This window comes from Drosophila hydei, unplaced genomic scaffold, assembly GCF_003285905.1.
Source record: "Drosophila hydei strain 15085-1641.00,03,60 unplaced genomic scaffold, DhydRS2 tig00000001-arrow-pilon, whole genome shotgun sequence".
Taxonomy (NCBI): Eukaryota; Metazoa; Arthropoda; class Insecta; order Diptera; family Drosophilidae; genus Drosophila; species Drosophila hydei.
In genome coordinates, this window is record NW_022045643.1 from 15158972 (window position 1) to 15229607 (window position 70636).

The 70636-nt window shown below is 34.1% G+C and overlaps 8 protein-coding genes across 14 annotated transcripts; 1 reads left to right on the top strand and 7 right to left on the bottom strand.

Annotated features, from left to right (window-relative positions):
• Nucleotides 1–553: 553 nt before the first annotated feature.
• LOC111604320 (H/ACA ribonucleoprotein complex subunit 2-like protein) lies at nt 554–1296 on the bottom strand. The gene is made up of 2 exons (XM_023322374.1): nt 944–1296; nt 554–887 (listed from the first exon to the last, which is right to left on the bottom strand). The coding sequence occupies exons 1-2, from the start codon at nt 1192–1194 to the stop codon at nt 656–658; spliced, it is 483 nt and encodes a 160-aa protein (XP_023178142.1). The 5' UTR covers nt 1195–1296; the 3' UTR covers nt 554–655.
• A 994-nt stretch (nt 1297–2290) lies between these two features.
• LOC111604319 (tudor domain-containing protein 3) lies at nt 2291–5587 on the bottom strand. Of its 2 annotated transcripts, none has more exons than XM_023322373.2 (5): nt 5438–5587; nt 5178–5341; nt 5037–5124; nt 2831–4963; nt 2291–2769 (listed from the first exon to the last, which is right to left on the bottom strand). In XM_023322373.2, the coding sequence occupies exons 2-5, from the start codon at nt 5210–5212 to the stop codon at nt 2548–2550; spliced, it is 2478 nt and encodes an 825-aa protein (XP_023178141.2). In that variant the 5' UTR covers nt 5213–5341; nt 5438–5587; the 3' UTR covers nt 2291–2547. The 2 variants fall into 2 exon arrangements, with proteins under 2 accessions (XP_023178141.2, XP_023178140.2); XM_023322372.2 differs by having other exon boundaries at nt 2308–2769; nt 5434–5587.
• Nucleotides 5588–5758: 171 nt separating this feature from the next.
• LOC111604293 (1-acylglycerol-3-phosphate O-acyltransferase Pnpla3) lies at nt 5759–10701 on the top strand. Of its 2 annotated transcripts, XR_002751737.2 has the most exons (8): nt 5759–6179; nt 8650–9332; nt 9394–9560; nt 9667–9775; nt 9839–9927; nt 9987–10231; nt 10307–10431; nt 10507–10701. XR_002751737.2 is itself a non-coding variant. In XM_023322319.2 (7 exons), the coding sequence occupies exons 1-7, from the start codon at nt 6020–6022 to the stop codon at nt 10351–10353; spliced, it is 1500 nt and encodes a 499-aa protein (XP_023178087.1). In that variant the 5' UTR covers nt 5759–6019; the 3' UTR covers nt 10354–10450. The 2 variants fall into 2 exon arrangements, 1 of the variants encoding a protein (XP_023178087.1); XM_023322319.2 differs by lacking the exon at nt 10507–10701 and having other exon boundaries at nt 10307–10450.
• Nucleotides 10702–12089: 1388 nt separating this feature from the next.
• On the bottom strand, nt 12090–17206 carry LOC111604325 (adenylyl cyclase X E-like). 2 transcript variants are annotated; one of them, XM_023322382.2, is made up of 13 exons: nt 17097–17206; nt 16593–16662; nt 16384–16524; nt 16165–16324; nt 15341–16115; nt 14665–14765; nt 14306–14612; nt 13792–14251; nt 13366–13727; nt 13211–13305; nt 12999–13150; nt 12803–12944; nt 12090–12745 (listed from the first exon to the last, which is right to left on the bottom strand). In XM_023322382.2, exons 2-13 carry the CDS (start codon nt 16647–16649, stop codon nt 12279–12281), a joined length of 3219 nt encoding a protein of 1072 aa, XP_023178150.2. In that variant the 5' UTR covers nt 16650–16662; nt 17097–17206; the 3' UTR covers nt 12090–12278. The 2 variants fall into 2 exon arrangements, with proteins under 2 accessions (XP_023178150.2, XP_023178151.1); XM_023322383.2 differs by lacking the exons at nt 15341–16115; nt 16384–16524; nt 16593–16662; nt 17097–17206 and having other exon boundaries at nt 16165–16239.
• A 1924-nt stretch (nt 17207–19130) lies between these two features.
• LOC111604289 lies at nt 19131–24828 on the bottom strand. 3 transcript variants are annotated; one of them, XM_023322306.2, is made up of 9 exons: nt 24496–24828; nt 21483–21646; nt 21245–21427; nt 21075–21190; nt 20755–20848; nt 20517–20693; nt 19739–20028; nt 19544–19689; nt 19131–19483 (listed from the first exon to the last, which is right to left on the bottom strand). In XM_023322306.2, exons 1-9 carry the CDS (start codon nt 24770–24772, stop codon nt 19227–19229), a joined length of 1704 nt encoding a protein of 567 aa, XP_023178074.2. In that variant the 5' UTR covers nt 24773–24828; the 3' UTR covers nt 19131–19226. The 3 variants fall into 3 exon arrangements, with proteins under 3 accessions (XP_023178074.2, XP_023178073.2, XP_023178075.2); XM_023322305.2 differs by having other exon boundaries at nt 19131–19486; nt 24496–24827; XM_023322307.2 differs by lacking the exon at nt 19131–19483 and having other exon boundaries at nt 19643–19667; nt 24496–24826.
• A 2813-nt stretch (nt 24829–27641) lies between these two features.
• LOC111604323 (structural maintenance of chromosomes protein 5) lies at nt 27642–42527 on the bottom strand. The gene is made up of 16 exons (XM_030224978.1): nt 42380–42527; nt 37021–37393; nt 35433–35611; nt 35120–35366; nt 34611–34898; nt 34453–34554; nt 34177–34385; nt 33274–33437; nt 32401–32527; nt 31792–31997; nt 31516–31733; nt 31232–31456; nt 30944–31168; nt 30554–30711; nt 27867–27984; nt 27642–27809 (listed from the first exon to the last, which is right to left on the bottom strand). Exons 1-16 carry the CDS (start codon nt 42418–42420, stop codon nt 27714–27716), a joined length of 2976 nt encoding a protein of 991 aa, XP_030080838.1. The 5' UTR covers nt 42421–42527; the 3' UTR covers nt 27642–27713.
• A 7767-nt stretch (nt 42528–50294) lies between these two features.
• LOC111604326 (neurocalcin homolog) lies at nt 50295–66254 on the bottom strand. Of its 2 annotated transcripts, XM_023322384.2 has the most exons (6): nt 66121–66254; nt 61176–61277; nt 54269–54367; nt 52423–52541; nt 51721–51909; nt 50295–50598 (listed from the first exon to the last, which is right to left on the bottom strand). In XM_023322384.2, exons 3-6 carry the CDS (start codon nt 54336–54338, stop codon nt 50404–50406), a joined length of 573 nt encoding a protein of 190 aa, XP_023178152.1. In that variant the 5' UTR covers nt 54339–54367; nt 61176–61277; nt 66121–66254; the 3' UTR covers nt 50295–50403. The 2 variants fall into 2 exon arrangements, with proteins under 2 accessions (XP_023178152.1, XP_023178153.1); XM_023322385.2 differs by lacking the exon at nt 61176–61277.
• Nucleotides 55747–58600, bottom strand: LOC111604327 (neuronal calcium sensor 2). The gene is made up of 4 exons (XM_023322386.1): nt 58468–58600; nt 58255–58398; nt 56934–57062; nt 55747–55937 (listed from the first exon to the last, which is right to left on the bottom strand). The coding sequence occupies exons 1-4, from the start codon at nt 58576–58578 to the stop codon at nt 55761–55763; spliced, it is 561 nt and encodes a 186-aa protein (XP_023178154.1). The 5' UTR covers nt 58579–58600; the 3' UTR covers nt 55747–55760.
• Nucleotides 66255–70636: the final 4382 nt, after the last annotated feature.

Below are 70636 nucleotides of genomic sequence, written 5' to 3' on the forward strand. Positions count from 1 at the left end.
TTGAAGTATAAGAAAAGGATGCAAACCAGATTCGACAGAAGCTGCTTCAACTCCACAAATCAAATATTACTTTTAGCCATGTATCTAATCTTTTCTTCCTCTTACATTTGAAAATGTTAATATATACAGAATAGTTGGGTGGAACTGTAATTATAATTTATATTAATAACATCAAATCCTAATCCACTTTTTATTCCCCCTTCATAAGTTTTCCCCTGCAAGTCAGTTTTCTAGCTCTAATGAACAATTCTGCAGATTGAATTAAATCAATCGGGAACATAAAGGATACGATCATATTTTATTTTCATTATGGACGATGAATTTAATTTAATACATAAATTACAATTTTTAAGAAATGCAGGCTCAAACATAATTTTATATTTCATCAAGAGGAGCAAGCCTCAATTGTTTCTCTGAATTCTCAGAAAAGTCCCTCGCCTTATTTTTTACAGAAGAAAAAACATCGAAGCAATGAATATGTTTATGTATTTTTCGTTACACAATTTATTTAGCTTTATAAAAACAAATATATAATATTATTCATATCTGAATATTTGGGTTCATTTATTTTTTCTTTAAATTGCTATTGTGTTTGTATGTTTTAATGTTTGTCACTTATTAATAAAGTTCTTAAAAAAATTATGAAATTAGAAATTCAAATGGGAACATTTAAGTTAGACAATTCTTCTTTAACTTCATCGTATAGATCTTTATATTCTTCGTTTTGTCGCACAAGCAGAGCCACGGTGCCCCTCTTTACGCCCATCGCAGCGCCTAGGTCTGCACGACTGGGGGTATATGTATAAGGAATACCCTTCTCCTCACAAACGGCAGGCAGGTGGCACATAATGTCAACAGGCGTCACGTCCCCGGCGAAAATGCAAATGCTGCGATGTTATTTTGATTATTATTGCAAAATACACGTTATGATGAGAATTCTTACCCTGTTTCACCTTTTCGCAAACGTGTTTGCACATCTTTCAGTCCATTTCTCAAATAGGTTTTATGCTTCATAGCTTTCTTTACCAATTTGTAACATTTTTTAGCTAGCTTCTTGCCTGCCATTGGTTTCGCTATAGCATTTATAAACAACAATTTGTCGTCATAGGTCTCTTCCTCCTTAATGGTCACATTATCGCTGACTTTAATTGAAACATCCGCTTCTTCTGAGTGTTCCAGTTTTACTTTAACCATTTTATTGAAATACACAAAAACACAAGGTACTTTTGCTTATTTTGCCTTTTCAACACGTGCTAGTCGGTGGGACCGTACTTTATTAATGTCAGTATTAGCCCTACTATTTAAAAGTAAGGCACAATAGCATACATTCCTATCAGTGTTGAACAACACCATAAGTTGGAGATTTAGTATTTTCTGGAATAAGTTAACATTCGAATTTAAATAATAGGTAAAAAATAATCAATTTTACAATTATGTTAATTGAAATAAATTAAAATTAAAAATATTAAAAAATGCATGCAAATACGAAAAGTGTCTACATATTGGATATGTATAATATGTGTATATATGTGTGTATAAACTTCTTTTTTATAAAAATTAAAAACAATTTAAAAATATGTTTTACTTTGACGTGTTTTGATTCTTACCTATTCTGTATCAAATGTATGGAAAACAACGTTTATCAGCAGTACAAAAAGTTCTCAAGAATCTAGAGTTTGTGAACATAGATGAACCAAAGAATAAAAGCTGCCTTCGATCCAAAACCAAAAAGCTCATCAAGTTCGGTCGAATGTGATGGTTTCGCTTACATTTTACTTCGATTGCATGGGGGTAGTGCATCATGAGATCATGCAACAGGGTAGAACGGTTAATAAGAAATATTGTCTCCAATCAGCATCAACAAAGACAAGAGTTGTGGAAAACAAAGATAACGAGAATTGGCAAAAACAAACACAGTTTGAAAGGGACAACATGAATATTCCTGTATAAATAACTTTAAAGAAAAAAACAAAAATTTCCCTTTACTTTTTCAACAGATAGTTAACATTCTTTTTTATAGTGATCCCGACACCTTAAACATATTTTGAATAAATAAGGCGAAACTAACAAAACAAAAAATTAATTTATCTGATAAGTTTTTTGTTTTGTAAAACGGCTTTTCGCTTAGCGTACATTGTTTTTAGGGAACAAATTTGAGCGCATCTATTGCTGATCTGTTTTAGTAGAGATAAGCACAACAAGATTAAATAACCTAAATATAAAAAACCAAATGAATACCATCATAAAAAGTCGGATGCTAATTATTTTAAGATATTTTTCCACAAGTTTTTCGATTTTTCGACTTACAATATCAATCTGCGTAGCTCTATTTTTGGTTGTAAACTTTTAATGCAACAATTCAATTTGGAATCTGTAATTGAGCGTCCATTACACTGAAAATGTTCCAAGGTATACAATGTGCACATACTATACGTATACAAATGAGTTTCGCATGAATGTAAATGTAGAAAATGTTTATAATAGTTTGTCGACACATTTAATTTAGCTGTGAATAAGTTTTGACAGGCATCGATCTCCATTATTCTCTTAATATTCCCGTTTGTGAGGTGGGACATAAACCTGTTGTTGCAGAGCCTGGCGATGGCGCGACTGAGGATGCTGCTGCTGGGACATGTTGGTTAGGGGTCTGTTCTGGGCGTCAGTAAGGGGCAGAATATCAGATTTTAATACTTCTTCGTGGTTGCCATAGCCGAGGAAGAACACCACACAGGTATTTTCCGATACAGCCGTTATCTCAGCTTCATAGTACTGAAAATAGGGAAAGACAATCAGTGTTCAGTAGTTCATATTCTAAGTGCTGTAGACTTACGCGTCCATCATCCCAATACTTGGCCATGCACAAATCGCCGCCCTTCCATAGCCAGGGATCGCATGGACCACCACCACCAGCCGGACCAAAGCCTTTAGGCGGCGATGGCATTTCTATTGCCACTGCCACTGGTGGCTGCGAGTTGGACGGCACAAAGCAAGCGGTTGTATCTGCTTGAGCAGAAGAGATGTTATTGGCTTGTTTGGTTGCCGTCTGACCTTGAGCTGAAGTTAGTGCATGCGGAGGTGGAGCTATGCTCAATCCTTGACTCTTCAAGAGGCTCATAGCAAACTCATTTGTCTCCTTGGTTTGAAAGCCCATTATTTTGCTGGGATCATAAGTGTAACCATTTGGCAACTGCGTGCAATTGGCACTCGATGGTTGTCGAGTGTTGTCCTGCTGAGCTTTATGCTGTCGCTGAGCAGAAATACTCTTCTCCACTGATTTTTGGGACAGAGAAAAAGTGCTTTGGGGCTCAGATGACTGTCGAGTGGATTGGCCTCCACTTTGTCTGCCACCACGTCTATGTTCGCGTTTCGTGTTGCTTATCTTCAAATTAGCTGTGTCTGTGACGACTTTATTCACACGATTATTATATTCATCACTATGACTATTAAACGGATTGCCGGTCTTGGTAGGAGGAGTAACAACACTTCCTGTTCCAGCACAGGCGCCATTGCCTTGCTGACGGCGCCTGTTGTGGTTGTGATTGCTGCCGGAAATTCCGTTCTCAGAGCGAGCGTTACCATTGCGATTGTTTTGGCGCTCGTTGGCACGACGATTGGCCCCTGGCTCCTTCGCAGAGATATCGGGTTTGCTTGCTTCAGTGCTTTTGCTTGACACTGCATTCGAGTCGTGGCCATTGCGGTTGGAGCTTTTGGCATGCGGTTGCTCAGTTGCACGTGAATTGGTGTCCGACTTGCTTACGCTACCGCCACCCACAGCTCCACCTCGATCATAATAGCTGCTACTGCTACCGACTCCACGACCAGCTCGACTACGTGTGCCGCCCCGTTGAAGCCGGCCAGAATGACCGCCACGATTAGCAGCAAAGCTGCTCGAAACATTGTTTTCAAATCGCGTGCGTTCAGCCATATTTTGAGATTTGCTCTCAGCCAAAGATACAGCCAATGCTGTTTTATAATCACTTTCGTATTGCCTCTCCAAAGCCTTGTCAGTACTGGAACTAGCTTTTGTGGACTCACCGCTTATATCGCCGGCTATCTGATCAGTGCGTAGTTTGGTAGTGAGAAAGTCGAAAAGTGTGGCATTTGCTGCCGGTTTTGCGGCTTCGGCTTCATCTTTGAGACTGGCGCCGCGCTTACTTTCCCTGCCATTTCGCTCTCCTCGACCGCAGCGCAATTGCGTTTCGTTTGCACTGTCTGCCGCATCCTTGCGCCTTTTCAGATTGAAGAGAGCCCTTTCTAAATTATTGCGTGTTCCTTGCAATGCAGTCTTGGCTTCCTCCTTGCTGTAGCCTTTCTCAAGAATTTTCTTGATGTTGTGGTCCACAATATTTTGACCTCCGCCGCCAAAGACCTTCCTAATAGCCGCCTTGCTGGCCACGGCAATTGCTTCGCTTCTCATATTGTTAAACTCCTCGTTCTCCTTGGCGGGCTTATCTTTGTCTTTGTCTGCAGCTGATGCAAGGCTTTTAAAGTTGCGATCATCATTTGCATCGATGTTTTTGCCAAAAGTCACCCACGGTGGTGGAGCAGACGCGCCGCTAAGCGGGCGTCCGCTGCGGGCATATTTTAGCATAGTGCGAGCGAAATCCCATTTTTCGTACAATGCGTCTACTCGTCCGCCCAGTATCTTAAAATCGCTGCCACGCAACAGCAGAAACCCTTGAAGCAGTTGAAGTTTCTCAGCGTGAAAGTAAATCTTTGAGCCAGGCGCCACGTTCAGACTGAGCGCTGGCACCGGCTCCAATTCGAGGGCCTGTAATACGGTTTGGCCGTCGCTCAGCTCCAGCTGCAAAAGCCGAGGCGCAGCTTTTGACTCTTCCTTGCTCTTCGGAGCCGCAATGTTACGAACTCTTTGCACCTGCAGAACGACGCCACCTGGAAGGACGCCAGAGCTGTCGTCTCTTTTAATGGGTAATGCACCGCCACCGAAGTCACGTAAGTCGCGCTAAAATTAATGCGAAATTATGTTTAATACTCTCCACACAGTGGCTTACCGGCTTTACTTCATTTTCACTTACATTTAGTGCAACTTCAATTATTTTGGCTGGGTCGGAGTCATCGCCGACGGCGCTTTTCAATGACTTTATTCCATCCTCGGTGAAGTGCCTGGGAGATGTTGATTCCATTAAATGTATACATCTATTGATCAATCTACTTACCATCCGCTAGCTTGCAATTTATTTGACAATTCCATTTTTTCGTGAATTTACAATACATATATGTGTACATATATTTTAGCGAGTGCAGCACAAAACTACCCAAAAACGTCGTTCCGCAGCCTAAATTCGCCGCACCCTAAATTTCGCCGTGGTATTCGATGGACCTATCGATAGTTCATCGATGATTTGGGTGTGATTTGGGTATAGTTTCATTTTAATAATTAAAAAAGAATAGTAGGGCATAGCATTTACATACTTACAGATTACCTTACACTTAAATGCATAATTCATAAATGGTTTTTTCAATGTGTAAATATTCAATCTCAATGTTTAGTATAGATATTTGTTCTGCGACTATTTGTTGAATTTTAGAAAACCTGTACATGTTTCATGTTCGTAATTCGAAATTAAATTTTCGGGCAAAACCATTTAAAAATAACATAAATATTCAGAAGTTGTTAGGCGCCTTAAATCGGAAACTATCGATATCACTATCGATGTTAAACTGCAGTTTTGTGCTAAAAAAAAATAGGCTGAAATTCATTCAAGTTTATCGATTGCAACAAAGTTTTCGATTGCGGCAACTAATTTTTGTTCATTGTTATTATAGCAGCTGTAAGTAACGGTTGGTGAAAATTTTGATCGGAAGTAAAATAAAATCAACGAAGACACAAAAAGTTTAATCAATACTGTGCAAAACATACAATAACAAAAATTTCTTCCTAATCAAAGACGTGTATATTTTCGGTGCCAATAGTCAAGTTGGAAAGCGCGCAAATTAAAACGTTCTTATCAAACACATATACATAAATATCTGAAGTGGTGATAATAAAAAACACAATATGAATTTATCCTTTGCTGGATGCGGTTTCCTTGGAATATATCATGTCGGCGTTGCTGTTTCCTTTAAGAAGTACGCGCCGCATCTACTTCTAGAAAAAATTGGAGGAGCCTCGGCGGGCTCCTTAGCAGCATGCTGCCTACTATGCGATTTGCCACTAGGTATGCGTAATTTATATATATGTACACTCATACATACCTACATATATATATATATATATATATGTATATATCTATTTATTTATTTATATATATATATATATATATATATATATATATATATATATATATATATATATATATATATATATATATATATATATTTATATATGTATATTTAAAAAACTGGCCGCAACATTTGACTTTGGTGTATTGACCTATGTTCAGTAAACAATAGAAAATTAAATTTAAGACCTATACACACATACAAACGATTCTGCAGCCAGCTGGGAACACTCCCATTTGGGGGCTCGTCGCTGCGGAAACGTAAGCTAGCAACAACAAAAGCGGACGAGCTGAAAATACACACACAAACGGGCGTATGCATGTATTAGTGTATGTGTGTGTATAATGTGTAAACATGTTTGTAAACTGTTACGAGCCCTAAAAATAAATTCTCATATTGTGTTTACGTATAAACCTAAATATTTGATTTTATGAAGGTCGCTTTTGCTTATCTGTGTAGGCACGTTTTCAATTGTACTTTTCAAGAGTGCTGTATGCTGATATGAAAAACAATAATATTTATATGTCTATATATGAATGTATCTGGAGTTGGATGACACCAGTCAAAACCCATTCTTTAAATTTTCCGCATTATACATATACATATAAACGAATATATATACTTTTACCTGTTGCTGCATCTTTTTACTACATGCTAGTAGAAAGTTCGGTGGGCAGTCAGGTAGAATGATATATTGCTGCACCTGTTCCAGATTAATTGCAGCAGTTAGAAAAGATGCGTCGCATATGTATGTGTGCCCGTTTGCATGATATGGACATATGTATGTGCTCGTGTGCCTGTGTATGTACAAATAACTGTTTCTAGCGAGTAATTTGCTTTGTTCTCTTTGGTTAATGACTTTCGCACTTTGAAACGAATAATAAACCATCGAAAGTTGATATCAGTCAGCGGATATACCTACCTTTGTATATATAAATTAGACATATACATATGTATGTATGTATATAAATAAGACATATACATCTATGGTTCGATAGACAAACCAAATAAACAATGAGTTATTGATCTTCCGATGTTTTATTTTTGTAAGAATATGTATGTACATATGTACATAGAACAGCTTATGTACATGTGTACATAATGTTCGTATGTTCTTACAGTAGGTCCCAATTGACGTCAATTCCATTTAGCTCGAGTTTATCAATTCAGCAAAACAAAGTGAATGAGTTTCCTATTAGATTAAACGTACACATACATACATACGTACATATGTTTATGTGTACATTCCCATGAAAGTGTTTTTATTTACTATAAATATTAGCAGCTGTCTTTCGGTGAAGCGGCTGGCTTCCAGTACGCTTCATTGTAACTGATGAGGTCTATTTACACTTTCGAATACACACATTCAAACAATTCTATGTGTATTCCTAATAATTGTATATGTATAGGTATATGTGTAAGTATAATATTGACAAATATTTTTAATTGCACAGTAAGTTCTAGTTTGCAAAACAGCTGGGTGACTGACATGTAAATTTGTTTCACATTTCAGTATGAACCCTAAATAAAACACACTTCCCTTACGTCTCCTTTTATTATTATAAAACTACCCCTAAACAATAAGTGTCACGATTCACGAGAATGCATTTGGCATTTGTATGTTAAAACGTAATACAATATGATATATTTATTATTTAAAATGTATATATATATATATAATTATAGTATATTATATTAAATATATTTAATATATGTCCTACCAATTTCATAATGTGATATGTATGCTTTAGATAATAGCAACTTCAATGAAATTTTGAAATCAAGAATCCGATAATACCTTTCGTAGGTTTTTGAAATTCTAAGCCTATGCATAGGAACTGAGCTTTAGTATGTCGCGTTTTCAAGTAGACTGATACGCTATCTAGAACCTGCTCAAATGCTTCAAATATCGTTGTCAGCAAGTCAGCAACAATATCATTTAGGCTACTTAACTCCTAATTCCTTTTGCCTAATGAAAATATTTATGTGGTAAAATTTTCCTTAAAATATTGTTGATTAGCTATTGCATACGCAGAACTATAACATATTGAGTTAAAACAAAACAGTTGTCATGAACATATATTTATATATATATATATATATATATATATATATATATATGTATATATATATATATATATATATATATATGTATATATATATATATATATATATATATAATTACTTATCGGTTATATGTTCGACGAAGGCCAAATCAAACTAATATTTAAACAACTTAATGTGCACACGTCATTTCCGATCGTCTTACAGGGTCCCCGTTAGAGTCATCTAAATCATTAAAAGCATCAGAAATGGTACACAATAGTGAATACAATTTGTTTATATACCTTATAATACTGCGAATTGAATATTTTAATATTTGAGTGGTTTTACATCTCTTTAAAGGTAGCATGACATCGGACTTCTTTCGTGTGGTAAACGAGGCACGACGTCATTCGCTTGGACCGTTCAGTCCGTCTTTCAATATTCAAACTTGTTTGCTAGAAGGGCTCCAGAAACATCTTCCACATGACACGCATAAGCGCGTCAGCGGACGTTTGCATATCTCTCTAACGCGTGTTTACGATGGCAAGAACGTGATCATTTCTGAGTTTAACTCGCGTGAAGAAGTGTTGCAAGCTTTACTTTGTGCGTGCTTTATTCCCGGGTTTTCCGGAATTTTACCACCGCGATTCCGTGGCGTGCGCTATATGGATGGTGCATTTTCGGATAACTTACCAATTCTAGATGAAAACACAATCACTGTGAGCCCATTTTGCGGAGAAAGCGATATTTGCCCACGTGATCAGAGCTCACAACTTTTCCATCTAAACTGGGCCAATACAAGTATCGAAATATCGCGCCAAAACATCAACCGCTTTGTACGTATTCTGTTTCCGCCGAGAGCAGAGTTCCTCTCAAAATTCTGCCAGCAGGGATTCGATGATGCACTGCAATTTCTGCATCGTAACAACTTGATTAACTGCAGACGCTGCATAGCCGTTCAGTCTACATATGTAGTTTCTGAAACCGTTGCACCATCGCAAGAGAATGAGTCTGAATGCCGCGAATGTAAAAAACATAGAAAGGTATGCAGTTCATACATTTACACATAGCACACACTTTAATAATTTCAATAATATTTTGCAGGATGCATTGAGTTCAAACCTGCCAGAAACAGTGATGGTGGTTATACAAGACTATATAGAACAGGCTAACAAAGGCTTGGCCAATTGGATTTTCAAACATCGTGGAATTAAATTGCTTTCTTTGCCAGCAACCGTACCGATGGAATTTTTCCTGGCCACAATATCAAAGTGGGTTAAATCGAGTTTCCGATTTGATCATTTTATTTTTTTAATTTTTTTATTTGAATACAATTTTATTAATTGAATACAATGAATACACCATTTTATTTTGTAGACTCACCACCATTACGCCAAAACTGACAAAACAAATGCGTCATATAGTGGAAGAGTTTATTGATCAGCTTAACAATACTATGACAATTCGTTTCCTCAACAAATTTACAGTAAGTAAATAGCTGCGGTCAACTTTTGTTAAAATACAAATATTTTGGGTTTTTTTCACACAGCTTTACGATCAGCCCCATTTTGATGCAACTGGCCTATTGCACTCCAACCAGGTGTATGGTCCACAAGTTTCAATTCTGGTCGAGAATTGGTAATTAAATAGGGAACTCCTTAAATGAAATAATTGTACTCAATGTCAATCTTACATAGTGCCACAACACCTCTTGAAAACGATGTCGGACATGTCCTTGAGATGACTGCGCATAGCGACTCGCTATATTCGTATTATTATTCAGATAATAATACCAACAAAATTCAAGTAACCGAAATATTCGACATTGAAGACATTACGAAACACGAACTATGCACAGATTTGGAAGTTTATAACAGAGCCGCGGAGGATCTTCCTGTAGCGCATCAAACATGTAATCCTGAATGGGATGGAATTAAAGCTGGTAAATTAAATTTAATTTTCATTAAATTCATATCGTAATGAAGACATAAAATAAAATAATCTGCTTATCTTCTAGTTAAAATTATGCCAACGACACCTGAACTACATGATGTTGCATTTTAAAATCTACCTAGTATGCCTCCAAATCTCCAAGTTAAAAAATATTTGAAAAATCAAATATTTTATATTTCCGTATTAAAGGTAAATTCGACATTTCGAAGTATGTTTTTAGTTAACATACATTCAAATATTATTGATTAATTTCTGTCTTTTCAGATGAGACACGTATAGTGTAACACGTATCTGTTATCCTGAGGCTGAAAAAGATTAACCAGTTTGGACATGTAATTGGACATGCGCTTTTGAACATGTCTCTATATTATTTGTAATGTAACGAACCCAAAGAGGCTTGCAGCCAAACATTTCATTGCTAAAAAAAGTTAACACATTTTATTGTAGAAACCTATATACCTAAACTAAGTTTTGTACAGTATGAGCTATTTTTAAGTTATGGATACAAAATATCATATTGTTTTAAGTAAATTAATAAATTACATTAAGAGATTAAATAATTTATTATAATAAATATAAGTAAATGCGTCGACATATTATTAAATGAATGTCAACATGTTACAAACATTTTTAATAAATTTTATAAACTTTTTTTACTTCATTTTTCGTTCTTCGAGTGCCAGATGCCTTAAAATAACATTGGATAATCAATTTATCAATTAATATTAAAGTGTATTTGACCAAAACAAGTAAGAATACTTCAGTCGGGCGCTATCGACAGCATAATACTCATTCACAGCCAAAGCGGTGCCAGCTAATTTTGAATAGATCAAGGTCAACAGTCAACAGTACTTTAGAAGATACAGATTTTTGCCTCCCCCATGTGAATGTTGTACTTATGATTATATATTCCAAATTTCAAGTCTCTGCGACCACTTATAAATTTGCCAGCAACTTTCCAGAGGTGTGTGAGAAGTGTAATCCTACGGAAGATATTACTTAGAAAGATTGCCTGTTATAGCTAGATGATATAATAGTATAATCCAATTGGTTAGAGGAACACATGCTAAACACACTTAAAAAGGTATTTACGAAACTAAGTGAAGCAAGCCTCAAGATTCAAATTGATAAATATGAATTTATGAAAAAGGAAACAATTTTTTGGCAATGCCGTAACTAATTTTCCAATATCAAAAATACAAAGTAAAATAAAAGTTTATACCAAACTGCGCTCATATTCACAATCAATATCTGTCTTAGCAAACATATTACTCAGCTAATGAAAAAAACGATTGACAATGGTCTGGGCTACAAAATACATCAGTTCATACCTCTTTGGAAACCTTAAGCTATCATAAACGTTGAAAATGGTTGAAGAACATATGAAAGCCAAACATGAAACTCCAAAGATGCAAAATTATGTTAGGCCAATTCAATTACAGGCATCGAAATGCATTTATTTATTTATTAAAACAATTAAAACAATTAAAACATTACATGAGAGGACATTCAAAAGTATGCTCACAAAAGAATTTTTATATACAGGAATATACAAATTTGAATACCACGATTAAATACGTCATGGATTTATATATGGTTGATTGTTTACAATTGCTTTCATGCATTGATATGTAACATTGGCAACAGTTATAAATGGAAAACCTAAAGACGTTACATATGCACCCATACATTCACATGCGTGTATTCTGTTCTATTCGAAGAATCGAAATTGCGATGGAACTGTGTTTGAATTATCAGCTGCTACTTAAAGCAATAGTCTGTGGGTTCGAGCCTGGCGATGAAGGGACTTTTTCTATTGTTTTTTTTTTATTTATAAGGTGGTTAGGTGAGGTGAGTCTACCAACGTTGATCCACGTTGGTGTCGCAATGTCGGTTTTTATTTTGTTATTTTTTAATACTCCATACAAAATATTGAAAATATTAAAAAATAGAGATCATACCGTATCAAAGAGAATTTTGATATTGTTTTGATTTCGTATTATAAAATAGCTTAAAACTGATTTGGCTTAAGTCGACTAAAAACTATCTTGTTTATACCTAAATTCGAAGTTACTATCGATGTCTACAAAATAGGTTGGCAGTATGCCTTGACCCTTGACGAAGGTCATTCCGCGGTAGTTGCATTCTACCCCATATTTTTTTAGTATAAAGGCAGTATTCTGAGTCACTTGTATTTTGCCGGCAACGCCAGTGGAGTCCATGCGCGAGGCCATGTTAGCAGCATGTCCCCAAATATCGTACTGTACCTGCGAAGCGCCCACCACACCGGCCATCACCTCCCCGCTGGAAATCCCTATGCTCATGTCGGCGTTGAATACAGCACGATCAATTGGAATATTCTTATAATCATTGTTGCACACCCAAAGCGTTCGCATCAGATCCAAGGCAAACGTTGTTAGCACGAAGACGACCTCTTCCTTTTCGTCGATTATTGAATAGTTTCTTTTTAGGTAAGACGCTTGCAAGATGCGTGCACGTTGGACTGCAATGAAACAGAATTTTTATAATAAACAGAAGATCAGCTAACTTAATCGCTCACCCTCCTGAATAAGAGAGTTGTGGCTATCTGATTCATTTTTTATACTTAATTCTGTATGAACATCCAACCCACAAGCTGCCATATATGTCGAGCCCACGATTTTGATTTTTTCCACTCGATAATTGTCCCTGTAATAATACAACTATACTAAAAATATTAAGAATTGCAAATAGAAAACATATTTTAAAGGTCTTACGATTTGATCAAATTCGGAAATAATCTCGTTGAGAACACGCAAATTGGGCAAAGTCATCTCAAAGTTCTTGAGGGAAGCGAACATAACAGCCACCATGTCATAATTCTCATAGTAAAATTCGTGTTTGGCTAACGAAGTCAGATAGACATTTACTGCAATAAAAGAATTTATTTATATCTCCTAAATTTGAACAAAGCAAAGAATTGTCCTACCAACATGGGCTGGCAAAATGTTATGCAATAAAATAGTTATAGATTGGGCGGCTATACGGTAATCGTTCTGTTTTTTTATTAGTTCCACTCTCCATCTAATTAAAATATTTTTGTATGTACTTGCTGAAATCAGAGGTTCAGGAGGTTTTACTCACTTGTAATTGATTTTGTTGTTAAATTCTATCAGTCGCTCCTTGAAAAATATAATACACAAAGTTATTACAATCAGAAGACAGTGTGCGTATTCAGATATTAAATATGGGTTGGTTGTCAAGCTGTTATGTACAACGTATTCATATTGATAAATCATGATGCTTAAATAACTGACAGTCTCTAAAAATCCAACTAAAATTTTCATACCAAATGGTATGCGTGTAAAAATTATGCTCATCATTATAATAAGGCACACCATACACGTCAGAGACCATGGAGAGAAGCACAATTTATTATCAGGGTCGTATTTGTACACTATGCTGTCGATTTGCAATAGCTGGAATTCATCCTCATCACAGTTATTCTAAATAAAATAAATCTTGTTAGAAACTTTTAGCCAATCAAAATCAGCTACGTCAGCTACAAACCAGTATAATAGCTATTATACAAAAGTAAGATACAATGAAGTACACATATATAACAATACGTTGGATGAGGCTGTGCTGTATACCATCCGCGAGTTTAAATAAGAAGTAGGTAACAGCTGAGTACGTATGTGACAATGAGGAATAGCGCCAATAGCAGATCTTTTTACACCAAGTTATAATTAATAACGCGGATGAAGTAAATATCAGGATTACGACCACAGAAAATGAGATTGAATTCATATGAAGGCTATCCATAAGTTGTACGTATATGAGGCTCATTTCGCAGCACCAAGCTAGAAGAACACTGTATTTCAACATGTAATCGGCTTGGTGGATATAATTATAATCCAGTCGAGGATCGTGAAATTGCAATAGAAAACTTCCAATTTCGGAGCTAGCCGCAGATGATGTGGGTCCGGTGTTTTTAAAATTAAATACCTTACATATGAACTCTTTCAGGCTGTTTAAAGATATCATATTATTTTGTTATGCGGCGAACTGAAAATACTCCTACCCATCAGGACCGAGCGGCATCTTTTTCAACTCTTCCTCTAATGATAGTCCTTTGTCAATTGTATCATTTATGAAGTATCCTGAATTAACAGAAACATGGCCACTTAAATCGCGTTTGGTAGTTTCCTCAACACCGATAAGGAAAGTGGCGATTTGGCATTTTTGAAGGAAAGTATCTTTACGCGCCTTTTCGGTGCCTGGATATGCTTTGTACTTGTCGTCAGTCATTTGGAGAGTCCTTTCACTAACATGAATTTGGCCAGCCGTCCCTGTTGACTCTAATCGATTCGCAATTAATACATCTATACCTATTGCAAAGATATATATTTACAAGTAGAGATTGGAGCAAATTCCGCTTACCCCAAACGTCATACTGAAGCTTCGCTGTTCCAAGCACGCCTGCAAACAGTTCTCCCGAGTGCACACCTACCCGCATGTCTATGTCAATCTTTACCTTGTTTCTAAATAGGAAGATACAGTAAAGGAAAGCCACTTAAAAGCATGTTAGTTCTAGACGAGGCGGCTTACTATGAGATACCCTGAACCCTGCAAAGAGGTGATATTCCACAATCATAATGTCTTTTTTAAATACATGCAAACACAAGCACGCGCTCCACTTACTGCGGGATGCAGTACGGGATGTACTATGAGAATTTAATTTCTTGAGCATAATTATGGAATTCAGATGCTAGTATTTGTGAAAGCAGAAGCCTAAAGTGCTTGAAATACATAGTTTGCTGGGGAAGAGGCGATGGGGAGGCAGCCAAAATCCAAAATCCGAAGTCCAAAATATACAAAACCTTTGTAGTTATTACAGGGGCGGCGGACGAACGGACGGATAAACGGACAGATGGACAGATGGACAGACAGACATGGCTAGACCGACTCAGTTCGTCTTTTGATCAATAATACATAAGTTTAATTGGGTGTTGCACACCTCCTTCTAACTGTCATCGAGTCGGCCAAGTCTCTTTCTGCTAGTTACATACATTTTAGGATAACTATTGTAGTAAAGTCATTATATTTTAGTACCAACCGCACTTCACGAATACTATCAATCATACTGAGTCCTAAGTCGACGCAGCTTTGGGCATGGTTCGGATCTGGCTTTATCAGGCCCGCAACACAATAGTAGCAGTCGCCTAAAAATTTGATGCGTTGCACAGAATATTGAGATGCAACCTTGTCAAATCTGGCATACAACGCGTGCAGTAAAGCGACTAGTCTCTTAACGGGTAGCGTTGTCGTTAACATGGTGTAGTTAACTATATCAGCATACAGAATAGTAACATCGGTATGAATTTGAATGGATATAATTCGATGTGATCTGATATTGGGCATTTTGTGTTGCCTTTTAATGGCCTCAAGCCGTTTTCGAATATCATCTTGAATGGGCTGAGCTATTTGCGGTGGCAATATGCTATGCAAAAATAATCTTTCCTGCGCACGTGCGCTCCTTAACGCAGTATCCTCCATCACATACTGATGCCGATCAAGCAGTGAAGCGCGGACGACAATCTCGAGCATTACGCGAAAATAGGTGCCCATCATATTTAGGCAAATATAGTTGCATAGCTCAACTATGATTTGGGTAAACCGTGTCTCATCACCCAGCTTATATCGGTATTCGGAGCCAAGATATACTGCGAAGTAAACTACATAGATTACGGTCACACAAAGTGCAAGCCCCATCGCCGCATAGACTTGTGGAATCGGGAAAAACATATAGATCATTAATATAATGTATTCATCGAAGATTGAATCCAATAACCATTCGTTATATCGATAGTGCAAATAGTTCAACACCAGATCTGTATAAGTAATATTAAAACATGGTGTATAAGAAATACAGATACTAACCAACTGAAACAATAGTCAGTACGGCTATCACCGACGTAAGGGTCATCATGAATTTATGTTTCATCGCAAATTCCACGTTTACGTTAGGCCACATTACTGCAATGATGATAGCGGCCACACCCCAATAGCAGAAAATATCTAAATATATTAAATCCAGGTACTGTGTACGCAGACAATTAAATTTCATCTAAAGTGATGATTATTTAAGAAATGCATCACCACACAAGTCGTCAATAACAAAGCGCTATGTAATGATGTGAAAAACAAGTGAATCGTCAGAAACAGGCCGACGCACTTGGCCCTAAGACGCATTTGGTGAGTTTCGAATTCATCTTCTATGCCCGCATCTTTACACTTTTTCTGAAAAAGTTAAAGTTTGTATATATACAGACATTTTATAGGTTTGATTTATCGTGAATGTATGGTACCGTTAAAAATCCATAATCCCATTGAATCTCCTTTGTATAATCCAATTTGTAAATCATTTTGAAAAAATATCTACGTAAATAAATTAAATGTTATAAGAACTTTAAATATAAACAGACACATATTCAATTTTAATATTGTTATAAAAGAATAACTACAAAATCAAGGAGTAGCTGATATAAGACTTTCAAAAACACATTGGCAAGAAATCCCAGAAGCCAATCACAAAACATGGACTTCAGCATTCAAGACACAAAACAAACAGCGGCTGGACTTTTCCCATGGGCTATATAATGGGAAATGCGTTCAGACGAACGGACAGACGGATAGATCAACTCAGTTCTTCGTACTGATCAAGAATTCATAAACTTTACCATTATACCCTGAACTCCCATTTTCTGTGTATTCAATTAAGAAGCACATTTGATTTAATTTCATATTGCAGGCTTATTGTGTCGTCTAATTCTTACAAGGATTAGGTAATTGTCGAATCATCGGTTACTTACAAAAATCACAAACTCAAATGGTAATACTCAATACAGAGCTCAAAAGACAATTAACAATTATATCTTGAATTTCTATAAAAAAAAAAACTAAACTAACACCAAACCAAAATACAAACAGACAGATCGAAACTGAAAAAGGAATTCATAAAATGTATACGTCTGAATATTTTCATCAGCTTGCCTCGGAACATCTTATGAATGACAAAAATTTATGAAATCTCTATACAGAAACTTTCATAAACACCATGCAAAAAATTTCTTTCAATATGAAATTCGTTTTATAATTAAAAGTAAAAACGGTATAATTGAGCTTAAAAAACAATATCATTACCATCCAGTAAAATGTATCCGAATCACCATGAATGTAATATTTGTAATTTTTATATAATAATTATAATATGTTAATTTATAGAAGCAAGCAAAGCGCAAATAACCTTCACAGATATCCCCTAACATTTGACGATTAAGTCAGGAAACAATCAATGAAATGATTTACTCGCAAGTCGAGATAACCCATTTGATCAGTATCTATACATTTTGGGACTACGGCTCTAAGACTGTGAAAATTACAGGATATTTATCATGTCACGCCCCAAACGAGCCGTAAATTTGTATACCCTGATCCCATTGAAAATGGGAAATCAGGGTATAATGGTTTTGTGCAAATGTATGTAACAGGCAGAAGGATGCGTAGCAGACCCCATAAAGGATATATATTCTTGATCAGGACGAGAAGCCGAGTTGATTGAGCCCTGTCCGTCTGTCTGTCCGTATGTGTGAACGCGTGGATCTCAGCATCTATAAGAGCTGGAGACTTTGCAGGTCCGTGCATAGCACGCGCATATCGACTTTGTTTCAAATATTCGATAACTATTCGCATTTAATTATCGATTAAAAACATGATTGAAATGCAATTAATAAATTATGTCTCGTACGTGTCAAGAGCTAGAGCCTCCAAACTTTGTTATTAGTTTTATCTATATTTTATGCAATTTTGATTTTTGTTGGATTTTGGATACCGGCTCCAAATTTCCCCAAATTCTTAAAATGTAAGTTCAGTTGAATCTAGGGCCATGATGTGAAGGCGTTTGCATCTCAACCAAGCCAACAGGATATGTAGATCATATGCTGAAAATTTCATTAAAATCCATTAAGTGAAACAGAAGCTATTAAACAAAACGTTTGGTCAATTTGCAAAAGCACATGTCAGCAATTTTCCTATGCGTGTGCACACATACATTCAAATGCGTGTATTCTTGTCTATTCGAAGAATGGAAATTGCGATTGAATCGTGCTGAAATATTAGCTGCTACTTAACTTCAAATTTGCAACTGCTTTAGTAAGCAGTGCAGTGGCTGCGTTGGTAGAGGCGGCGCTCGTTAGTCTAGGGTTCGATCCTCGCGGCGACGAGACATTTTTTATTGTTCAATTTTTTTTTTAATTATGAAGTGGCAGTATTGTTTTTTGAATACTCGTTACGGAAAATATTAAAAAACTCAAAAAGGACTGGGATCAGGGTATCTCCTAGTCGGGCACCCCGACTAGAGTTTTCTTACTCGTTAATTCTTGCATCGGTATATGAAATACTGTAACTTCTTATACTCAACAATTCACTATTTAAGTTTCGTGTTCAAAAACTATAAGATCAGAGTATATCTACGGCCCTATGGCCGAACACGTATTATCCATATCCAATCCTTCAATTTAAAGAATTTGAGGCTGCAGTACGATGTAATTTAAAAATGCACTTCGATGAAACACCGGATCTGCGCTTACTATAGACGGACCTTAAAGAAAATTGATTACTCTAGCTCTTAGTTCTGACATCGACGTGTTCATACACGGGCGGGCGTATAGACGGAAAGTGCAAAATTAACTTAGCTCATCGCCTTGATAAAGAAAATACTTTACTTTATGATGTCCATATTTCATGTTGAATGTAACACGAATGTGTCTAAAAGTGAAAGGCAATAACTATAGCCCAATGGTAAGCAACTGTTTAGTTACTGCTCGCAACAAAAGCCCCAGTTAGACTATTTAATATCTGCTGATATTAGAAATATCAACAATTTATTTTAAAAACGAACAATTTGGTACATTGCGAATTTTGTTTGAGTACAGCAAATTATATTAATTGGAAGACTTTCGACTATGAGCTGCCTTGCTTTCTCGGCGACTATCAATCCCTCTTATAAAAGAAATACGTTCATTGCCAGAAATACACGCTTCAACAAATTCGGTTATGTGCGGCGATTGAAGCTTTTCAGCAATTAGAAGCGCCTTTTTCAAAGCTTCACTTGTACCCTCAGTTTTATTTAGAGATGCATTCGACTTTACTGTCACAATAATGCATAAGAAACTCCATATATTACTGTTGCATTGCTCTGCTTCTGAAAATAAATAGGGTTAAACATTATAGCGTTATAAAGGAAGCTTATTGGCCAAACCATGCAGGGCCTTGCGAGCAACAAAGCAACACTCGTCAAAATGATTTGACTCTAGATGAATGCAAGCAATTTGATGAAGTAGATACGCTTTTTCGATCGGATATTTTGCAAATATTATGCGTTTCTCCAAACGCGATATCATTCGTCTGTAAAAAAATATATAATTCATTGTTTAACCAAAATAGCAAAAGTTACTTTGATTTTATAATGGCGGGATCCACCGAATCGTGATCTTGATGTGTGGATCGATCTCCAAAAACAAATGTGTTTATTTCTTTGAGTTTGTGCGGGTTAAAAGACAATAATTGCAGAACTGGGTTTCTGTCAGAAGCTCGAAAGTTTTTGGGTACAACGTACTGTTCAGAGAGAGCTAACCCCAAAGTGTTATACACTTCATTAATAAACTCAAGCTTCCATGGCATTATGCGATTGGTTTTTATCACAACATAATCTCCCATCACCTCCTCGATATAGTTTGAAAGCCTCTGAAACAAAAGAATCAAAAATATTGTTTAGCCGTAAAGTTAGTCTAAATAATTCAATTACACATTTTTTAGTTACGTAAAGCTAATTTAACTGACAGAGCAAATATCAGATGTTAACTGCGAATTTTCAAGACTATTTCTAAAACATCTATCGCTGATCTTCAATAGGATCGGATATATGGAACTATCACAACCGACGGGAAAGTGAATCAGATTGTTTAAGTTATATGACTTGTGGATGTAAATAAACCAACTGATCAACCGTAAATACAGAAGAAACAACTAGCCTTACTACATTCAACCGTTGACACAGAAGTGTCCTGATTTACAACAAGACAAGTCGCAACTCAACAGTTAACGCCGTCTTTACATGGATCCCCAAATGAAGTAAGCCAATAAGCCTAAGCTTTATCGGTAGCAATCACCCCCAGATAAAATACCATGTTAGTCACTATTTAGCAAATAGCAAATTAATTAAAATAACTTACCTTGATATTTTTTTGGTCCCGAAGTCGTTTTATGGTTTGTAAAACAGAAATCATGTTTCGTCGCGTTTGGTACTGTATTCTAAAGAGGAGGGCTTCTCTGAACTTGAGTAACCGATCCTTGTTAGAATATTTTTTGTACCGCACAAAATACATCGGTGATCGAGCTTGTATTATTTTCTTGATTCGAAATAGATTGATTACATTGCTAGATTTTTAATTCATGAACATTAAAACATACCAAAAACTTCTTAACGATTTCATATTGATTGCCAACCAATTTACTCAGGAAACCTTTGGAGCCTTTGCACTGGTCCAAAAGCAAACTTGGATTGCTGGATTCGGCACACATGTAAATAAAATAAGTCTTAATCAAATCGAACCTAAATTGAGAATTTAGCTCGAATATGTCACATTATCCTAATTAATGTAAGTTAGTATTCAAATATAAAAAGTATGAGTTGTTTTTTGAGATGGCCATCGACCTGTGACTTATATTATGATGCTAACCATATTAATAAACCTGAAAGCTTATTATACTTAATTAAAACAAAAACTTACTTTCTTAGGTTCTTTAGAAAAAGAAGGTCTACCCATGATTTATCAATATAAACTTGGTAACATATATCAAAAGCACGTTTTCGTCTTGCTATTTCTAGTGGGCTCAGTAACTTCTCCTAATAATATAAACCAATTAGAAGAGTTCTCTTTTTGTATCATTTACAACCAACTTTGGTTTCAGCAACGCTTAATACATCGCATTTATCTTGTTCCTTTAGGATTTTCCAAAATGGCCGATTGTCAACCTTCAATTTCTCGTTAAGTAAGTCTTTCACATGGGACATCATTCTTTCATTCTCCAAAATAAATGGGCTTAAGCCCTCACCACAGGCATCTTTTATGTTGTCATCAACCTTAAAATATGCTCTTAGGAATCTATTGAGAAAAGCATCTGTTTTTGGTACATACCACAATCAATCGTTCTTCAAAAGCCTTGGTCTTGTTGCCCTTGAATAAACGTGTATTATTATGAAGTTCAGCCTTAGCTTTTTCGAACTGGTTTAACTCATAGAGTGCATCGCAAACTTCCAGATTAATTGGAGCATTGAGCACAGACTTAAATTTTAAAATTTCTTAAAATGACAATATATTAGTAAAATCCGTTGAAAAGACTTATTTCTGTGGAAAGTTCATGAAATTCACGTAAAATAAGAATACTAAAAATTTCAAAATAATTACTCAAATCACTGTGGAGAGCGCGCTAGCTTTGGATAACATATCTCACCCTAAACATTTACTTGATAAAAGTAATCATTCAAGCACAACACGCATATTGATTTTGACGGTGCTTCCGCAGTGCACCGAACGATCGGTTCGGTATATACTGCATTCATTGACCCTTCAATTCACGCACAAATCAGGAGTTAATAAACGATAATTAATAATAATTATTTGTAACAATACGCCTAAATCAAGCTTGCCTCAAACAATTAATAGCTATCTTTATTTCTGTGAGATGGATGTGATTCGAATCAGCTTTTTAAGCATATCTCGCATGTAAATTTTCCCATTTTTTTTCTCTACACATATTTAATGATCGAATAGAATCCATTATATAATAAAGCAGTAATTTAGGCAAAATTGAGTTCAATAGGCAAAACCGAGTGTAAAAGTGTATATTTTTTGGGCTTTTGTCAGCTGCTACTTTAAATTTGTATTATTGAGCCGAATGAAACGGCTGAAATATTGCATGATTGTAGTTCTTATATTCCAAATTATTATTTGTATAGGATCGTGTAGGAGTGTGGTTTTTGTACATATGTATATATTGTAACGAACCTTCGATTCATTTCGATTACCGATTTAGGGTTCAGTCGACTGTTCGTGAGTGCCAACAAAATTTATATTTCTTCTGTTCCCTTTTACTTTTTATTACTTTATTCGTCCGTCGAGTTTTGGGTGCTTATTACAGGGCCTGCTTCGAGATAAAGTGGGACGTACCTGCCGTTCGGCACTAACGGAGAGGTGACGGACACCAAGGATGAGACCAAGAGACGATCAACAGAAGATTCCATAATACAATAGAGGCGACTATGTGAAAATCAAAAATATTGCAAGAATACTTATTTTTTTGTTTAAGGGAAATGCTTTCTGCTTATTAAAAAATCTTACTCGAAACAAAAGAATCGATAACGTATGCATAGATATTTTTGTTCATAGTCAGATTTTATATGTTTTAATCCATAAATAGATGAAAGCAAATGTAACTAACTCATTACATTTTCAAACTGTACAATTGTAGAACTTACAGATTTTATCGACTTGCCATATAAGCACACCATAAACAGAATATTTTGAACTAAAAAAAACCGTTTCAGTGAAATGCATTCGAATCACCAAAATCTCAATAATTTTGATATATCAATTGGTAGAAGCATACAAAACACATGTAGATTTGACGAAAAAGTCGATAAATAACTCAATGAATTGACCTGTCCTGTCTGTGTTTAGCTTGAAAACTTTGGAATATATGGCTTCTTCCGATTTGGTAAATGAATAAACAACATCAACAGTAACTTATTTTGTGTTTCATACCCCAACTAGGTCTAAGATAGATAAATACGGGTACAGCACAAGAACACAAGACCAAAACCTACAAAGAATAAGTTGAGCCAACAATCTTTGTTTTGATGTCGGTGGTTTTCTGTTAATCTGAATAGTTGGCATCTTTTTATATACCCTGATCCCATTGAAAATGGGAAATCAGGGTAAAATGGTTTTGTGCAAATGCTATGCTTCACCGTGTTGTGTTGTTGTTGAAATGAATTTCACCTTATCTGACGCTGTCCGGTTTTAAACTGGACTTGGCTATTTCCGGCATACGTAGGCTGACTTAATTATTGGCTCTGTCGACTGATTTCCTGTTGTGTTGGTGTTTGTATTGCTTTTAAAAAATATGGTTATTTGGTTATGTAACAGACAGAAGGAGGCGTAGCAGACCTAATAAAGTATATATATTGTTGATCAGGACGACAAGCCAAGTCGATCGAGCCCGTCCGTATGTCTGGTTTGCGCGGACCCTATCTCTCAGGCCTAAGAGCACACATCGAGGCCCTACACGTTATCAGACACACAACCTCCCTATGCATAATCGATTATTAAAATCGCACAACAGAGCTGATAACTTCGTTCTTAACTAACATACATATATACAAATAAATTTTGTGCGGTCAAACCAGAATAATAATCAGTCTTGTGCTGTTTTTATTTCGAATCAAACAAATTTAGGAAATGCAGCTAGAAAGTCATCAATGAAGGTGCTTCCACAACATAGCGCGAGTATCAGATTACCTGACTGTTGTAACCCGGTCGATGACTTAAACTAATTGTCATCGACATCTTGAATAGCTTAGGAAAATCAATATATTTCACGACTTTCGCCTTAGCTAGCAGATTCCACCAAATCCCCCGAATTTGTTCACATGCCTTTCTGACTAAAGAATACTGTAGGAGATTTTGGCTTCAGTCCTTGAGTCCTAATAAGAGCTTATCCTAAACTAGATACAAGCTTTGGAAAAAATTTACAAAATGCAGATTGAACGGGGTTCATCTAGTCAGGCATCCTCGTCTAGAACTTTCTTATTATTTAATTTTCTATGTATTTAATTTTACTTAGACTTAAGCAGTAAACTCGTATGCAGAATAAATAGATATTTAGACTTAGTGACAACGCTCAAGATACTTAAATATTGATTTGATGATAATTAAGACAACTGATACACAATAAACTCACAGGCGAAAAGGAGTGGGGACTCTAAAGTGCACAGATAAATGATATGTAATTAAAAATTTAGATTTGGATGTATGCGAATAATTTTGAAGTGCAGTCACTAGTACCCTGAATAATGAAATATACAGTCTCAGCAACAGCGTTTCAACGAGAAGTTGTTTTAATATATTTAGCATAGTTCGACTAACTTACTTTGGGCTTCAAGAGAGTCTTCGAGCGCACCCAAAGTTTGCGCAGTTTTCCGTTTACTCTGGCTACGATGGTAAAGAGTCATATAATCATCATTAGAAAGTTGGTAAGCTTTATTATAATAGTTCATAGCAATATTCTCCCTTCGTCGCCGAGAATAATATTTTCCCCAGTCCTTATAAATTTGCTGCTCAATTTCGGGACTCCAATCTACTTTCTTCCATATTGGAATTTCCTCTGCTACGCCTTGTGCTTGTGGTACTGGTATAATTAATGTCATGATTTTTTTTTTATTATATATATTTTTTTTCTCTGTTTATGAACAACAATACATGTACTGACCGATTTTGGTTTTACATTGAGAAGGAAATTTCATTTGAATGACTTTTGTTCAAATGTTTAATTGATTTATAAATAATCCTGACCGAATTGAAAATGGGAAATCAGGGTATTATGGTATTGTGTAAATGTATGTAACAGGCAGAAATGACGAACTTAGTAAATGAAATCGTTGCAATACAATTTACAACAAAACCAAGTAATAGGTGAAACACCATGCCTTTCCAAGTGCGAAAATACTATAAATAAGCAATTTGCCCGTGTGCAACCCATAGCTATCAGAACCATAATAGACATAGAGCTGCACATTTCACATTTCATAGCACCCATGCAGAAATCGCGCTGCGCTAGAAAATCGAAAAAACAAATGAATGACAAATAAAAAAGAAATGATTTCTTGGATCGAGATAAAAGAAAAGCCTAAACAAGTAACAGTGCTCTATTTGAGACGACTCAACTAAGCGTTATCCTGAACGCTGCGAAGCGGTAATATTGCACTCAATATACAAACAGAGCGAGACATTCAACAGATAGAAATGGCGCTGTAGTTGTCCCATACGTTACTGTATTCAAGCGAATACTTTTAAACGGAAAAGTGGGCTGTTCCCTCCAAACAAACACTCGTCTGTCAATTTGATATTGGTGAGATTTGTGAATTGTGAAATTTTGTAGCATTGCCTCGTTTCATTAGCAGTGCTTTACACAAATCCTATAACAATATTTGAAACACTAAACTAGAATTTATATTATCTAAGTCATTTTCTGTATAGTATAATCTTTCAAAGATTTCTTAATAGCGAGTTATATATGTCGCTTGACTTGTTTTTATAAACATTCAATAGGCCATCAATTCGATCTGATGATGATTCATCCATAGATCGATACTTATCTCGTTTGTTAGTGATGATTCAAGAAAAAGATCGAAAGCGGCTTCCGTTGACAACAATGGACAACGAACTGTCCGATTGTTTGTATGTGCGTATGTATGAATGCAACGATTTCAGAAGAAATCTGATCAAGTTTGTTTCAGCTGTACGCTCTTCCGCTATACATGTGCGAATTGGCGGTTTTATTTGTTTGAATTGTCAGCTGATACTTTAGATTGAACTGGAGAATAGTAAGCAATTTAGTAATACACTTATAATTGAAAATATCTGAGCCACCTTTCTTATAAAGACGAATGAAACTGTTTTAATATGTGGCATATCTAAGAATAATGATTTTTCCAAAAAGGGATGTTGTTCATACAGTGGAGCATGCAGGTGATGGGATCTAAAAATAATAGTTCCAGAATGGTCATTAATACTTAGATGATTTAGAATACGATTCAAATATGAAATTAATTCATTTGAAATTTAATTCATCTGAAATATAGAAATGTTAGGAATAAGTAAACTTAACACCAATTAAGACCCCACTATCTTTCCGTAATAAGGGAGTTATAAACATTTTTAATAAAATTTAACTCACAAATAGAGCACTTTTAGCCCGTTTTGCACTTCATGGCTTTATTTCAAATCTATAATTAATAATATCCATGAGTTTTTTTTATAATAAAAATGTGTAGGTTAGTATCGCTTAGTATCTTAACAAAGGGAAATCACTGTTAAATCAATTCGCAATATATTTAATAAACAAATACTCTTTATTATTAAATAGTAAATGTGCCTTACAAATCATCGCTTAATAAAGCTCACATAAATATTGCCTCACATACGAATTGCCACCAGTCAACAGTCAGACATCGATTATCTTCATCTACATCGTTATCTTCATCATGTCGAATAGTAACTGGTTTTAGTAATAACAAGGCCTTATCCTAATGTCGAGTTTTAAAAGCGTTTTTTTTTTCCGAAAATCATACTTTAAGGTGTCTGATTCAATGCAAATAATACCTCAAGGGTATAAAAATCAGCGGTGCACGACATTGTATTGTGGATGACATTCGAATATTAAATTACACTGGAAACTTGATGGCAATGCTTTAGTTGCACAGTATTTAATTAAAAGCCATTCTTTAGTACTACAGCATTCAATTGACTTAAATATATAAAATAAAGTACATAGTACAGATCAGTACTAATACTTATTATTGTAAGTTATCTAAATGCAAATCTTCCATCACCTGAATCTATGATGATGCACTTTTTTCAATGCAAGGCTTCAATAGACCATACTAATTATCTGTATTATATGATGGGCTATTCTTGCCACTCTACTCTTAACTAAAAGTTAACCCAATCGTAAGCATGAAAGTATACTAGTATATTAATTTCGATATCAAATTACTATCTCTAACAAACCTTGCACTCAATTTTAAATTCTGCTCCGCAAGATTGTGTATACGTAAAAGTAAACGCTTGATTAAGCACATATAGATTTTCAATCATATAAAAGATGTTGGTTAAGTACTTTTAGTCGTTAGTCTCGCGATCGATAACACAACCAAAAATAAGCGTTGACCGGTTACCCGCTCGTGTAGGGTTCTAAGCGTGTGCCCTCATTATAGTTGGGATTTTTTAGATCAGCAGTCATTGATATATATTATCGTAAGTCTCCTACTGGCCTACTAAGTCTCAATATAATGGGAGTAAAAACCTCAATTCAACTTATTGAATATTAATTTCAATTGTATATAAATTACATATTTTAAATGAAAATCGATTTCAAATCTAAAATTTTATTTTAGCGCCGATCTACATAGTGTTAAAATAAATTGTGCGGTGTTTCGAAATGCTGAACTCTATAAGGTGATCAAAATAAATATATTCAACAGCTAATGAAAGACACTTTAAGAGTATTTTTTATTATGACGTATCCTGTGTGGAAAATCTACCGTTTTTTTTTATGAAATGTGTAAATAATTATTACAAAGAAAGCTACTAACACAAAGGGAATACAACATCAGACTTAATAGATCCAGAGTTGTGAACAACTGAAACACATAAACGATCATTGTAGTTCAAATCAAGTAGTAACTAGAATATAAAGAAAAGATAAGAAAAAATTATTACATTTCAGTAAAGACTACTTACCTTCGGAGTAACGAAAAGATATTGTGCCGAACCATCCTTAGTAGCTTCTTTCAAAAGTAAATTAAAAATGTGACGTTCATTCTTAGCGTCCATACCTTGATTAATCTCATCCACGCATCTAAAAAAATAAATATATTGGATTATGTTCATCGAAAATCAAATTTCTGATAAACTGTTATTAATATGTATCAATTTTGCCATGTTATCTGTATATTTTTGGTATCACTCTATATTCATTAAAAGTTGCTTCCATTTGATTTGGAACATTCCGGATTTTAGATACCTTTCCCCTTTCCGTTAAATAAAAAAAACTTTCAACCATTTGGCAAGTACACACATACCCAAATAAAAAACATCGTCAACCTAATCAAGAATATATATACTTTGTGGGGTCTACCACGCTTCCTTACGTACATTTCCACAAAATCATTATACCCTGAATATATACTAATTTTCATTAGGTTCGATACGATACCACCTCAATATTTAAAACACAGTCAGAAATAAAATAAGCGTTCTCAATTATCTTCTACGACCAAAATTTTGCAGCCGATAAGAATGTAAAATTAACCTGAAGTACAGCTTAACATGTAAAGCACGGACACAAGTGAAAAATATCTCCATAAGTTTGATAACTAGTTTTAAGATACTCATGTTAGATATATATGACTAAAATTTTAAGTGAATAAATCAGTTCGTTTGCTAAAATCAAATAATGAAGGGGTGGTTTCCTTTAATTCCCGCTAATACACAAAGAGAATCAAGAACAAAAGTCTGTCAATAAATTCTTTCAGGCAGTTTATCACCTACTATTTCTGATATTATGCCAAATAAGGGCAGAAAGAATTATGGAGAAAAATTTTTACAGAAATTTTGATACTTACCGCGTCTCTTAGCAATCAACCTGAGCCATGCTCTTTATTTGCTTGGATTGATGGAAAACCAAGAACACAGCAACGCATTTACGTTGAAAATCAGACAGCCACCTCCACATCTGCCCCCTCGCGTGAATCTAATGCCTACAAATGGCAATATATGGGCTACTACAAATACAACCTTTCGGGTCAACAACCAACCAAATACAGTTATTACCAAGCATACAGTTCACAGCAAACGGTAATTGGACATTCTTCGGTACCCCCAAATTGATGATTACAACAAATGTCAACATGGTAGGATAAACCACAGGCCACCACCAACCTTGTTGCTCCTCAGAAACTCCAAAGATATTTTCATATTTTTTACTGAACTTACAGAGTCCTCTACCAAACATAAAGTAACAGGTATGCAATATACGACTACTAAGCCGTTTTTGAACAGAGGTAAAAGCAGAGTACGTAAAAGCATCCGGAGGACATTTCACAACGAAATTCTTACTATTAATGCAAACTTGTAGATCCAGGTTTGTAGAAAAATCAGTACAAGGACACAATCCAAGGTAATTGTCTAATTCAGTTTAAAAGCTTCACGACAAATCAAAGATAATAAGTACAAACCAAATAAATGCCTTTTTTGGAAGTTACCGACCCCAAAAAATTTGTCGTTGTCCTTTTACAAAAGCTGTTAATAATTCAAGAAAACTGCGAACTTTGAATTGCGTCAATAACGTAGCAACAATAATCAACTTGAACCTGTTCGGCACTCTTACTAGTACTTATAGTAACAATCGCTGGATCCATATTCAACAGCTTTATCAAGGCCTGTACTGCATGTACTTTTGTTACACCGATGTCTGCAGCGGATAAAAGTGCAAGCCTATTTTCTAAATCCCTGTATTCTTACTTTAAAGTTAGTTCTAATTCAGCAAACACTTTAAAAAGTAGGTTATTTACAAACAATATCATACATTTAAAAACGAGACTGGTCTAGTTGGGAATGCCTGACTAAGAAAATACCCTCATTTCTATGAAAGGCTGATCTTTTAATGCGCGTAGATATATATATATATATTTGACCTTCCAAATTTCAAGACTCGAGCACTTATAATGTTTCTGATATATTAGATGAAGAGTTTCCCGATAACGCACGCTCATTGTGGGCGGATCGGAAATATCTTAACACTTTATAAGTCAAGCCCCGAGTATATATTAAATATTTCCAGGAAGGGACGACAACTGTAAGCGAAGGCAAAAGTAAGCAGTTCATTGCAGGCATTGCAGGGGAACTAGACAATATTATAAAATAATCATCACACGCAGAGCAAAGCGGAGTCTTAGTTTTTTGTAAATCACAAATTTGAATTCAGTTTTACATAAATGTTGTGTAAGCTACTCAGTAAGCAGAACGCGTTTATAATGCATACATAGATAATCGTTTAAGCTATCTCCCAGTTGAGTAGTCTCGACTAGAGAACTCTAATTTGTTTATATTTGGATAAAGAAACTTCATTTGTAACAATTGAATGACTGTTCACTTCCGTTACTGATTTATCCAAATTATATATATATCTATACCCAAAAAATTTAAAACTGTATATCGCAATAAGATCAACATTTATGTGATAACGATTGCTGGGAGCATGGCAAATTAAAAAATGCATTGTCCATATTTTCAGACCACGATTACAAAATAGGATTATAAGTTATAGCCATTTCGGTTTGGTCTCAAAATATCGCGTTTAAAATAAATTTTGCTATTTCTGAAACATGAACCGTACGATGTCATCGATCGATAGAATAATTGTTTACCTGAATGGCACATGTGTAATGTGCTGCAATGACAATGAATAAATTGCAATGGCCACAGCACGTTCTCCACCAGATTGTATATATTTATCCAGAGTTTGTAGTTTAGCATCCTTTCTATATTTTACCATTATTTGAATTCCATAAGAATCAAAATCGCTCTGCAAATAAAATGATATAAAAATAAAGTATTTTATATTGTTTCAATCTTAAATATAGTTTTTCTCAGTTATTAGGCTTAAGCTACTACTATAATGAAATATACAGAATGTGAGTAATATAGATATATATTTTCAAAATATAACTTATATTCTGAAAACTATCAATATAGATACGCATTCGTTTATATCGTAATGTTAATTATTTCAGTTTTGACTAAAATAAAGTGAATACCTTGTCTTTCCTCGATAAAACGACTTCTCCAACGTATGATAAAGAGTCCATGAATTCACTGAACTTATTGTTTATTGTCTCAATTAGTTTGGTGAGTTGTGGCTCCCAGTTGTTGTATAACGTTATAATTTCAGCATCTATATTTTTTTCTTGATTTGATTTCATTTCGATAACTTTCTTTAATTCCTCGACCTCCGTTTGGCGTTGGCGAAAATCTGTAATTGTCTGTAATACCGTAGGATTATTATATTGATCTTAATTTTAAGCACAACTTTTCAAATTACTTACCTCTGAATTTAAATTTTTCATGCAATCTAATCTTGCTTGGAATTCAACTATTGTTTCATAAATCTGTTCCAGGTTAAGATTTGATAGCTGATCAAAGTCATTTTTAAATGGAAAATCATCATTTGATGGCAGTTTGCCACTACATAGGTGCCGTAACTCCACCGTTTTTGAGTTTAATTCTTCTGATTTACTTTGCAGTAATCCCGTCAACTTGTTGACTAAAGTCTAAAATACAAATCTTTATTCAAAACACATTTCTTTATTTTAAACTAAATGCTACTTGCAGAAGCTTTTAAAAACTGATCTTCCCGCTCCTTTAGCGTATTTATTTGAGATTCTTGTTGCTGTAAATGGGCGATTTCCATTATTTTACTGACTTTCTTTCCTTTCATTAATTTATCTGTAAGCTCTAGAGAATTATGTAAGTGCTGCTCAATTTGAAATATTTTTTTTAAATCCACTAATACGGCTTTCTCAAATGTTTTTTTAATATTATCCGATGCTATAAAAAAACCGATAAATAAAATGTTTCATGGATATAATTACATGTCTATACTTACAAGCGAATGATTTATTGATCATGTTCACTTTTGATTGGAGTTTACTTATTTCATCGGCCAAATTGCTAAAATGAGACAATTTCTGTTCAATTCTCTTTTTTGCATCTCCTTCTTGGCGGAGAACTATTTGCAAGCGGTCAAATTCATTATCAATGTCTCTTAAAGTGTTCCTTATGTGATCCTTTTCTAATATAGATTTCGCATGTCTGAAATACAAAGAAAAACAAATCTAAACGCTGTTAGCTCCAAAATTTTGAGTGAAATAGATTTTCCGATTCGCCACGTCCCCAATAGGCACAAATATATTATAATAACAACTCAATAGATGTCATCAGTAAAACTGCAAACAATATACAGTTTTCCCGATTTTCAGTATAGTGATTGGACATATAAATTTTTAATAATCAGTAGATCGAATTTAACGTAAGTCAGTTGTCAAATTTTTTATTAACCCAAAATTGTCGAAATTTTTAATTTGAAATCTAATTTTTGATGAATGAGCATAATAATTAAAGACTCTTATGGCAACCATATATAATAATTATTGTTATACTTAATTTAAATTCAAATATAGTTACCAAAAGGAAAAGAAAATAAAGTTTATCTTACCTCTCCTTAAGAGAATTTATTTGGTTTAAATCAAGAGTTATAAGCTGGTTTTTTTTTTTTATTATACTTTCAGTTAGCATCAAATCAGCACGGTATCGCGATGCCATCACAGAATACTTTTTATTCCCTATCAAGAAAAAAAAGGCAGTTTTGAAATTAATGAATGATTAAGTGCCCGACTAGAAAATACCGTGCACTTTAGTGCATTTTTTTTGTACATACAAGCTAACAGATAACTCTTCCCATACTAGCTACTAAGTTATATGCGAACATGGAGTTACTAAGACCATCCCAATTAACTGAGTCTCGACTTCCCGTTTTGTTCCTACTAATTCCCCATTTAAAATAAAGAACTACGGCAACTAATTTAATAATAATTAATTATTTGATTGAATTAATTTGAACATCTCACAATCTAATAAGCCCTTTAATCAACCAATAAGCCATTCAACTCCTATATCTTTACTATATCCGTAGCAGTAATCACAAAATTATGGGAAATAAAAAGGAACGTGTCATTCAGCTGTCTTCCGAAATTTCAGATATCCAGCACCTAATGCTGACATCAGCCGAAAACTCCACAACTCTCAGAAATCTGCAAAAATCTAAATATACTTTCAAATATTCGTTCTTTAAATGTATACTGCTAAACGGACACAACAGGTGCCGTCAAAAATTTATTTTATAAAGAAACAATGGTCAGTAATTAAATTTGTCAAAAATTTAATCGGTTTTATTTTCAAAATAATCTTTGAACAACATGATCGGACTCTACGGCATTGATTTTAAGCAAAACAAATATACAATATATTTAAGTTATTATTATTATTAATTAATATATATAAATAAATACTTATGTTATCAATTACTTACCTCCAAAATAGATTCGAATTGATTTTGGAACGCACGCAGTAAATTTACTAACTTCATCTTTGCCTATGGGAATATTATGAATCTGATAAGTTCCACATAACTTATTTATCAAAGGTATCGGCCCAGTAACTAGGTCAACAAGGTACGCATTGAATCCCATTTGTCTGTCATGGAAGAGATTATTATAAAATTAGCAAAATAATATGCGTTTTATTACTTAAAATGTTTTTAAGTAAACTTTTTATAATATTAAGTTTCTAATCAAAGTCATAGTCCTGATGGTGAACATACAATATCGTTTGGTTTAGCATACACTAGCACAAGTATATTATATCCTGCTTTACCTTTTTCAATGGATTAACTGTATGTTTAACAAGTATAGTTTGCATTTAGCTTAAACTTATACAAAAAAATTATTTCTGTATTTTTTAACGGATTGCATTGAAACTTTCAACATATTCTTTTAAATATTGATTTTCTAAAAATTCACACTTTTTCACATATTTATATACATATATGTAACGGAATTTCAATTTAAAGAATTTCGGGAAATTTGCAGTCGGTATTTAAAATTTACCATAAATTAAATTGGTTTAAAATAAATGAAGTAGTTTTATATGTGTATATAAAATATGTGAAAAAGTGTGCGAATTATTTAATAATTTGAATCAAAATTGATTTACGTGTGCAATATAGGGTCCTAAATGAAATAGTCAAGTCTCTAGCACTTCTGAGATCTTCACGTTCATACATATAAACAGACTGACATGTCGGCTCTAAATCGGCTCAGCTTATCTTCATGGCGTCCTTCTGCTTGTTACATACAGTTTACCCTACCCTGATACCTTGATTTCCCATTTTTAAAGGGTTAAGTGAATAAATATGTTAGTTAATAATACTTACGTGAGTTCTGTGATTGGAACAGTAGGCTTAAACAAACACTTTTCTGCTGGTGCGCAGTAGATAACGTTTACAGATAACTTTTGCTTTACACATAATTCATTGATAAGATCAGACATATCATTTTTGTCTTCACATGCAAACGCAAATAAGTCGCGCTGCCTGACAACATTTTCTAAATACATGGCTCCTTCCTCGCTTTTTATTCTCAACTGTAAGTAATGATTAGAATAGACATGAATTATTATTAAAGCCAAACAAAAACAATCATATACATACTTCAAATATCATTGGATCATAAATATTACACGAATATTTTTGCTTATTTTGGGCTACCCAGTTCATAGCTTTGAATAAGTTAGGATTTCGAACACGCAGCTCCTAAAAATGTTTAAAAATAACTACAATATACAATATAATTTAATTTATTATCGTACTTCTATCTTCTGCGATTTCATGTTCTCTAATCGATCGATCTTGTGACAAAGTGCTGTAATTTCTGGAATTTTTTCGTCATTTAGCTGCGTTTCAAGTTCTCTGCGCTTGTTATAATGACTCATTGTCGTTTCACGAGTTTTGATTATTGTTTCTTTTCTTTTCTCTAATTCATTTAAAGCCTCAGACTTTGTATCATTAAATAGCTGCAACTCGTGTTGTTTAGTTTCTAATAAATACTTTATTTTATCCACTTCGTTGATACTCTTGGTTGATTGTTGAATATTTCTCTGCAAAAAACATAAAGAAAACAATCACATTGCCCTCCTCAAAATTAAATTTTCTTACCTCTAGATTGCATTTACTTTCATTAACACGGTTTTTTATAAACTCTATTTGAGAAATTAAATTATTTATGGATACCATTGTTTGACTTATTTTTCTATCCTAAAACAAAATATAAATTATATATTAAAATGTTGCAGAAATATATCTTCAGTCATGAACTTACTTGTTCAGTAGTTTTTTTCCGTAAATCTGCATTTAATTTTAATATTTCTTCCTGGGCTCCTTTTTCTTCTTCAAACGCTTTCTTTGCAACGTTATAATCTTCTTTCGCTTTATCCAATTGACTCTTATAATTATCAATCTTTTCTTCAGAACTTTTCACTTCAGTCCAAAGTTTTTTCGCTTTATAAAGGTTTAACTTCTGTAATATTTCTTGGCGTTCTTGGTATTGATCTATTGAAACCTGTAGCCTATATTGTAGAATGGTTCAATATTTAAAAACGTAATCACTTACATATTGTATAATAAACTCTTACTGCTCCAATCGATTTTGTTCTTGCTGTAGTTTATCATTTTGTTTCTCTCGGTCTGCTTGTGCACTTAGTTGTTTTATTCGCATTTCTTTAAGATCAGTGAAACTTCTTATTAACTGATTGTCACACACAGAGGACATGGTGTTCACTAAAAGTTCTTGGGGATTCATTTTTGAAAAGTCCTAAAATTTTTAAGATAAATAATATATTAGTTAAGATATTGATTAAATACATTCTAATTGCATTTCAAGATGTCCCTCATACATATGAAATATAAACTGTGAATCATTTTATGCTTCTTGTATACATACATAGCAAACAACCTATGTACACGCCCACTTTGCTCTCTGTGTAGTTTACAAAGGGATTTTAGAAGGGGAAGTAAAATATCCAAAATTCAAAATATGTGTGATCATTAAAAGAACATCCGTAGTAAATTTGATGTTTCTATCCCTTTATTATAGGCTTAAAAACCTAAATTAAATGATCGATTTTTATCGATATGAAAATTGGTTAACCAAAAAATGTTTAAGATCATACTCCGTATGGTATACATAAATTTATATTTACAATTTAAAGTCTGTCTATCGTATCCTTCATACAGGCGAACTAATATATATTGGGTCTGTCATCCTTCTGCCTATTACAAACATTTTAACAAAACCATTATACCGTGACTAATTTGGAATATAAACTTCACCTTATAAAATACAGACCATACAAGCATTCCAGCCTCCTAAAACTTTGTTTAGTCTTACAAGCAAATAATATTTGACGAAGGCAGTATGCCATCACTGAAAACTTTCATGTTCAAAAAACAGAATTGCAAGGCGCACGTAGTTTATGTAATACACAAACTGAAAAGAATCCATCTTATTCTGAAGAGATGAAAAGTCCCTGAATTCAAAACGAATGTCAATATAAATGAATGATTTTAACGGACAAGTAGAAAGGTTTTACTGCATTCTCGGAAACATTGTTCACAATGTTCTCTTTGTTACAGTAAAATACAAGTCGATTAACTTTGTATATTATACCCACTATAATGGACGGGGACTGAACAATTTGGTACGTATACGGATATATCGGACATACAATAAACATAGCGCTTCATCTCTTTCATAACCATCACATGAAAAACATAAGATTAAGGTCTATCTATCACCCACATAGAAATACTAATGGCCACACTTACAGCTCAATACAGATATTCACACTGTCTAAATATACTAGGACCTGCCGGAAAAGTAATGGCAAGCACCCCAGATTTTGACGACTGGAAACAAAAATCTATTAACAAGTTTCCTTATATGTACTAACGTAACTTTAGCTGCAGTAGTAGTAGCATCAAGTGCTCCAGGCGAAAGCTGTCGAGTAGCAAATTGCGTTACCCGATTTGCTGCTTAATGCTAATAAGCCCACACAAAATACGCCTATAAAACCATGACGAAATGTACTTCTTTACGATTTTAAATAAATTTAGCAATCTTGACTTGGTGATATAGCTCTTCGTTCCGATCAAGACTTGGAATATTTTAGTTATTGATACACTTACTTTGAAATTTTGGCAATAAAACAAAGTATAATTTACCTGTACACGATCCTGTGGTAAAAACTGGCACAAATTGTTGACTTGAATGTTATAGGCAGCAATAAAAGACAGATACTTTGTCTTCGAGAATTCCTTCGTATTCACGAAAAATCGAGATTCTCCATTATGATTTATCATACGCTTGAATGCTTCAGTAGACTGATCATTTCTTCCAAAAATTGTGATAATAATTGTTGCAGCGTTTTTACCACTTTGGATATAATCAGCAATACTAGAAGACCGATCCAACAACTGTGGATCACCTCCCAAGCCCAACACGATGGCTGATACAATTGTTGACTTTCCTGTTCCATTTGGCCCTGTTAGCACATTGAAGTATTTCTTAGGATAAAATGTAATTTCAGAATATGATCTGAAATAAAAAAAGTATAACTTAATTAATTTGGATCAAATATACATTTATAGAAATTGTATAAATCCACAAGTAACTGACGCACACTTGTCTATTAGTAATAACCTTTGATGCGATCATAGCTACTTACGCACACAGTACATCACTACGTATATTGCGACATATTACGATGAAGTTAACTCTTGTCACTCATAATATTTTCATGGCATATATAGAGGTCACATCCGGTGCATTTCATGCATGCACTCATTTCTTATATAGTCTAAGCTTATACAGAGTTATTTTATCTGCCCCATATTTGGCTAGTCATGCCTGATGAATTCAGTCAAATATAAAAGCGAAGAGAGTCAAACTTAAAAAATATTGGACTATGAATATTATGTATACTGAAATAATAAAAAAAAGTTAGTAATAGTAATAGAAATTAAAAAGGAAGAGATTTTATATAAAAGTCAAATGGGTGAACTAAAAATAAAAAAGACAAGTAGAGGAGAAAATCCTAACCGGTCAAGCTTTTGTATTGATATATTATGGAACTTCTGCATTCTTTAAGTGCACAACAAGACAGACCATCGTCACACAGTCACCGTATGTGGTACGACTATATATATTTCAATCTGCATTCAGGCAACCCTTTGTTTTTGCTATGCTTTTTTTGCTTCTACTTCTAGCTTTAGCTTAAATTCGCTAATAACTTAAACGACAACTCGATTCCTCGATTCCTAATTAGAAATAAAGAATTGTACTTCATTATAAGAAATGAATTGTGCATCGTTATAGGCAAAGAATTGTACTCCGTAATAATAAAAGAATTCAATTTTTTTATACAACTAAAACGTAAAGCTCATTATTTATGCAGCCGGTAGGATAAAATTAAAATGCGTTAACAGAAACAGTTAAGACTAGTGCCACTAAGGAAAACTCGCTTTTCCAAGGATCTAGCAAGATATAAACACTGTTAAACAATTAAAATTTTACAAGTGCTTAATCAAAACAAGTAATCAACATGATTCTGGAATTGTCAGACGCCCACCTCAACCGGGTCCTAACCCTTTTACGGCAGGATCGACTACATTATGAAACTGTTCGAGACTATTGAGATGCAACTAACTGGAGAAGAACAGAGAGTGTTCTTCCGAACCGCCCTGATTAGTCCATTCAATGCAACGGCTTTACAACACCAACTTTACTGTAACACTTTACACTATCGCAATGAAAAACACAGTCAAAGAAGTTATTACCAGAAAAGTACCAGACATACTTTATATGACCCTTGCGAAATTTGATATTTCAACCGTATCTAATTTAAAACAAGTCGCCCAAAGAGAAGGTCTATATGAGAATATCATCACGGATAAATTTAGAAACACTTCAAACCAAACCAACTTGGAGCCCATCGCTAGCCCAATCCAAAAAGTCACCAATCTTACTCTAATCCAAACCAGAACCAGAATAAATCAATTCAACTAATCAACAAATACTAATAAATTAAAACAGGGAGCACAACAGAATTATTTAAATTATCAAAAATTTGCTCAAGAACAACCCCAAAATCCATCCTTAAACCAACCAACTAAACGATTAAGAGAATGCACTAGCGGTCAAATTAAAATGGAATGGTCAGATAATGTTCTTCAATCTGCGTGGGATCAACTCAATCCAATCGAACCAACCGACCAAAGCCCTATATTATTAACACAGAATAAAGAATAAAGAAATGAATACAGAATTTAAATCCAGAAAAAAAAAACGAAGAACCTAAAAATATCCTTCACGATTATAACGACATCCAACACAGAAAACCCTAATAGACACCCTCAAATTATTGACCAAGAAGTCAACAAACAAATCAACTAAATGTTAATTAAACCTATCGTTCACCAACTTAAAATTACAATCAGACAAATGTGTGTTTCTAAAGAGAGAAACACAATTCTTAGGACACATTATAACCATTGAAGGTATTAAACCTAATCCCGTCAAAATAGCAGCTATATTCAAATTTCCAAATGCCAAGACAACCAAAGAAATCAAATCTTTTCTAGGAATTTGAGGATTTTACCTCAAGTTCATCCCAAACGTTGCCAAGATTGCAAAACCCCTGACTTTAGGATTAAAAAAGGAATCAAAAATCAATATAACCAATCAACAATTCATCGCAGCCTTCGAGAAACTAAAAGTACTCATAACAAATGATCCCATACTAACTTACCCAGATTTCAATAAAACTTTTCTCTAACGACAGACGCAAGCAATGTGGATATAGGATCACAGGATCACAAAGCAATTTGTTTCGCTAGCAGAACCCTAAACGATCGCGACCTTAATTATTCGGAAATAGAAAAAGAACTATTAGCCATCGTATGGGCCACTAAATACTTCAGACCATATCTTGTAGGTCGAAAATTCCAAATCCTTAGTGACCATAACCCACAAGTATGGTTCCAAATATAAAACTGCAAAGATTGAAGATTAAATTAAACGATTACGATTATGATATCAAATACCTACCAGGAAAAGAAAACCACATACCCGATGCCCTCTCTAGAATCAAACTAGATGCAAATTTCCTAGGAGAACTTATTAGCTCCTGAGCAACCACTCATAGTGCTCAAGAAGTTGACCAAAACCTAATACCTATTTCGAAAAGAACCACTATATTATATAACAGACAAATTGAATTTATAAAAAGACCAAATATATATTACACATTTCTTACACAAAACAAACATTAAAATAACTTTCATAAAAATGACCGACACTTTCGCCAAAAACATATTTAAAGAATATCATTATTCAAAAAACAACGTCCTCTATTTTCATAACCTCTCAGATTTCTTAATATTTCAAAAAGCTTACGCTGAAATCGGAAGTCCCGAAAGTAAAACATAAGCCCTACGAACCTTATCTAAACTACACGATATCCTCACTTATGCTAAATTCAAGGAAATAATCCATTTAAATCACAAAAAAACTGCTTCGCCGCGGTATTACAGGTTCAGAAAAAAATTCTGCTTCCCAGACCATCAAAAATTAATACAATATATCATTAACGAATGCGAAATTTGTAGTCTATCAAAATCTGAAAACATTAACACAAAATTAACTTTCCATATATGTCCAGTAGTATATAACCCTAGGCAAAAATACGTAAAGTGCTTTTATCTAATTGATAACAAACAATTCTTATCTTGTATTGACATATATTAAAAAAAATACGGAAACATAGTAGAAGTCAAAAGCCGTGATTGGCTCGAAACTAAAAGAGCACTCATAAAAATCTTCAATAACATGGGGAAGTCCCCCGAAATCAAAGCAGACAAAGACGCAGAATTTTAATGCGCAGCCCTTCAAAACTGGCTAAAATCCGAAAAAGTAAATATTAATATCACAACTAGCAAAAACCGTATTTCCGACATTGAAAGGTTTCATTGAACAATCAGGGAAAACCCGACTAAATGTGAAACTATTCCCTACACCTACAACCACAAGACAAAACACTTGACAAACAAAACAAATCATTTTAGAAAACCCAAAATATAATAAGACATTCAACATTATATCAACTACAACGTTTGTAATTACACTAATAAGCCTCAAACTTTTCGCCATTTTATTAAAGACAGATAAAAATTGAAACCATTGTAAAATCGAGCAATGCAATACCAGAGGAACCACTACGGAAACTCATCCTTAACGTATTTCATAACTATACCCTACATATCCCGCCTGAGGACAGGCCAATCTCTATAGGATGGTGAAGTAATACATCCACCAGTAGTGTATACAACAACACTCGAACAGATCATCAAAGTCCATTTACGGTCCCCTTTATAACCAAATCTCCCACACTGAGAACCCCAAAAACAAAAGATCACACCCTTCTTGTAGAAACCCAGCACTCATTTCGAAGTGACCAATCATGAGCAATCAGGCCACTTACGCATAACTCAAATCACGCCTTTATCAGAAAATCCACCTATAAATGACAAACGAACTCTCAATCTCTAGTCCAGTTCCACTCAGCCCTTAACCAACTACAACTCAATTCCTAATTATAAATAAAGAATTGTACTTTATTATAAGAAAATAATTGTGCATCGTTATAAGAAAATAATTGTACTCCGTTATAATAAAAGAATTAAATTTGTTTATACAACTATAACGTACAACTCACTATTATATGTATCTAGGGTTAACCAAATTAAAAAGTTACCATTTAGAAAATTAAATCATTTATTATTTCCGTGAAAAACTCAAGTAAATATAAACAAGTAAGATAGCTCTAGTTGAGTTGCCCGACTAGGAGATATCCCAGTCCTATCTGCGTTTTTAATATTTTCAATAGTTTGTACTAGTATTAAAAAAAAAAACTAATAAAAACTGACAATACAACACCAAGTCTCGAACCAACGCATCAACTCTATCAACACCGCCACTACTTAACTTAAAAATAACAAGAACAAAGTCCGTTTGCATCGAGCCCAAAACTTCAGCATACATTTTTACCATCAAATGGCACATTCACTAGGATTCAAAGTACTAACTCCTTGGCTGCATGCATTGCCTTTACCAACACCGCCTATACATTAAGTTACAATTCTACTTATCAAAAATTCAAATCTACTTAGGAGACACTATGCATATTTTCAATCATTTCCGAATATTTCAAAAATTGATACCATTTGGAACGTAGATAAAGCATTCTAAATGGTCTCCACTAACAATCCAGTAAAAAGTTTAGCTTACTTCTGAAATAATTAATCAAATTCTAAGTTAATATATCATGTATGATTTCTACTGCAGCTAGAGGAAGTGCTTCAACTATTGCAAAGGAATTTGCCGGCCACAGGCGATAGTTTTATTTATTTAAACGGCTTGGTATTGAATTGATTGAATTGTATTGATTCTCTAATGATTATTAATTGCAAGGTTTGTATAATAAGACTATTCAAAAACATTGACAATATACGAAAATGTACTTACACAAAGTCTTTACAGTAAACAGATTTTATTCTTCCAATCATTTCTGTTGGTATAAGTTGGATCAAGGTATTAATAATGTTATTCGAAAATTTAACAAAAAATAAACAAAAGCAAACCAAACAATAACATCATAACAATAAACATGGTTCCGAGTTAAAATTCGCGGTTAATTTCGGTAAATAATTCTATAACACGATGTCAAGACAGTAAACTTTTTTAAGATGTGAAATTGGAACACTTTAAGTATGTGTTCCATTCACTCGTGTTTTGTTGAGCTGGTTTGCATTTTTTATACAGAATGAATAACATTTTAAATACATGGATATTTCTATGTGCCAAAATAAATAGTTAAGCATAGATTAAGGTCCAGATAGTAAGCACTTAGTTCATTAAATGATATTTTAACGAATATAAATATCAGGTTTAATTAATAATTAAAGTATTTCATTAATAAATTACACAATATACAATGCTATTAAGTTAACGCGACCGATCGAATGGATAGAAATCAATCGTGCCCTCCAGCATATTGGCGACATGCCGACTTTGTACAAACGGGTCTGCTGCAGTACATCCAAGGGCTTGAACAAGACGGTTGGGTTCGAGAAAAAATGAAAGTGGTCCTTTTAACTTTATATATATGTTGGAGCGTCGTTAGTATTTTCCATGGCTTTAATAGCGCAGCGAGTTTCGATGCGCAGGCTTCTCGATTCAAAGTTGAACTGCTCGCCTTTTCGTTTCTCTGCCTCGCACCGAACCACACTCGACGACAGCGTTGTAGCGCTGTCGTCGCGCTATAACGGGACTTCTTAAAGCGACAAAATGCAAAGGACCAATCAGGGCGCAATTAGCGGCTGATGCAATATTTTTTAGTATGATGAAATTAGGAATTCTGGTAATAACCAGAATTCTCATACAAAGCAATACACACACAGGAATTCTGGTAATAACCAGAATTCTCATACAAAGCAATACACACACAGCGCGTACGTGCAACACGCAGGAACAATCAAATACAGTGCGTACATACAGTACGCTCCGACACGGCCATCCTGAACTTGACACGTCCTCGTGTAATATGCCAAACATTAACTTTAAAAATGTCTTTGTAATAGATTTCAAACTTAATTCATCGTCTCTTTTAGACGGATATCCAACCAATAATCATCGTTACTCTTAAACGGATAACCATTAACAATCGTCTCTCTTAGACGGGTATCCAACTGATAAAATATTCAGTTCAACATTTCTTCATACAAACTTTTAACATTTATTCTTAATTAAAACATTTGAAAACATATTTCTTTCAATTCAATTCAATAACTTCACCTATGCAAGTTACAAAAATAAAACATGATGCTTGTTTTATTACATAATATTTTGCCAAATTGTCGATTTTACATTTTCTTTAACTAAATTTCCAAATTTCATTCAAAAAGAAACAATCATCGTCTCACTTGGACGGATAACCTTCGTCTCACTTGGACGGCTCACCATCGTCTCACTTGGACGGATAACCTTCGTCTCACTTGGACGGCTCACCATCGTCTCACTTGGACGGATAACCTTCGTCTCACTTGGACGGCTCACCCTCTGCTTCTATCAGACCATTTGACGAGCCTGGATCTTCATCCTCAATGTCCAGCTCATGGGGCACATTTCCCTCTGGAAATTTTCTTGTGTCCTCGTGACAGTATTTATATAATCGTTTACTCGATAACGACTTTAACATGTATCTGTCACCGTCTAGGACTTTAACTACCAAAAATGGACCCTTGAATTTTGGGTCTAGTTTTGTCTGGTGTCTCTCCTTGTTCTTGAGAAGGACATAGTCACCAACACTGTGTCTTACAACGGCGGCCTTGGACTTATCAAATCGATTTTTGTTGTAAAAGGCTAAAGATTTCATACTGCTACTTGCTCGAGCCCGTGTGGAGTCTAAGTCTACTTCCAATTCTGTGTCCAATGGAGGAACTAATCCAAGAGGTCGACCTTCTTTCCCTATTAACATTTCTAAGGGACTAGCCTCAGTTGCCCGATTTGTTGTGCAGTTTAAAGCTAGCTGCACCTCGCCGAGAGCATCTTGCCAGGGCCTTTGGCTTAATTCGACTGCAGTTAATAGGTTCTTGAGCGTGCTCATAACGCGCTCAACTTGTCCATTAGCACGACTTGCCCCAGTCGCGATTAAATGAAGTTTTATGGTTTTTGAACAGCAAAATTCTGCAAACTGCCCGCTAGAAAAACATCTACCCTGATCAGCTATAATGCGTGTTGGTGCACCAAACAAGGAAGTTGAAGACTTTATGGCCCTGATACAACTCTCCGTATCTATTTTGAGAGTGTGGTACAGGTGTACGAATTTTGTGAAGCTGTCAATTTGAACAATGATATATTCCTTTAAATCACTTTTACCACTTAATTTGCCAGTAATGTCCATATGGACGGTGTGCCAAGGGATGCTAACCCTTGGTATAGGATGTAATTCTGCTTGAACTTTGCCGGAATGTGACTTTGCTGTCCTGCAGGTTATACAATTGTCAACAAATTTACGGACATATTTGTTCATTTTCTCAAACCAGTAAAATTGGTAAACTTTGTCAAGTGTTTTTTGCCAACCAAGGTGCATGATTGACTCATGTACCTGGTTAACTACTGACCATCTGAAATTTCGGGGCACAACTGGCAAGCATCGTGTCTTACCATTTTTTTGGATTTTACGAAACAACATCCCTTTTCTCAAATCATATGTTTTAGTTACTTCGTCTAGTAGGTCATTTGAATTCAGTTTACTGACAAGGGCAGCAATATCCGGGTCCAATTGCTGTTCGGCAAACAACCAATTATTTGAGATTTCTGCTATGTTTATTCGCTTCTCGGGAATTTTTTCCAAAATTAATTGTTTCTGAGTGACTGGGTTTCTAGATAAGAAGTCGACATGTGCCATACGTTTTCCTTCTCTGTACTGTATGTCAAACTTGAAAGATTGTAAATAAGACCACCAGCGATGAACTCTAGGAGTTAAGTCTATTTTGGTTCGCGATGCCTTTAACGAGTTACAATCTGTATAAACCACAAATTCTCTGCCAAGCAAGTAGTGACGGAAATGTTTAACGGATGCAAATACTGCCAGAGTTTCAAGCTCATACGAGTGGTACCTAGACTCGGCTGGCGAAGTTGTTTTACTAAAATATTCTACAACGTGAAGCTTATTGTTAATTCGATGTAAAAGCATGGCACCAAATCCGATTGAGCTAGCGTCGGTGTGTAGTTCTATAGGGTATTGCGGGTCGAATATTACCAGAACTGGTTCGTTTGTAAGAATAGTCACAATTTTCTTGCGAATGCTTTCCAACTCAGTAGTCCACGCAAAACTTTCCCTTCCTGATGTTAGGGAATACAACGGCTTTATGACTTGAGAGAATCCGGGTACGAATTTGCGAAAATAGGATGCAAGACCAATAAACTGCCGTACACCAAAAACCGTCTGTGGCGGTGGCAACGATGTTAACGCAACAATCTTTCGCGAGTTTGGTCGAATTTCCCCTGCTCTTACCTCATATCCCAGATATTGAACGACTGTTTTTAAGAAACTACATTTGTTAACATTAAAAATGAATCCAGCATCTGTGAGAATGTCTAGTACTATTTTCAACCTTTCCAATCCTAATTCGACTGTGGGTGACACGATCATGATATCATCCATGTAAACAATCACGTATGAATAGGCCAAGTCACCCAAGGCACGCATGACTGCCCGTTGGAAAACGGATGGCGCATTTTTGAGTCCGAACGGCATGGTCAGGAACTCATATTGACCGTCCGGGGTCACAAATGCAGTGTATTCTATGGAATCAGGGTGGATAGGAATTTGGTGGAAACCACTCGCCATATCAAGACACGTGAAGTAATTTGCGCCACGCAGCCTAGCGATCTGGTCGCTAATGAGCGGCAAAGGGTACCTGTCTGCGATTGTGTTAGAGTTTAACTCTCTGTAGTCGACACAAAGTCGGTCTGTACCATTTTTCTTCTTGACAAGCAGCATAGGACTGGCAAAAGGGGAGCAGCTGGGTCGAATGATGTTGCATTTAAGTAACTCACTTAACTTTTCTCGGACAATGTCCCTTTCTTCAGGGCTAAGTCTATAGGGCCGGCGTTGTACAGTTTTGGTTGGATCAATCAAGCGAATTTTCCCTGTCGTGACTCGTGTAGATGGTGCCCCTTTTACAAGTGCAGTGGAGTAATTCTCAAGCATTTTTATTAGTTTGTCTTTATCAGCCTCGCGCAATTCGGTATCGAGATTTGTAAGGTCAACTGGTTCCCTATCTATTGAGCAAATATTTACGGCTTTGGCTTTTACTACGTTAAACTTGTTTTGTGATATAGTGACATTAAATCCTTGTTTAAGAATTTCGCGGCCAATAACAATGTCGCTTTTCAAATGATTATCTTGCACTACATGGAACAATATTTGAAGTGCGTTCTCATTTATGGTGACTTGGCTTAATATTTGTAAGGTGCTATATATGCCAGTATCGCCTATACCTTTTAGCATGATAATGCTGTTAAAACGCTTACCAGCTAGCTTACTACATATTTTCTCTTTAATGAGTGAACACTCTGCGCCAGAATCAAAAGAAATTGGGTAAGTCTCACCGAGCTGCATCATCACTCCAGTTGGCTCTGGTACAAAGCACTGGTTCACAGTTTTCCGTTGGAATGCTCCCTGTGTACTTGTTGATTCCTTTTTCGGACATTGATTTGCGAAGTGTCCAGGCTGCCCGCACTTGAAGCAAGTAACAGTTGGCTTGTCTCGCTGAGATGTCGCGTCCCCCTTTTGTCGCATTTTGGCTCTGCACTCAGCAATTTTATGTCCTGGTTTGCCACAGAAATGGCACACTATTGTCAATATTCTCCTCTTCTTGGCGTCAGGTCCAGGTCCGGAGTCGTCATCACGGTCAACATTACGATGTTTTTTAAAGGAGAATGCGCCTAGTTCGGATTGCAAGTCACTTCTAGTTTGAACTTTTGACGTGAACACAATCCGTTCCAAGCGGTTATCCACATTGGCTAAATGCGCGAGCACAATTGAAACAGCAATTTCTTCGATGTTTTTGTTTTTCCAATTGGAAGTTAAAGTGGTCACCAAACGGCTAGCATAAACCGCAAGACATTCGCCGTTAGTTGGGCGACTGTTTAGTAGATTTAGAAACATTGCCGACGACGTTTCACTATTTTCGTAGCGGCGGAGGAATAATTCCTTAAATTCAATCCACTTAATGCCGGGATATGCAATTTGAGTTAGCCACTGTGAGGCACTGCCCACCATAGCTTCGCTTAGTGCCATGATGAGTCTGCTTCCTTCTAGGGGCTGTTCCGTTAATATAATGTCAGCTGTGATGGACCACTTTGAGGCATCTGCACCTGCAGTGTCAGAGAAAAATTTTGGCAAAGTGACGCCACGAGTCTGCTGTTGCTCCCGTGTTGACGCTTGCATGGTTCTTGCAAGCTCCAGCAGATTCTGGTTCTGCATTTGTAAAATTATGCGCCACTGATCCTCTGAGAATGCAGGAGGTGGTGCTGATCCCACTTCTGATGTTGGAGCGTCGTTAGTATTTTCCATGGCTTTAATAGCGCAGCGAGTTTCGATGCGCAGGCTTCTCGATTCAAAGTTGAACTGCTCGCCTTTTCGTTTCTCTGCCTCGCACCGAACCACACTCGACGACAGCGTTGTAGCGCTGTCGTCGCGCTATAACGGGACTTCTTAAAGCGACAAAATGCAAAGGACCAATCAGGGCGCAATTAGCGGCTGATGCAATATTTTTTAGTATGATGAAATTAGGAATTCTGGTAATAACCAGAATTCTCATACAAAGCAATACACACACAGGAATTCTGGTAATAACCAGAATTCTCATACAAAGCAATACACACACAGCGCGTACGTGCAACACGCAGGAACAATCAAATACAGTGCGTACATACAGTACGCTCCGACATATACTATAAGCAATTCCAACGATCAGTGCTCAAAAATATTGCAACTGACATCGATTGGGTTGCCGTCTCTGACAGACGAAGCTTAAGCAAGTTTAGGGTAGAATTTATTTGGGAATATTGAGTTAAAAAAATATTTCTAGTAAAGAACAACGTAATCTGGAAAATAACTTGTAAATAATAAAACTTTATTACTTCGAAATGATTTGATCAGATCGCGGTCTAAGCCACGGTACAGAAAAACTGCCCCTATGCGGCATATAAACTGATTGTTGCCATAAAAAGGTCAACTTTGTGCTCTGATTCATGATCGTTCACAAACAATTAAAGACGTAAGCAATATCTTTAATTAATAATTAGAGAAACATTGATGACACTGTAAGTGAAAACTACGTCGATCAGTTGCTTTCCCAATGTTATTAGAACTGATTAGTGTTATAATATACCGATTTGGCAGAAGCTGAATAGTATACAACAGAATCAACGCAACAGGGTAAGTTTATTAGTTCGCATTCGAAATATTGTTAACGCTTGAGGAACAGTCATGAAAAAAATTGTCAACATCTTAAAAGCTTACTCTAAAATACTAGATTATTAAGTTCGGTACTTTACAAATAATTTGCGGTAAGAAAATTAATCAAGCAGATCAATTAGCTAATTTGTACAATATGACCCTAAATTGAAAACCAATTTCCACGTACAAACGTGACTTTAAATATACTTCATATATTTTATATATAGTATGCTTAGAAAATAATTTAAAACAAAATATCACCAGGAGTTAAACTGCCAGTTCATCTGCGATGCTCATCGCGTCTACTAACACCGCTTCTTCATTGTCATGTTCTCAATAAGCTCATAAATGTTTATAAAAGAAAGTATGAACTACAAATTTGAAGCACCAATAGTGTTCAAAATTACTGTATAGTCAGATCCGATAGGGTAGATATATAATTTTTTTCGTCAATCAGTATGGGATTTCAACAATAATTCCCATGCCAAGTGTGGAAGATATAGTTTATATGTTTATATTTTTTGCCTGATTTTGTTACGCATCCAATGGGCGTTGATCCACTATATTTTTTCATCTTGGATTTTCCACGCGAGCTTATGTTCCAAATTTGAAGTTTTCAGATGTGCAGTTTGCTCGCAAAGGAATCATTTTCATCAATCTGCGTTTTTAGCTATTCCCCGAAACCCTATTCTCCTACGGCTCGTTCCTAGTGGAAAGAATGTAAAAACTTTTTTTGCCATAGGTGCACTAGACTAATAATCTAGAAGAGCTTCGTAGTGGCGAATTACCTATGTGTCTTCCTGACGTCTTAAATATACTTAGCCAACTATATGTTCTTCTTCTTAATAAGAAACAAAGTGTAAGTGTTCTAGTCAAGAATGGTCAACTAGAAAATATGGGTTTAATTGTTAAATAACTTTTAACTTCAGGCATGAACATACAGCATATACAGCATATAGCATAGAAATTTTGAATTACAATTCCTAATATTAAGTACCAGACGGCAATAAATCGACTAAAACTGTAGACCATTTTCATTAAAGCAAAAAAGCATCATCATATGACCCCATTCTCAGCATACACTGTAGTGGAATGTAATAAAATGTATACCATATGCACTGATTAGCTTGTGTTTATACATTGCCCAGATACTTACAACTTGTGCTGGGGTTGTTATCATCAACAATTGATCGGCCAAAATCCGTGTCATCGACGGCCAACCAATTAATGTAGAATTTCAAACACGGTGCCAACTTTGATTTTCCGTCAACATGGATAGTAATATTCTTGCATTTTCAATAAATTAAAGTGCTACATTTTCAAATTTGTTTATATGAAAAACCCCTTTACCCAAGTGGTACCATCAGTGAACAATTGAAACAAAAGCTGTCCGCAATATAACAGGGAGTTAATGTTTGATTTGTTTATATTTGCTTAAATTACATTATTTATCCAAAACAATATTTAATGAATTCACGTTAGAATGTTTATTGCTTGTGTTTTATTAATTTTTAAGCTAATGTGCCTGCGGATCACACTGTAAAAGCCGCACTATTGAAGGATCACTTTTTGCGCCTTCTATAAATTCATCCAAGCTTAATTTACCGTCTTTGTTTCGATCCATTTGACGAAATATTTTATCTGTCCGTTTTTCCGGCGTGCTTTCATCTTCCGGCATTTTCATGACCGATCCAACCATTTTGTATATTGCCTGAAATATAAATTGTGGTTTTTATTATGAGAATATTTAAATATTTAAATAAAAATAGTCGTAATCAAACATGATTTTCATGCCCTGAAGCCATTGGAGGTGGGATATGTTTTTCTTTTTAATATATTTAACAGGTTAAAGGTGTGACAGACACCATAAATATTCGTAATCTGAAGACGACCTGAATCGATGTAAGTCAAACATATAGTATGAGTTCTATGGTTTTGTTTGATGTCATCCCATTGCCTTATTACTCATAAAAATCGATGATTTGATTTTGCGACTTTCAAAAGAAAATCCGTACCACAGATATACTGAGGTTAAATTTTGCAGAATTCACGCGCTACGTTCTTTTCAAAAATATCAAGTAAGAAAGCTCTAGTCGGGGTGCCCGACTTGAAGATACCCTGATCCCAGTCCTATCTGTGTTTTTTAATATTTTCCGTAGTTTGTATCGAGTATTAAAAAGAAACACATAGAAACCGATATTAAAACGCAGAGATTTGAACCAACGTTGTCTACGCAACGCGCATCAGCTTTATCAACACCGCCACTAAAATAATTAAAAAAACAATAGAAAAAGCCCAGAGACTATTACTTACGAGCGCCGCATCTACCAACACCGCCATTGCACTGCTTGTGCAATAAGTTGCAACTGTGAAGTAGGGCCGCTTTGGGTGGAAACTTTAATCAGTTGTTAACTTTGAGGTAAATGTAAAGTTAATTGAAATACATAATCCATTATAACTCGCTTTCAAGAAGCGGAGTACGCTCAGTACGGCCTCTGCGTGCAGGGCGTGGCAACATTAAAAATTTGAATGGAAGTAATTGGCCAAATGGATGAATAAACCTGATACAGAATTACTAAACAGAAAAATTAAAAACAATTTGACAGAAAACTTTCGAGAGGAACAAAGAAACGGCCCATCAGCCATCGCTGTAAACAATTTCTTCTACATAATCAATGGATAACGACCGGACTTACATAACAGTCCGAGGACAACAGTCCGTGAAGGCTGTGGAAAATCAACTGATTCGCCTTTAACTTTGAACAAATTTGATCCAACTAATCATAGTTATACTCTACCTTTCTAATTAATGTCATAGAACAATGATATTTACCGTAACAATTTCAAGCATTTCCTGCCGCGATATGTATCCGTTTCCATCTAAGTCGTACATTGAAAATGCCCATTTCAATTTTTGCTCAAGCTTTCCACGAGATGTTACACTTAATGCGCATAAGAACTCTCTAAAATCTATGGTTCCATCACCATTTGCGTCGAATGTTCTAAAAACGTGTTCTGCGAACTAAATAAAACTTTTATTATAAACATATTTGGGTACCCCTGCATCGAGTATCATGTAACATTTAACACAGCTATCTGATCTTAATATATGTGTTAAATTTATAAGAATAATAATAATAGTTTTTTTTTTTGTTAAAGATATCTTGATAAAATCAGATGTAGATATACATAATAATGTACATAATAATAATATACATATAATGCCATCGGATTGCACTTTTTTATATTCTTAAACAAATTATACGTTTTTTCATGTCACATAATACTATACGACGCTCTTTTATTTTATGAATTTAAGAAATGACGACGTAGATCCGACTTTTCAAACAGGCAGTATAATTGTCGTACACAATCAGATTGGAACACTATATAAATTACTTTTTAACTATAGAGTTGTATAAAATACTTCTTTATAAACAGTGCAAACGATTTTAATGTGAATTACTTGTTATTTATTAATTTAAGATACGAACATAAGAGGAATAAAAGGTAGAATATAAAAAGTTCAAAATACCTTACTGGCGTCCCCATATGGAAAAAAATTTCCATAGATTTTTTTAAACTCTTCCACCGACAAATGACCACTTGGGCAATCTTTTAAAAACCCTTTATACCATTCTTGAATTTCAGCATCTGTAATGTAAAAGGATACAGTATAAATTATGTAAAATTACTTAAAATGGGATTCAGTTTCAGTATTTTGTTAAAAATCATAAAAAAGGCAGAAGAATGTGGGGCACGCCCCATAACGACGAACTGAGTCAATCTCGTAAACTCTAATGCTTATTACCATACCATACGCAATACGAGACTATAATTTTTTTCGATAACTTCCCTATTATCTATCAGAATTAATTTTTTTCGCTTTTAAGCATTTTACGGTATTCGAGCGTAAAATAAGGAGATAGAGATTTCGTGCATTTCGAATAAAGTAATCGCTGCTAGCTCCACAACTTTGGAATATAATACTGAAAAACTGTAGTAGATAGTAACGAAACTATCAACATTTAAGGCTTACACTCTCAAGCTGTTGACACTACATTCGATTTTCAGTTTTTCAATAGAAGAGACCAACAGTAACTCAATAATCTATTTTTTAAATTAAAGGCATTAGACGACATAGATTCATCGCGAATACGTATAAAAAGCACAACTACTTCATAAAACTTGACTTCAGATTGTCATTTCACAAAGCGCTAATAGCGCACAAAAGAAAAAAAATTGGGTTTCCATAGGAAACGTAAAGAATGCATTATGCATATTTCATTTGTTTGGAAAAATACGTATAGTATTTCTAAACAATTATTAATTCAACAAGAGTTTTTTAATATTTTCCGTAGTTTGTATCGAGTATTCAAAAAAAAAAAAAGAAAACAAATAAAAATCGACATTGCGAGATCAGGTTTCGAGCCCGGATTATTTGCGCAACGTACACCATCTCTACCAACACCGCCACTTCATAATTAAAAAAAAAAAAAAAACAATAAAAAATGTTTCAACTCCACCGGTCTCGAACACCGGACCGATTTGCATACGATCGCTGCCTCTACCAACTCAGCCAATGCACTGCTCACACGAGCAGTTGCAAATTTGAACATAAGTAGCAGCTAATAATTCAGCACAATTGAAGCGCAATTTCGATTCTTCGAATAGAAAAGAATACACGCATTTGAATATATGTGTGCACACGCATAGGAAAATTGCTGACATGTGCTTTTGCAAATTGGACAAACGTTTTGTTTAATAACTTCTGTTGTACTTAATGGATTTTAATGAAATTTTCAGCATATGATCTACATATCCTGTTGGCTTGGTTGAGATGCAAACGCCTTCACATAATGGCCCAAGTTCCAACCAAACTTAAATTTTAAGAATTTGGGGAAATTTGGAGACAGTATCCAAAATCCAACAAAATTCAAAATTGCATAAAATATACGTTAAACTAAATACAAAATTTGCAGGCTCTAGCTCTTAAGACGTTCGAGATATAATTTATTTACTGCATTTCAATAATGTTTTTATTCGATAACAATTAAATGCGAATAGTTATCGAATATTTGAAACAAACTTGACCTACAAAAAAATTTCAAGTCTCTAGCTCTTATAGATGCTGAGATCCACGCGTTCACATATACGGACAGACAGACGGACGGACGGACAGACGGACAGACAGACATACGGACAGGGCACAATCATCTATATATATACTTAATGGGGTCTGCCACGCCGCCTTCTGCCTGTTACATACATTTGCACAAAACCATTATACCCTGATTTTCCATTTTCAATGGGATCAGGGAATAAAAAGTGATGACGGAATATATAAAGGAGAAAATAGCTTTTATAAATTACCAATTTACCTGTGAACTCTGTATTTTGTTTTAGGTCCTCCAAAACTTCCGGCTTGAGTTTACTATTTTGCTTTCCCATTTTTTGACGCTGATTTCATTATATTTTTTCTTAAAATAGAAAGAATTTTAATTAATTAATATCTTTCTGCTGTAGAAAAATGTATAACTTAACAAGAAAATATAGTTAACTTAAAATAGAGCCAAGCTTGAGGCTGAAATTTTCTTAGATGAATGAGCTCTTATTAAATTATTTACATTTTTAACTAAAAGTTAACAAGTTCGTTCGTTTTAAAGGTTGATAGTCAACAATATGGATTATCGTTAATTCCGACTGCAATAATCTTATTTATTTATGGTGCAAAAATATTGTGAACATTACTATATTATTAATAGTCATGTTATTTTATTATGTAATAATTAAAAGCCATAATAATTTTATATATGCGTTGGATGAGAGTTGTTGTTTTAAATGCATATGGTGCTGTATAGAGAATAGCCCTCATTCTATAACTAGTTCTTATTGTGGAGATTGATTTTCACAAAAGTAAATCCGCATAAAATATTTTTTTTATTTGCCGCTGGCTTAAGCAAGATTAGCCAACGTTTGAATTTTGTGAATACCCCACATTCAAAACCAAGATATAAAAAGCATGTTATTTTTTTTTAAATAATGATGTCAAATATAGTGAAGTTTAACGCCATAAATGACGGTTCTAACCAGATATCAATAAAAAATATTTTCATGTCATCCGAGGAAATTATATAAAATGTAACCACAATGTTTTTGTTCTGATTACTTTTCCAAGTTATGCATGATACATTTTTGACATAAACTTACCGATGGATATATCAGTTATAAAATATTATAAAGAGTTTATGAAACGTTTAATATTTTAAAATAATTCTATAACTCGTCAAAGAAACAATAACTGACGGGTAAGAAGTTACATGTATGTATGTTAATATATAACATACATATGGTATAACACTTTGCTAAATATATTTGAATCGATACACAGATAAATTGCTATCTTGAAAAATAATACTTAATACTATGCCACGTAAGCACTTTTTTTCTATTCGGAGGTGCCCGATTAGGATATACTTTTCATGAACTTTGTGTCCAAAACTTTTCGATACTTAAGACGATTAGCTGCTATACCAATACCATTACGTCCCTATAGGGAAACCACTTTATAAAATTTATTATTTATCAAAAAGCTTATTAAGCAAGCTCAATGCACAGAAATCTATAGCAATTACCATACCTTCAGATCTGAAAAGACCAACATTTAGATAGCAATGAGACCATACCTAACACTATTCAAATGTAGATTAGTCAAACCATCTCTTTGTTAGATATATGTATTAAATAAATATTGAAACAAATTGGGTGATGTTCAATATTTTATATAATTTTAGTATAAGAAATATAAATTAAATATTTATACATTTCATTACTGATTTCATCAAATACACACATATTATGGGATATAAATATTTAAGGGGCCAGCATTTTAGACAACTCTTCATCCTGCAAACATCCTTTTAAAAATTCATCTTGAGTTAATTGACCATCGTTATTTTCATCCATCTTAGCAAATATATTTTTTGCTCGCTCCTCAGCTGAATCTGCGGGACGATTTGATGAACATGCGCCTAGCATGTCATAGATTGCCTGAAAAAATTTTCGTGGATAAAATTTAATTTTTCAAACAAGGTTTATATATTTAATTATGAAAAAATGAATAATTAATAATAAAAGTTTGATACCATTGGACACCATAACCTTTTAATATCACATAGTAAATATAATTCCCGGGCTATTTGTGGATCAATCAAATAATTAGTAAAATGTATATACTCTAGAAATTGTTTTTGTCAGGAAACATAAGTAATATATTAATTTTTAGGAATATTGTAACATCCAAGAAAATAATTTCTCCTTCTATAAGATGTGTATTTAGACAATTTTTTGAAGAGTATCCTTCGATCTTAATTTGTGTTGTATGTGTAAATCGACTACTAGCTATATAAAAATCATGTGGATATATATCGTAATAAATTGATAATTTAAGATAAAAAAAAATTCATTACATTTTAATTAAAATATCTTTTATTGGTAAAACCTATACCACGAATTCGCAAACTATTAAAATTTAAATGAAAAACAGATATTATTTAATGCTCGAGCAAGGGTTTGAGACAACTATCCATTTAATGTCAGCTTTGATTTAAATGAATTTATGACTGAACATTATGTCATAACTGCATAAACGAACCCAACTCTTCCTAGCTTACCACGATATATTTGAGTTTCCCAAGCTGGCAACGAATCTTAATATAAGTATGGAATGCGACCTAGCATTAAGATAGTAGGCTTAAAGATCGTCTTTTTGTTCACCCTAAAATGGTACCAATGCCGTGTAACAAAATACATCGTAGACTTCACCCTTTGCCACTTAGTTAAAAAATTTGCGTATTAATAAATTAAATATTCTTAAAAAAATTAACAAAAATATATTTTTAAAATATAAATATAAATATATTTACAATATTATATAATATAACAATAATATGCATAAAATAAATTTTTTCCAAACGAATATATATACTGCACTGTAGTTACTAAAATGATTGTTTTAATCAAAATATGTAAATATTTGGGGTGTACCTGAACAATTTTTGTCATTTCTTGAATGTCAATAACGCCATTCCCATCGACGTCGTACATTCTGAATGCCCATTTTAATTTCTCTTCCGGTGTTCCGCTAGAAGTAACATCTATTGCAAGTAAAAATTCCTGGTAAAGAAAATGAAATACAAAAATAATCAAGTAAGGTTGACAACAAACGCACATTTTTAAATTAAAACAAGTAAGAATATTGCAATCAAACACTACATAATACTCATCACAGTCCAAAAACAGTTGAATCACTTTTGTAAAGAAATCAGAAAGAATGTTTTTGGATCTGTAGCTGCAAAACTTTGAAGGATATACATAGATTTTGGTAAATCAAAGCATATCAACAGTATTTTATTCGTTTGCCCGACTTGCTATGCCTCCAGTGGGCGTGGACCTATGACAAATTCTCAGAAGAAATCTACAGAACTCACGTGACAAATTGTTAGTTTCAACATTTTGAAAGATATCATTCGATTTGTTACGCCCTCAATGGGTCTACTATATCTTCCTAATGTTGGGTGGTTCAAGTCTCAAGTAATTTTAAATAGCATTTCCGTTATACCCGATATAGTATTTCCCGATGTCGCCACGCTTCTAATGTGCATATTGGGAAAATATAATCATATATATATATATATATATATATATATATATATATATATACGGACAAATGGACGGATAACTTTCCCCTCGTGAATGCGTATAAAAATTATACAGCATATGAATATAATATATACAATTATAACAAAAAAAAAATACCACAATATGTGCAAATAATCCACGATCTCGGGATTAAATTAAAACGGCAATATCGGTTACATACTTATTTACACAGACAGTGACAGACAAACATTATGATTTGGTGGTTCTCCGAATATATATACTACTAGTAATATATGTATATGTAAACACAGATTACACACTTCACAATTTGGATATATACATATAGACACATCTGTGGATGTGTATGTATATGTATATACATCTGTGTTTACATCTACATACAATTGAAAGCTCTCAATTGTAATTGGAAATGTAGGCATATCGATTAACCATGATTAAAATTGTTTTGCTTAACCAAAATAATGCAATTGCGAAATTGTAGTATCCATTAAATTACTTTTGTAATATATATTTTATTTAAATGTCTTTTAAATAGATATGTAAAATTTAATTTAAAATTAAAAATATATTACTTAATATGTTTTACTATTGTGAATTAAATTTCAGTAAAATAAAGTATAAATTATAACCATAAATAAGATATAATCATTTGAAGGCACGCAATTTATTTTTCTCTTTCAATTACCTTAAAGTCAATATAACCATTTTTATCCATATCGAATGTGCGAAAAACATGGTCACAAAACTCTTCCGCATTTCCAGATGGAAAAAACATTTTATACATGTCAACGAATTTAGCTGGAGTCAAACGGCCATTGGGACAGTCTTGCTACACGAAATAATGGTGCACATTTTTATTAGTTACATCGATTTATATTAAAGGACGCTTTAAACTTACCTTAAATCCTTTGTACCATTCTTTTATAGTGGCTTCATCATAACGGGTGTGGGTTTTCAAAAACTCCATATCCTCTTTTGTCAGACGATCTTTACTACTTAAGCACCCCATTGAATATGTAGATTTTCACTTTCAACAATTTGATATAAATTTGTTTTTAATTGATCAATATTTAAAGACTTGTGATTCAACTTGTTACCTATAACGCGTTTTCTCAAAAGTATTATAAGTAGTTAAACTTAAGCCAATATTAATATTTGTTAATAATATTGCATTATGTTTACGATATGTATTTTATTTTAATGGTATTTACATTGCGTTTTTTATTCTGAGTGATTTAGAAAAGTTTTTATTAAACTATTACCCAGTAAGTTGTTAACGCTAAGTGAACCAAAGGACTAAAACAGATTGACTGATGCGCATGCGCAAAAATTATCTGTATACAGGCTGATTATTGAGTTACCAATTTTTTTCTGTACACAGTAATAACTTGTTATTCATGTCAGTAGGGTTGCCAGCTTCAAATTTTAATAGAAAAATATTATTTTCTCTTACATTTTTCGAAGTCGCAATATTTTAAATTGATTAAGTTTCGGTGTATGTAATAATACGAGTATTTTCGCGATACGCGCACAACATAAATTCTAATGTATTTTAATGATGGCTCCAAACTGGCAAGGTATACAAAATAAATCGGTTTCTAAAAAAATCGGATGATATATTTAAAGAAGATCATTTATTTCAGAGTTTCAATGAAAAACACTTAAGTTATGGTTCTCACTCAGACAATACAAAGCGTAGTTACGGGAATTTTTTAAAATTTTATATAGTTTTCAAGAAAATAATATTTTTAATTGTTCCTAATTGTAAAATATTGTACATTTGGATTTCTAATTTTTGAAACATGCTTAACTGTAAATGCATTCACTAATAATAATAATAACACGGAATTGAGTTTTATTTATGCGTCATAGATCCTGCCGATAATATATAGTATAATTGTAATTTATTAGTCGTTAGTTATGTTTAATAACCATTCCAATTACTTCGAAACTTGAGAAATCTTCTTTTGGTAGTCCGAAACATATGTGTGCATATGTACTACATAAATAAAAATCAAGTTTATACTCAGTTAAAAAACTGATAGATTTAGCTTATTTTAAAATATTGCTAAACGCAATATATTATTCAGTCAATCCTTAAAGAATTTCAATATGATTCCAAATTCAATTAGAGGAAAATATATTTTAATTCTCTTCCGCAGCTGGGGATAAGTAAGGAAGCTTTAGTCTGAATTTCTCTTATACATTTACATTTGTACATATGCTAAATACATAGCCTAGATTTTCGGCAACTCTACATTTTAGGATTTCTTCGTATTCCCAGTTTTGTATATTTTGCTATGAGGTTGGTTAATTATTATAATTTTTGTATTATATATATATTGTTTTTAATTGGTAAATAGATACCTTTAAGTCATTATAGATTTTATGAATTTCGTGAACACAATTCATTTTGTTGAAAGGTTTTTATCGATTTATTTATATTTTAATTCTGATAATATTGTAAGCTTTAAGTTTTAATTGTTAATTTTTACTAATCAACAAATTAACAAAAAATAATAGAGCGACACTCTCGAACTTAACAGTTGTATGTCATAGCGTACACAAAAAATAGTCGAGGTCCTTGACTCTTTTTGCAAAAGCTTCAACCATGCAATTCTCAACTGGCTCCAGCTTATCAATAGAGTCCAGTAAGGACTAATGAGCAGTCTATAGAAAAGTCTGGCGATTATGGAACTAAATAGCTGTGTTGGAATAACTATTGGTTTGCCAATTGTTACCCAAAGCCTCCAATATTATAAAATGAAAATGTGAATGGAAATATGTTCATAACACCATAGTGTGGTGTTCACTGCTAGCTGAATATGTGTCATAGCCTTTTTAAGCGTCATTCATCTTCTGATATTTTATTGCTTAATTTTAAATCAACGACCGACCCGTCAAACAATGAATCTGATAAAAAATCATCAAAGAGCGAAAATCCGAAAACTTTTTTAAACTTTTGAAAGTAGAAATTGTAAGAAAACTATTACACAAGCATTTTATATTTTGATGTAATTAAGAAAATATGGTTATGTACAACACAAATTATTAAATAAGTATACTCTTCCACTTTTTATTATTTTAAGATATAGATTTATTTTAGCAAACTCCTATATTTTGAGGGCTTTTCTTATTTAGTAGAGTATGAGATTAAACATTGGTTTATTAAGAACCCTTAAGGAAGACCTACTTTTCCCGTTAGTTAAAAAAAACACCGAAGTAAAATCGCAAAAAAGTCGGAGCAAAGAAAAAACATTTTATTTAAAATTGTTTATTATTTATTTTTTTGTTCGTATTTATTAAAAAATGTATACTTATTCATCAACAAGAAAAATTCATTTATTGCAATCTAAATACCAAATTGTCAAAATCACATTTCTCACACTGTGAGCGTAGCACCCTGCGCGTATATTCATGTTGAAACTTGAAAAATGTTCTTTTATATGCCATTTAAATTTTGATAAATAGCTTTATTTGTGTAAAATTAGGGCCACACTGTGTTTCGCTAGAAATTATCTCATTTTATGCAGCAGCTGTTCTTCATTCTTTTTAAGACCCAAAATAATATAAATAATTTGATATCACTTCAGAAAATTTACTTACAGGTCTGTTCCGGCTTATACATAATTTTTGCAATTTGGCAAACCGAATATATCAGCGAATGTTTCAAACGCGTTCCAGCGTTCCATCTAGCGACATTTCTTACTAAAAAATGGTTTAAAAATAAAAAAGGGTTAATACAATCAACAGAAAACCCCAATCTACTTAATTTCGGAGTGCCGAAGATTAATTAACTAAAATATACTTTTATATTACTTTTTGTCATAACTAAATCTACACAAAAATGGACCAAAGCTGCAAAATTTTACAGAATTCCAGTATTCTTAAGGATATTATGTTTTTTTCGTTAATCTGTAATCAATAGCGATAGAAGATTGTGCTCGTATATTTCCGTTCACAAGTTTTTAGCGTCGTCGTAAAAAATTGGATATCTCTATTTTATTATTGCAAATAGTTCTTATAAGGAACTGTTTTCAGACTAATATTATATATCCATAGGATATTTTTCTTATATGGCTATAATAGTATGTAATAAATATAATGCATCCGTTTATATAGTATATTTCTATATAGGTATATATCCTTGGCACAGAGAAGATATCTGTTGTGCGGATAATACAACTCAAAAAATCAAAGTTCGGGCAAATATTAAAATAAAAATACCTTTAATAAGTCTTTAATAAGTATGATATAAACATTATCACCGAAAGTCTACACAGATGTATATTCCCATTGACCATTGTAGGTAGCTATTTTCAATAATGTTAAATTTATTTCCAACCCCAATAAAAACATGAACTGCCCGTTACACGTTCTTCTTTAATGAATATTGTCTATATCATTCAAGATATAGTGCTCTATTTTGTATTGAGGTCTGTTTTATCTTAAAATAGTACAAAATTGAGTTGTGTATCATTTTTTCAAAGATTTAAAAAACCTACAAAAAAGAGGTTGAGAAATGTTGGTTGGCGCAATTAGCGAAAATTTCATTATTCCAATTTTTGCTATACGAATAGTTGGTTACAATACGTCTATTTAATATTTTGCTATTAACCAAAATTAGTTGTATAAGTATTGGCAAAGATTACGAAATTTAGATTTGGAATCCAATTGTAAAGCTATATACACGTAAATTAATAAAATGTTGATTCAATGTATGGGCCCTATGTATTTGATCCCTTAGACTAACTATAATTTTATATTTTATTCTTTTTCAGAGGCGTACCAATTTAAAGACCGAACATGGGGAATTGCGGTATAATGGTAAATTGCCCCATTGTTGTTGTTTTCAAAAGCCTTTTGCAATAACCACCATTCATCCCTTAATTCAAGACCTGCAATTCGTAGGTGCCACATTAAGATATAGTTCTCAACCCGGCTTCACCACCCGGTTTTATAGGATGGTAAAATCATGGTACTCTGTACGTAGGTCAGTCAAATAAACAATATAGTATTGTGTATATATTCCATAATAGTATATTTTCCATAATTTTTATCGAGTATTAAAAAAAATAAACAAATAAAAACCGACATTACGACACCAAAATTCGAGTCAACTTTGTTTACGCAATGCACATCAACTCTACCAACACCTCCACTTTATAATTCAAAAATAAAAATAATGGAGGCTCTAGCTCTTAAGCATTTGGATCATGCTTTTTATCGATAATAATAAATCGGGAATAGTTATCGAATATTTTAAACAAACTTAATTTGCTAGTGATATACATTGACGTTTAAGTCTGTAGTTCTTATACATGATGAGATCGACACGTTCATACATACAAACATACGGACAGACAGATGGACAAGGCTCAATCGACTCGGCTTGTCGTCCTGTCATGTCGGCAGCGCCACGCGCACGAATTTTTCCTATGCGTGTGCACACTACATTCAAATGCGTGTATTCTTTTCTATTAGAAGAATCGAAATTGCGATTGAATTGTGCTGAATTATTAGCTGCTACTTAACTTCAAATTTGCAACTGCTTGAGTAAGCAGTGCAGTGGCTGCGTTGGTAGAGGCAGCGCTCGTCAGCGTTTAATCTCAATCCTCGCGGCGACGAGACATTTTTTATTGATTTATTTTTTTTTAATTAAAAAGTAAAAAGGGGGGGTTCGAATCTTGATGTGGTAATGCCAGTTTTTATTTGTATTTTTTTAATACTCGATACAAACTACGGAAAATATTAAAACACGCAGATAGGACTGGGATCAGGGTATCTCCTAGAGTTTTATTACTTGTTTTTGAATAACTTTTGTTCTAAATCCAAAATCTCAATATTTAGTACATGAACCCAAATCGCTAGCTCTTTGTATTCTTAGTATTCAAGCTACAGCCACATTACCGATTTTTTTTCGATATGGAAATGGGATGACTTATCGAAACAATCTCGTTCTCAATATGGTATATAAGAATATACTGACTCTTATACTGACGGACAAACGGATATGGCTAAATGGACTTAGCTCGTCGTCCCGATCACGAATAAATATACATTTTGGGGTTTGTCACACTCCTTTCTCCCGGTTATACACATGTTCATAAATCCCTTATAGAATGATTTAATATTTTCAATGGGTCTTATGTATACTATGTATACACCTTACTTTCCCCAATAAAATTTTCGTGCCAAGATATGTTCTTTTATTTTATATTTAATCCTCAAGCAGTTTAAAACAATATATTTAGCATTTTTGTTATTTAACATTATAAACAAGCCGAGTACTTTATTAGTTATTCATTGCAATTTATTGAAAAATATCAGAAAAATAGTATATTGGACACCGTTCGATGCAGCATTGTATATATAAAAATTATATTTAAGCATTTATTTAGACTGAATTGTTAATTTAATGAGTTCAAATTGTATTTTAACAATAACACAATGTTATGAATGCTCAAAGATATTTTTAATTTTTTAGTTTACTTTTTGCAGTATTGACCGATGAGCAAAATAAGGAGTAGAGTGGAGTTGAGTGGAATTTATTTATATATTGATATAATGTATAAATGTACTATCAAATGTACAAATATTAGTTTTTATAGTTATTCAACAAGTCAAAGAGTATTGGGTTTGTGCAAATTCCATCTTGCTGTCCGTTTGTCGGTTCGTCGCTATCGAAGTTAGAAACTTGAAATTTGGAATATATACTCGGTTAATACAATATCTGATATAACTTAAACACTACTATTTAAGGTGCTAAATTTTGAAATTTTTATAGTCGCGTTGACACCCCAATGTCTAAACAGATATAGGGAAAGATCTTTCTCAGTTTTAGAGATATAACACATTAAAATTGGCAAGTGAGAAATTGTTAAGATCCTTTATAAATCGACGAAAATTTTATTTGTGTACTAGGGGCGTGGGAAATCGATTCTGACTATATGGTGTTATATTTTCAATACTATTCTGGAGACTTGAAATTCGGAGAATATATTTGTCACTTTGAGGGTATGGCGTTTCGAAATTATTATTTAATTTGATTAATAATTAATATGATATCCTCCAATGATTTACCATAAACTATATATGTCTCTTGAACAAAGTTTTGCGAGCTGGAGCTAAAAAATTTGATAGTTTAGTTACTCCAGGCTCCTTCCAGATTCCTGATTAGAAATATTTTCGGATTGTGAATTAGTAGTTATCAGTAAATTATTAACTAACATGAAGATATCTATTATTAAAATCACATCAAATGGGCAACAATTGTATAATTCCAATATTTGTAATTGACACAACTAGTAATACTGGTTAAGATAGTTCAATGAACTTGTATTCAATGGACAGCTCATTTATTTAACCAATTTTAATTTCCGGACAACTGAAAAATTTCTAAATGTTCAATTATACGGAAACACAGAGAAATCCATATACTAGATCATCAACAATTTGGAATTTTTATAAATCATAAAATAAAAATTATTGGTACAAAATTTGATTCAATTTTTACACTGACTATTTATATCGCAGGTATTTGACCTGCTAAATCCATGCCCAACAATTTAAAAATTTTAAGATTTTTAAAAGGGAAATGCTGGCTAAATCCTTGTAGAGCAGATAGGCTCTACTATTTTTTTTCGTATTATTAGCTTCCATAAACGGATATTGCATTTGGACAGAACTTTAGTTGAATGGGAGATTTCACTCTATATGTGAATAGATTTACTTATGGTTCAACGAATGTATGTAACGCACATTCACAGTATTTTATTTGTATGCATACTAACTGGATATATATATATATATAAGATTCATGGATGTAGTGATAAATAAATTTGTATTATATATGGTAAATATACACATGATGTAACTCAATTCACGATTAAAATATATTTTTAAATTTAGTAACTAGGATAAATGTTCTTAGTGTGACTTGAATTTAAAAAATTATTAAAAATGATTTGTTTATAAAATCATATATTTTTGAGTATATGGCTTAAATTGAAAACGGATAGGTCATAACATACTAATTCGTTCAGGTTGTTACATTAATAAAGCCGGAAATGACGGCTTTTAAATAAAACACTATTTATCAAGTTTATAAATATTTTGGAAATTCAAACACTGGTTCATAGATTAATAAAATTGACACAAACATCACAAAATTCGTTTTATTTTGTTTAGCACAGTGGTTTTCAGCGGTACTAAAATGTATGTAAATGTAAATACACAAAAAAAAACGAGCTGGTTAGGAAGGCTGGTCAACCTTTTCTTTGTACATTTAATATTTATTCAAGCATCTCTACGAAATGTAGATGACTATACGCACTTACTTATTTGGGGATTCTCATTTAAGCATATGTGCAGGGAGTATATATTTATACTCATAAATGTGCATATATATAAATATGTACATATATATTCACATATATCATATATACATAGATTGTATTTTTTATGCGCATATAAACATTATGTATGTTCAAATATTTATTCGTATTATGCATAACATAAGACTTAATACATAATAAAGCATTATTCCTACCTGTAACATTCAACAGTATAACTAAACTTGACATACACTCGTAATGTAAACAGTTTTATAATATATTTATGGCAAAACAAATGCTTGAGCAAAACACAATCAATACAATAATTTTTACGGTGGTTACTAGGGATGTTCAGTTAGTATCGATATAGCGATATATCGATATATAAGCTGCGATGGTAAAGCTAGATTCGATATTGGTTTGAAATAATAAAGTATATTTAGCACTATAGTTGCTTTGCTTATGTAATGCATGTTAATTATCTTAAAATTATTCATTAGAAAACATCAACATTTTATATTGCTATAGCCTAATAGTAATTATTATCGCGAATTCATTTACATTGGCTTATTATATTTTAATGCTTTACATAACGATTTCAAAAATCCTATATATAAATAATGCTAATCGAAAGTGTTTTTAAACATTGAGAGGTCTAAATCATTGTATGTTCATACCTGAACATTCTGCGGGGGCCAAATGTGACAGCTAGCAGTTGCTGCCTCTGGTTTCTCCTCTTAATCCGTTGCCTGTGTCTCCGTTTGTACAGCATTCAAATTTTTCGATGCTTCCTAGAGTTCTGTGGGACGTCCAGGCACATCGTTGATAATGCGCTGATTACCTTAGTGGTTGACGGAGACCATTTATCCAAGTTTAGTGTTTTGTCCCAATATTTTGTTGCTTTTCTTCACTTTTCCCAACATTATTAGGGAAAGTACATCAACGCCAGTAACAACATCAATTTAACTGGGCTCGTTGTGTGTGTCTGCTGGCTCGCAGCCATTCCAATCCTTATTGACATCCATGTCAATTTTCTTGGTCGTTAGAGCTCTCTGAAGTTTTGGCATAACAAGTACCTGCGCTGAGGGAACGAATTTGCTTTTAAGCCTGGGGTTGATTGGTAAGCAAACACTATTTTTAAGAAATTCCACATTTTGCGAAATTTCTTGAACTTTCACGTTCCGTTTGGTTCGGCGCAGTTTTAACTGTTGTGGATGAGCGCAGTCGCCAGCAACGTATCTTCCCTTTATTTTCATTTAGATAGTTGCTGCTGACGGTCTATTTATTATTTGCATCTTCTTGAAGCAAATTGTAGTGTGCTTTGGTGCATTGATTGCAAGTCCAATTCTTCTTGCAATCTTCAATGCTATGGGTGCTAAGACATTTATAGCACATCGTGTTTTTATACACAAACTCCTTCCGTTTTTTAACAGGTTCAGCTCTAAATCTCTGACACCTGGTTCTCTCATGTCCAGTCAATTGGCACGTACTTCGTTGTCTTCGCTTCCATCGACGTATGGACGCCTTTTCCTTGAGGCATAAGGTAGTTCAGCTTCCTTGTGTTGCTGATATCTTTCCAGTTGTGAATCACCTCGGAAAAAATTCGCAGAACGTTGGCCACTCTTTGGGACATCCATTAAAGTGAGGAAGATGCACTTTCGGTAGCTCTGGAACGTCTTCTTTTATATTTAGCAAGTCACCTACTTTTCTGCTTAGTTTTCTTGTGAGTATGGTGACATTGCATTCCAGCTCTTCGCTGTCATCGATATCAAAGGCGAATTTCATTTTTGCCCTAAATCCGTGTTCGTCGACTGGACTTTGTTCCACAGGAAAATCAACTTGTCTTTATGGTCAAGGATTTCTTCCTGGCTGCTCGAACTTCATTGGGAAAATATTATTTCCTGATGCCTGTGCTGTGCCTTGGATGTCTATGGTTGGCTGGATGCTGTTTGGTCGTTGTCTATGGCTTTGTCGACAACTTCGACTTTAATCAGAGACTCTTCGTAGTTCCTGATGTTTTCCATTATACCCTCGTATATTTTCTCCTTAGAATATTGATGGTCGACGACACCGATTTTGATCAGCGTTAGATGATAGGCAGTAAACTCTTCTGCCAATTTATCAATGACTGATAACGCATCATTGTTCGTGATGCACTGCCGGATCATGTCATAGATCTCTGATTGCTTTTTGCCGACAACGATTTGTTTGTGTTGTTTCGTATGAAAATTTGTTCTTGAATTAGTTTTTGGCTTGACCCGTTGGAGGTGTTTTTGTTATGATCGCCTGTTTGATCCTGCTGTGCCACTACTCACAGCTTGAATTGGTAAGCCAAAGAAAATTATTTAAAGAATTTTTCACTTCAATTTTACACTTTTCACAAGCCGTAGCCTTGTTGATTGTGCTCGAAAGACCAATATAAATACACTTGACTGTGTTGTGTAATGATCTTTATTCGTCTGAGCTAGAGTTCATATACCCTGACTTAAATCTAGCTTATCAAGTGCTGACTGTGTAAGGATCAGCGCTCATATGTCTAATTTTAGATTCTAAGCATGTAATTTGATCTATTCCTATTGCACTCCCCGCAAGTGGTTGAGTGCGTAGACGGCATGCTTATAATTCTGGAGTAAGCTGTATGTTCATGCTTGTTCATGTTGTCACATTCATGAACATTGAGTTTAACCGATTAATTTTTTATGGGAATGCTAAATTGAAAAATGTTTATACTCGTTCATGAAGTGAAAGTTTTTTTGGTTTTGTGTTTGTTTGCATAAAGACATTTATAAAATTATCTGATCACGCTGGGCGTGGCCCATCCCTAGTGGGGAGCGTGAAAAATTTAGACTGATTATTTAGTGGTCAGTATATATTATGATTGCTATTGCTACCCTAAATTAAAGGAGTCCTCTATTTTATTTTTAAATTGATTAATATTTATCATTTTGCCAAGATAATGAGTAGTAAAACACTATTCTCACAGACGACTGAATCCACTGTCTGTGTGCTGTGTCCTCCCAATAATTTACAGAACCTGCTTCTCTTACAGTCGATTTTGTATTTTCCATTAATTTACGCTGACTGTCATTGTTAATGGTCGAATTACAGTTAGTTCTCCTCCTCAACTCATCAATGTTAATACTAGGAAGTGTTTCTCGTTTCTTGTTTCATTGAGGAGCTTCCTTGCCCTTCTTCAGGTAATCGATCGCAGACTGCACCGTAAGCGACGTTCACAGCCCTTCGTCTGATATATCTAGTGTAATACCCAACAAATCGACACGATGAAAATATTGACGCTTCCCGATAACGGAAGTTATGTAGATCCGTGATATTTATTAATGACAGCTCTAATGAAACATTATTTCGTTTTTCGATACCAATGCAGTTTTAGTAGATCGTCTCAGTTATTTCCAACTGATCGCTGATGATGACAATGTTTGTACCAATGATAAGTCATCCAGGATTGTTCGATTACTTTCGCTTTATACATATTTTATACAAATTTCTTTATAATTTTGATGACCAACTTTAACAGAAAATTAAATGCCCAAAATTTCATTGAAATCCGTTTAGTCACACTGTAGCATGAAGAAAAACGTTTCGCCAAGTAGCTAAAGCTAGAAGTACCAATCGTACCTGCTTTCTCTATACATGTAAGTTAACAAGTAACCCTCGCTTGTTAGAGACTTAGTATTTAAGCTACCCTCGCATGCGCATTCCGCTGACACATCAGAGTCAGCGCAATGCCCCGACACAAAGTCAGTTCTGGAAACATGATACTTGACATTGCGCAAGTAGATTTGTTTATCAGTTATGCTGAGCCGGCATTGCCGGCTATGGGCTTTGTGTGGCTTTTGCTCTAGCTTAGCTTTGACTTCAGTTTCAAGTCAATTTTGTATTCAGTTTAATTTGGAATAAAGAAGACACAACTAGTCTTGAATTATACTCCGGCACCAAGCCGTATTTTTGTTATTTAATTGATACATTGCTGAGCCACAAGGCCGGTAATTAATAAAGGAAACAAAGTAAAGTTTCCCACCGTAATCTTCCTAATTTGGAATTACTAGTGAGTCATCGCTGGAACGTCGCCAGAACAATCGGAGGACGACGTTGGACATCGCGGGATCACAACTTAATAACTGGCGCCCAACGGAAATTTAATAACTGGCTAGGAACGTCTCAGAACATGTAAGTTCATCAAGTATTAATTTCAAGTCAGTTTTAAAACAAAAGATCATTTACCTTGCCAAAATACACCCACGTTTAACAACTGCCCTAAACAATATTTTGGCTAATGAGCCGTTTTGACGCAAATAGGCATATCAAAACAGAAGACCCTAGCGACGAAGAGTGGGATACAGAACCCAATCAGTTAGTCAACCAAGAGCAGAATCTAGACAGTATGAATCCCGAACAGGTCCAAGCCATGATAGAAAACGCTTTACAGCTTCAGGAGATAAGGCACCGGGGAGAGTTGAATCAGCTACAACAGCAAATAAATAGTTTGCGCATAGAAGCGCCACAGGTAGAAACATACCAAAGAATAGAGGTAGATCAAAACATTCGATGTGACCTACCACTTGACATAATAAAATCAGTACCCTATTTCGACGGCGTGGCAGACGAATACGTAGCATGGAGGCAATCTGCCCTGATGCTTACGAATTATTCAAGCCCTTTGTGGGCAGCGCTAATTTCTACCAAGCGGTAACAATAATTCGGAATAAAATC

Excerpts from the sequence above, each read along its gene's own strand:
- LOC111604319 (XM_023322373.2), bottom strand. The coding sequence starts at position 5,212 with ATGGAATTGTCAAATAAATTGCAAGCTAGCGGATG. Across the intron at positions 5,125-5,177 it reads AAATTGCAAGCTAGCGGATG|GCACTTCACCGAGGATGGAA; the intron begins GTAAGTAGATTG and ends AACATCTCCCAG. Across the intron at positions 2,770-2,830 it reads AGTATTGGGATGATGGACGC|TACTATGAAGCTGAGATAAC; the intron begins GTAAGTCTACAG and ends CCCTATTTTCAG.
- LOC111604293 (XM_023322319.2), top strand. The coding sequence starts at position 6,020 with ATGAATTTATCCTTTGCTGGATGCGGTTTCCTTGGAATATATCATGTC. Across the intron at positions 9,561-9,666 it reads TTCCTGGCCACAATATCAAA|ACTCACCACCATTACGCCAA; the intron begins GTGGGTTAAATC and ends TTTATTTTGTAG. Across the intron at positions 10,232-10,306 it reads ATGGGATGGAATTAAAGCTG|TTAAAATTATGCCAACGACA; the intron begins GTAAATTAAATT and ends CTTATCTTCTAG.
- LOC111604323 (XM_030224978.1), bottom strand. The coding sequence starts at position 42,420 with ATGATTGGAAGAATAAAATCTGTTTACTGTAAAGACTTTGT. Across the intron at positions 31,734-31,791 it reads GATCAATAAATCATTCGCTT|CATCGGATAATATTAAAAAA; the intron begins GTAAGTATAGAC and ends GTTTTTTTATAG. Across the intron at positions 31,457-31,515 it reads ATCAGTTTTTAAAAGCTTCT|ACTTTAGTCAACAAGTTGAC; the intron begins GCAAGTAGCATT and ends TTTGTATTTTAG.
- LOC111604289 (XM_023322305.2), bottom strand. The coding sequence starts at position 24,772 with ATGACATTAATTATACCAGTACCACAAGCACAAGGCGTAGCAGAGGAA. Across the intron at positions 20,849-21,074 it reads TTTCTAAAGAACCTAAGAAA|CAATCCAAGTTTGCTTTTGG; the intron begins GTAAGTTTTTGT and ends TGCCGAATCCAG. Across the intron at positions 20,694-20,754 it reads AAATCGTTAAGAAGTTTTTG|AAAATAATACAAGCTCGATC; the intron begins GTATGTTTTAAT and ends TTTCGAATCAAG.
- LOC111604320 (XM_023322374.1), bottom strand. The coding sequence starts at position 1,194 with ATGGTTAAAGTAAAACTGGAACACTCAGAAGAAGCGGATGTTTCAATT. Across the intron at positions 888-943 it reads TTGCGAAAAGGTGAAACAGG|CATTTGCATTTTCGCCGGGG; the intron begins GTAAGAATTCTC and ends ATAACATCGCAG.
- LOC111604326 (XM_023322385.2), bottom strand. The coding sequence starts at position 54,338 with ATGGGAAAGCAAAATAGTAAACTCAAGCCGGAAGTTTTGGAGGACCTA. Across the intron at positions 51,910-52,422 it reads CATATGGGGACGCCAGTAAG|TTCGCAGAACACGTTTTTAG; the intron begins GTATTTTGAACT and ends AGTTTTATTTAG. Across the intron at positions 50,599-51,720 it reads AAATGCTTGAAATTGTTACG|GCAATATACAAAATGGTTGG; the intron begins GTAAATATCATT and ends TTTATATTTCAG.
- LOC111604327 (XM_023322386.1), bottom strand. The coding sequence starts at position 58,578 with ATGGGGTGCTTAAGTAGTAAAGATCGTCTGACAAAAGAGGATATGGAG. Across the intron at positions 58,399-58,467 it reads AATGGTACAAAGGATTTAAG|CAAGACTGTCCCAATGGCCG; the intron begins GTAAGTTTAAAG and ends TATTTCGTGTAG. Across the intron at positions 57,063-58,254 it reads ATGGTTATATTGACTTTAAG|GAATTTTTACTTGCAATAGA; the intron begins GTAATTGAAAGA and ends TTTCTTTACCAG.
- LOC111604325 (XM_023322382.2), bottom strand. The coding sequence starts at position 16,649 with ATGATTTACAAATTGGATTATACAAAGGAGATTCAATGGGATTATGGA. Across the intron at positions 13,306-13,365 it reads AACAACAAAATCAATTACAA|ATGGAGAGTGGAACTAATAA; the intron begins GTGAGTAAAACC and ends TATTTTAATTAG. Across the intron at positions 13,151-13,210 it reads CATTTTGCCAGCCCATGTTG|TAAATGTCTATCTGACTTCG; the intron begins GTAGGACAATTC and ends CTTTTATTGCAG.